The sequence below is a fragment of the Carassius gibelio genome, chromosome B21 (assembly GCF_023724105.1).
Source record: "Carassius gibelio isolate Cgi1373 ecotype wild population from Czech Republic chromosome B21, carGib1.2-hapl.c, whole genome shotgun sequence".
NCBI classification, from domain to species: domain Eukaryota; kingdom Metazoa; phylum Chordata; class Actinopteri; order Cypriniformes; family Cyprinidae; genus Carassius; species Carassius gibelio.
This window is the reverse complement of record NC_068416.1, coordinates 17,646,233-17,707,180: the sequence shown is the minus strand read 5'-3', so window position 1 is coordinate 17,707,180 and position 60,948 is coordinate 17,646,233. Positions and strand designations below refer to the sequence as shown.

At 38.6% G+C, this 60,948-nt stretch overlaps 1 protein-coding gene across 2 annotated transcripts; it reads right to left on the bottom strand.

The window, feature by feature from the left end:
- Positions 1-488: 488 nt before the first annotated feature.
- On the bottom strand, positions 489-56,577 carry LOC127985932 (nectin-3-like protein). 2 transcript variants are annotated; one of them, XM_052588144.1, is made up of 8 exons: positions 56,374-56,577; positions 33,429-33,779; positions 30,190-30,489; positions 27,652-27,769; positions 26,776-26,927; positions 12,097-12,241; positions 2,630-2,732; positions 489-1,702 (listed from the first exon to the last, which is right to left on the bottom strand). In XM_052588144.1, the coding sequence occupies exons 1-8, from the start codon at positions 56,465-56,467 to the stop codon at positions 1,535-1,537; spliced, it is 1,431 nt and encodes a 476-aa protein (XP_052444104.1). In that variant the 5' UTR covers positions 56,468-56,577; the 3' UTR covers positions 489-1,534. The 2 variants fall into 2 exon arrangements, with proteins under 2 accessions (XP_052444104.1, XP_052444103.1); XM_052588143.1 differs by lacking the exons at positions 489-1,702; positions 2,630-2,732; positions 12,097-12,241 and adding an exon at positions 20,083-22,629 and having other exon boundaries at positions 56,374-56,566.
- Positions 56,578-60,948: the final 4,371 nt, after the last annotated feature.

Genomic DNA, 60,948 nt, shown 5'->3' with positions numbered 1-60,948 from the left:
AGATTGCTCCCTGGTGGCCACCACCTCATTAGAAGCCTGCTGTTTAATGGCTTTGCCCATGCAGTTGCCCAGCAGATAACCGGTTTGTTTACCTACAACACAAGTCATAAGTTGACATGCAGACAGAAGTCTGTGCCGAAAGGCTCTTACTAGCTCTCCCGCCGCCACATTCGCTGTCTCTCGCGCCTTCCCAGAGAGCATTTTGCGGTCTGAGATTTTCCATCATCGACTGGGGAAAGTTGTCCAGCAGTCTTGATGACTATAGAGCAGTGTTTTAAGCATTCATCAGATTTTACAACCTGTATTTGACTCTCAAAGCTCAGTCTAATAAGATTGTTTGTGGATTTGAGAAGTAGCAGCACTGTCTAATTTAGGCTTATAAAATCTGGTTCGTTATTTTAGATGGGTTTGCTGCGAACCAACATAGATGGACAATGACGTCATTTGATAATGTTCTGCACAATAAAACAGATCTCATATGTACTGGTTATCTCACTTTATTTGATTATCGGTATGATGTAATGCAAAGATTGCTTTGGTTATGAGATTCAAAATTCACGCTTCACTACATTGAATGGAAAAAAGTGAACAAAAATTATCTAATTGAGCTTAAACATTCCAAAAAGCCTCTAGTGATAGTTTATTGGGAAGAACAATGATTATGAGCTTAGATATTTACATTGTACATAATACAGTATCTACACACATACTGTAGGCAATGACAAAGTACATAAGCATGTGCCTTATGGCTCAAATTCACATCTATATTCTTAAAAATAAAGGTCCCAAAAGAGGGTTTTCACAATGATGCCATAGAAGAACCATTTTGGGTTCCCCAAACAACCTTTCAGTAAACAGTTCTGAACAATTTCAATTCAAGTGAAGAACATTTTCACTCTATATAAAACACATTTTTTCCCCCAATGGAATGGTTCCATGAATGTTAAAGGTTCTTCGTGGAACCGTAGATACCAATAAAGAACCTTTATTTTTTAGTGTTATGCACATCACAGTGTAAACAAAACAACTTCATAATGACCTCGGTAAATGACCTCTAGCAGTCACTATCTGTCATAAGCAAATAAATCAAATCTCAATTTGTCAAACCTAAAATGACAACTGGTCTACAATGAAAAAGTTACATTTTACTGAGGAAAAGTCCTGTAATGCAACATATGATTAAAACTATTAAAAGAAGGAACAATGATCCCTACAGAAAAATAGCAATTTTAGTTGTAGTCGCAACTAAACTTGGAAAAACTAAACTTGTAGTTTGACCACTACATTTGAAATACGAGTGAACAAAGAGACTCATATAGGCAGCCTAGGTCATTTATTTTATATTGGACTACTACACTGTACATGTTAAACAAGCCAGAGAAAGTACACAAATATGCTGCAGTAATTATATACACCAGTAATAGTTCAGTGTCCTAATTACTGTATAGCTGTGATTTTGTTTTGCTCCCGGTTTTCTCGTAAACAGTTTTCACTTTGGGGCTGGCAGTATGCTGCGGTTGACACGAGGACGCTGTCACACGTAGTGTTCTCTATGGTTGATGTAAACCTGGTCCGCCCCATTCTGATGACATATCCACTCCTGACAGGACAGTGAATGGTGAGTGGGGCTCTGGGGGTCTCCGCGAGCCACCCTGACTGGCGCCCGTTCAGCCAATTCGTAGTGCCTCTCCAACCGACGAGCCTATAAAGTGACACAACAGATAAAAAAATATATTGGTATACATGTACGTATTCATAGAAAAAGCCAAAATATAATTAGCATATCCCCTGCCCTGGTGCTCATGCTGTTAGACAATGAAATTTGCTGTTTAATGTGATTAGATGGAAAGAATTTGTTTAATTAAATCAGGGCTGTCGATTGAAATTATGGAAAATGAAACATTTTACATGAATAAATTACATGACATGAATAAATATCACAAGTATCCTTAAATAAAATAATAATAATAATACTAATAGTACTACTACTACTACTACTAAAAATGATATATATATATATATATATATGTGTGTGTGTGTGTGTGTGTGTGTGTGTGTGTAAACCTTTAATTGCTTCAGGGAATTCCATATTATTGAATTTACATAGAGGTCAGGGACAGGAATATTCGCTAAGCTATATTTCTTTATTCTGTTTATAATACACCTAATAAACACAATAAATTGGCAGTTCTAAATCTTCTCTGCTGAAACACTGAAAACACTTAAACCAGGCTAAAATGGTCTCCCATAGTCCCCTAAAACGATTAAAACTAGTGATCTTGGAAGGCCAGCAGACCGGTCTGCTTATTTTAAGTAGGTTTTGGACACTTTTCACAACTCCAGCTTGGTTTGGACTAACTTGACTTGTCTGGGTGGGAGACCATCCAGACCAGTTTAAACCAGCAGACCACCTGTGGCTGGTGTATGTTTCAGCAGGCTAATGTGTTGGATGGGTGAAAAAAAAACAGAAAAAGAATCTATTCCGGAAAAAGTGAGCTAAAAGAGAGCATATAATCACTCCTTAAATAATAAGGAACATACCAGTGGTCATCTTTCAAATGCAGCTCTGATATAAAGACCCACAGAAGGAACATAACTCTGTAGACTGAAGAGCCAGTGTGAGGTTTACCTGAGAGAATGAGGCCACCAGAGGGGCCTGAGAGGCCAGTGGGATGGCAGGAGGTCTCTCTGTATATGGAGGAGGAGGCTTGTGAGTCGGAGGGAGGTCAATCCTGTAGAGCGGAGAAAACCAACAACAGTCAGAGGATTTACATCACTGACTGCACATGTTGCATGACTAACGGTGACCCTCAGATATCTGGATATGTTTAGGTCACAATAAAATGTATGAATGTCATTGCATTACATCAAATATCAAACCAAGTGGCATTTCTTTTGTAGAAATATACGGCGTAGACACGATTTTCAGGCTAAACATTTAACAAAAAGAAAGTTGTAAGATCATAATACTTTTTGGAGTGGCTGTTTTGTCTTGATGTCAGAAGATGGAGGAAATGATGGTCAAGACTAGACTAAAGTATGAAATGTGTTTAGTCTGAGGAACAATAACAACCACACCTTCTTTTAGTTCTGGGAACAGAATGGAACTTTTTGTCAGTTTGACATCCACATCCATTTCTCAAGCCCAACACATACAAACAAAAAAAAAAAAAATCACATTTTTAAGGTTTTAAATGAATCTGAGAGTCTGTGTCCCAGCTCCCACACTTTCTATGCAAGGTGTCACTTTTGACTCAATCACCAGCCACTCAAAATGGCCTCCGTGCCTCCAAGCTCCAACAGGCACACTGAAAAATACTTTCTCATGCTCTCTGGACCTCTAAAGCAAACACCAGCAGGCCACAATGGACCCCATCTTTGTGTGGGTACACATGTGGACGGAGGTGTATATTAGTGATATACATAAATACAACTGGAGCCCATTTTAAAACTCCAAACAAAACTGAGAGAAATGGAAACAAATGACTTTGTCTTTTGGTTTAACTTGTGAATCACCACAGCGGCTCTCAAATAACATATGGAATAAAAAAAATAAAAATAAAACGTTTTGTGTACATTTCCTTTGAACAGTTTCTCGTGTGTTGATGTCCTAAACTTCTATAGGATATTTACTATACGGTATATACATGCTTTTCAAATAAATGCTGCTTTCTAATGCATCAAAAACTAAATGAAATGTATACAGTCTGATATTGACTACAACTAAACCAAGATCATACAGACTAATTAAATACAGTATATGCCCTGTGCACAGATCTTATGGGATCATCTCATGTTCGACCTGTTTTTAAACCTACTTCTTTTCACAACCTCTTTCAAGCCTGCATGTAAAGTACCAACCTAAAACACTAGCAAATTATCAAAATGTACTACATGAGCACTGCTTTATAACAAATGTAAATATTGCATGTCCTCGCTTTGTCACCATGTACAAAAATATTAAAGCATATATACTAATACCAAAAGAGATTCTGAAATTATAAGCCTATGAACATTTCTAATTAATTTCAAATGATCTTTATAGCCCTTTTCCAAATAAATATATCACATATTGTCTAAAGTAACAGTGGAATTCTGTACGTTTTGATTTACTTAAATGTCCTACAGTACTCAATTGCTGCCTCCTGGACTCAAGTTTGGAATATCCTTGTATGTTCCACTGACGTGACTGAGATGGTTTCCTGCTTCATCTTTTTTCCTCATCCATCATCTCACTGTCCCATCTTTCTCAGTTGACTCTCTTATTGATATCACCCTTCAATTTCTGCTTTGGTATTGATGGGTTTTGACAACAAGCCATTAAGTGGAGTGGTCTCATATCCCTAAGATGATGGACTAATGTCTGTTGAGCTTCTGCTATGTAATCCCAGGCGTTGGGAGGTCCCGAGGGTCGCCCTGTCCTGACCTTGAATTCCCAGAATGCCTAATATATGGAAAGATACCTTTTCCTCACTCCCTGGATTTAGATACTGCAGCATGAACCCAAAAGGTAATCCACAGAAGGTCATAAAGATAGTCTAGAGAGCCATTAGTGAACAAATAAGGAATCTTAAACCTTCACCGCTAGTTTTAAAAGTACTGCACTGACAACCAGTGAGAACAAGCTCTAGAAATACAAAGTTCATTCACACCTCTTTGTTAAAAACCCTTGAGGGAGAACATATGAACTGTGACCTCTCTTCATACATTTTCCCAATGTGCATCCATAAGCTCCCCATTCCTCAAGGGATCAACTTTGCCTTTGTTTTTCCACTTCCTGTGAACATTAATCTCCAACCATTTGTAGTACATTGTTTTGTGTAATTGATTTTCAATGGACTATCAGTCTGTCTAATGTGTCCCCGGCCCACCCTACATGAAGTCTAAACCGGACGGAGATGGAAAAGTGTACACCAATGTTTTAAGACTCATTAATTCTATATGGACTTACATTAGCATTTCCCATGAAAAGTTACGGTTGAAATAGAGGTTTAAAAGCAGTTGATGTGATCCACGGACTAGAGAGAGGATAAGGTGAGTTTATGAGCAGGAAGAGACGCGGACAGGCCTGAATACTCTCACTGGATCCTCCTGGAAGTCCAAAGAGACCAAACAAGGGCTAAAATTTTAGACTCGCATCAAAGAGGCAATGAGATTGTATTGTTCTCATGTATTTTTCATCTCTCTTGCTTACTGAATACACAGTTGAAGGTCAGATTAATCTGTTTTCATTCTCAGACCGCATGGAACATTTTCCAAGTGTCTTGATTGTAAGCCAAGACCTTGACATATAAACTCCTTTGATACTTTAAATGCTGCCACATCATCTAGTGAAGGATAAATTCAAGGTCACTTTAGATGAATGGGAGCTATCAAAACAAAATCAAAACACAAAATCCTCATGACTCGGGAACGAAATGTGGAAAGCTCACACAAATCCGATCAGAATGGCAAAACCTTTTAAAAATGACCTCTTGGAGAACTTTTCTCATCCTTTACTATACTGGTACAAATAGATCTGAGTGTCAAGAGTTATGTGGACATTTTTTGCTTTCATTCTTGCAAAAGCGCCATGTGTCAGCGTCCCAGTGCTGCTTATCTCTCGCAGAGTCCCTGCTGTCTCCAGCGCAGAGGCAGCATCATCCATCAGACAGACCCAGCTGTCCCACCACACTGATCTGCATGCAGCCTGCAGCCAAAGCAAAGCCGAGCCAAGACACACAGAGGCTGAACAGGGATCAGCTCAAACAGATAAGAGCCTCTCTTTCACCTCTTCTGAGAGTGACGCTTCTGACAGCTCTGCTGAGAAGTTTCAGAGAGGGCTCGCTTCAAGATAGATGATGTTGATAAAGATAGCACAGCAGAAAACAAGCAATAAATAAAAAGTGGCAGTCAACAATTTGTGCCAATTTGTAAACCCTAGGGGTCGTTTGCACAGGATGAGTTCTTTTGTAATTGCTTTTTTAAATAGACAATTAATTACATGAAAGCCATGAACAGAAATGTTTAATTGCAAGTCAGATTGACTAATATTAGTAATTCTGCATTTTATTTTGATTTCCTAAAAGAGAGAAAATGTCCATTTTAAATCTGTACACAACCTTTTGCAGTCTGTAAACTTTTTTATACTCGCAAAAACTGCATTTATTTGATTTAAAAATAGCGTAAAGCAGTAATATTGTGAAATATTATTCTAATTGACTTAATTTAACTGCATTCTATTTTAATATATTTTAAAAATTAGATTTATTCTTGTAGGTGTAAAGCTCCTGTCACATGATCCTTCAGAAATCATTGAAATATGCAGATTTGCCTTTTTTTTAAATGGGATTCTTACATATACATATAGAATAAAAGTATTCTTATATATATTATGCTGTCTACAATTATTTATTTCTTTTTGAACAGAGGCATACATTTGATAAAAGTAAATTTTGCGCATGTTTAAGAGTACACTGCTAAAAGCCATGAACTCCTGAAAGCATCCTGTGTGAACGTCCCCTTCTTAGCTGTCATGTTTGGGTAACAAGCTCAGGTCATATTTCAACAGAGACTACAATGGAGGGTTCGAGAAAAAAGAGAAAATACTGAGACAAATTTAAATGTCCACAAATCACATGGAGTCCAGACGTTTGAGCATTGAGAATTGTCTGCCTGCTGTATTCCCCCGGTTCCCCAATACAATTTTCTCAGTTAACAGCTGTATCACGCGAGACTCCACTGTGACCTCATCCTCATGAGAACTGCATCCATCACTAAGGCTTAAAAACTTGTTTTTTGCCATGTTTGCTTAACTATTTATATTCCTGTATTTACACCAGTTCTTTCTTTCTTTTAGAAAGTGAGAAGAGCGTCCCATATTCGGTGTTATTTCTGCTGACACAAACACTAACAACCTGTGGTAAACTAACAATGCTGGGTCCTTGACAGAATAAAAACATCTACAACAAATCTATGTGGTCTTATGTGGGCACAATACATTTGTAAACCTAGGTTAACATTCTAATTTGCATATTCATATGGTGAATAACAACTAGATGAATATATTTCAGGTTGTATTATTTGACTCCTTGCCCACTGAAAACAATCTGGACAAGAAAGCAGTTTAAGCCACTTCGAACCTACAAAAAAACAAAATAACTGTTGGTTGCCTCCAGTTTGCCATCACCGCTTGATCGTTTGACCATTTGTTTGACAGTTGTTGGACATTCAAGTAATTTTTCAACCTAACACTCAAACTAAACAGCGTGCCAAAGTTTACTTGAACTTGTTGCAAAATCTGCGTGGGAAAACCTTCGCCCTCACACGAAAATCCCAATTACATAGAATCCTGTTAAAATTACTGAATTTTGTCCATGAAAATGAACTGAACAATGGTAAATGTGACTACCCTAAAGGGTTAGTTCACCCTAAAATTTTAATTCTGTCATTAATTACTTACCCTCATGTCTTTCCAAACCTGTAAGACCGTTATTCACCTTCCGAACACAAATTGTGATATTTTTTTATTAAATCTGATGCACATGCTTTCTCCTGAACATAAACAACACTCATTACATTTATTACGTTCTGGGGCAGGTGCGCCGTGGTACTCTCCAAAGTGGCAGAAGACATTAACTCAGTGAGAAGAATTGAATAAATTGTTATTTTTTGTTTTCCTTGCGCAAAAAAAAAATTCTCATAGCTTAATAAGAGGCACTAATGTTGCATGGACTCTTTTATTATTGTCCTTACTATGTTTCTGTGTCTTGGAAGTTTTCAGTTGTATTGCTGTCTATTCGGGGTCAGAGAGCTCTCGGATTTAACCCTCTGGGGACGGATTAGGCGGTACCGCCCAAAATGGCATACTTTTACAAATGTGTAGTTATCTCAAAAACTATTAATGCTAGAGAGATGCGGGTTTTTTTGCCGTCTTCCTCAGATTTCAGCGGTGTCCAGTTTGTATATTAAACACTTCCCTTATTGCGCAATACCACTGCGTAAACAGGCCAATGAAAAAGATTGTGCTAGGCAGATTCAACACGCAACAGCCAATGGAAAAATTGCCGCTGGGAGGAGTCTTTTTCTAACCTAATCAGAGGAAGGTTATGTCTTCTAGCGATTCAGAGGACTCTGTAGCTCTGCTGTAGCCTTGTAAAAGCTGGCTGGACTAAAGTAAAAGACATGTAATCAATAAGCGTTCAGAGAATCAGCATCAGGGTGGAGAAAGCAGAACGCGATCGGAGTGTTACAGAGAGCGATCGGAGTATTAGCGAGCACAAAGAGCTAAATTCGAGCGATCGGAGAATCAGCATCACGTGGAGATAGCAGAAAGTGATCGGAGTGTTAGCGAACACAAAGAGATCAATTCGAGAGAGATACAGCATTATTACAGAATTGTTTTATCAAAATGGCAAGCAGTAAAAGATTTACGGCAGAACAAGCTCTGGAACAATTACTGGAAAGGCCTGGAGAGGCCTTGCTTTGCTCACTGGCATGCCTAGGACTGTTTTTAAAAAAAGTTAATTATTTAATTGTTCTTTACACATTTGATTAAACAATAACACATTTTTGTCAAGCAAAGAGTTTGAAAAAATATATTTTCTTTGTTCAAAAACTGTTCTATATTGTGTGTTTTTCAGTAATAAATGACAAAAATCTAATTTTTCGTTTTTGAAATTCTCTAGTTTATTGTAAAATTTTTCACTCATACTTCCTTTATATAAACATATTGCATGCATGCTTATGGTAGCTTAGGGTCTTCTGAATCCATAGATACCAAACACAGGGTGTTTCATCTCCTTTACATATGATTTATAAGCCCAAATATAAAAATAGAGAAAACAGACCAAAAAGGGCTTAGTCCCAAAAATAAAAAAAACGCCTAGGACTGTTTGTAAATAAAGTTAATTATTTAATTGATCTTTACACATTTGATTGAACATTAACCCATTTCTGTCAAGCAAAGAGTTTGAAAAATATATTTTTGGGTCAAAAACTTTTAACTATTGTTGTGTGAGGTAGGATTTTCAGTAATAAATGACAAAAATCTCATTTTCGTCTTTGAAATTCTCTAGTTTATTGTACAATTTTTCACTCATACTTCCTTTATAGACATATTGCATGCTTATGGTAGCTTAGGGTCTTCTGAATCCATTGATACCAAATACATGGTGGTCCATCCTCATTACATATGGTTTATAAGCCGATATCTTAAAAATATCTTAATTTGTGTTCTGAAGATGAACAAAGGTCTTACGGTTTGGAATGACATGAGGGTGAGTAATCAATAACAGAATTTACATTTTTGGGTAAACTATCCATTTAAGCACCATTTAGTAAATTATTGGTTGTCTATTGTAAACAACTCATTCCAGCAATGATACTTTTGGCACAGTAAAAGAGATGCTAACCCAGGGTTAAACCAGGGTCAAACTGCGAAACGCCACTTAACTGGAAATTAATTAGTACCCTTAAACCAAGATTAACAAAATAACCCAGGGTTAAGTGCAGAGTGATTAACAAAATAACCCTGGGTTAACCCAAGTGCAGAGTGATTAACAAAATAACCCTGGGTTAACCCAAGTGCAGAGTGATTAACAAGATAACCCTGGGTTAACCCAAGTGCAGAGTGATTAACAAAATAACCCTGGGTTAACCCAAGTGCAGAGTGATTAACAAAATAACCCTGGGTTAACCCAAGTGCAGAGTGATTAACAAAATAACCCTGGGTTAACCCAAGTGCAGAGTGATTAACAAAATAACCCAGGGTTAAGTGCAGAGTGAAAAGCCCTGTGGAACAGGAACTCAGAGGAGCGTATGAAGCACAGTTCGGAGCTTCTTTTTGAAGGCTGTGGGAAAAGGAAGACCTCCAGACTGGTTGAAATGCGACATCTGTGGGCTCATGTCTCGAGACACTCTCTCTCATTGACAGAACAATAATGCGGCTCTTTTTGCAAGAACCAAACAAAAACAACTGAAAAATCAACTTACTATGTCAAAAAAAGGAACTAGCTGAAGTTCTTTTGCCCACACAAGTTCTACAATGATCCATCGTGTGTTAGTCTCTATATACCGCAAAAGCAAATACACAACTGTAGTCTATTGTGGCTAGTCTCTCTCTGTGATGACATGCAGTTGCCTTTCCAGGAAACAAAAGGAAACCACCTGATGTTGCTCCCACTAGAACAGAACATTTACAGACTTGACTGGGTTTCTGGGATCAGTAATAATTGACCAGACAAAATCAAACATTAAGCCATAAGGAGGTGCTGTAGCGTGAAATGCCTCGTTCTGACAGGCCAACAGGTGAGCCGGACAGAGCTGAAGCGCAGTGTAATGTACTTAATGATATCCTGACTGGACAAACAACAGTCTTCAATAAACTATTCACTTCAATATGTGACTCTGAGTAAATCGGCTTTGCATGTTAGACCTAAAGTGTAACACCTGAACACATCGATGAGCACAAATCGGTTTCGTGCATTGTTCTCCAGTCGAAGCCTGTAAGGTCAGTGACCAAAGAGTGGTAATGGTTAAGTTTTATGCTGTCATTCAGGTTCAAAGAATGGTCAGGAAGTTGCTGAGGAAGCATGGTAATGATTAAATAATTCACCAGGTAAGTGCCCATGTACTGCACCAACTGTCCTACACACTGAAAGTCTACACGTGGCAAAGCATGTGACTATAAGTCAAAATATCTCAGATGTCTGACACAAAGACAGCATAGCATCAGTGCTATTTTAATATATCCAGAGGCATATATCCAGCACAATTTTTTTTTTTTTTTATGTTTTCTTAACAATCCTTTTAATTTATCAAAAGGCCATTTAAGTAAAGTGAACTCATTGTCATGTTCAAGAAACCAGAGATGATTTGAGCTTTGTGACATGGTGCATTAACCTGCTGAAACTAGCCATGGGAAGACGGGTACACTGTAGTCATAAAGGGATGGACATGGTCAGCAACAATACTCCGGTAGGCTTTGGCGTTTAAACAATGCTCAATTGGTACTAAGGGGCCCAAAGTGTAAAAATATCCCCCACACAATTACACCACCACCAGCAGCCTGAAACATTGAGACAAGGCAGGATGAATCCATGCTTTCATGTTCTTTACGCCAAATTCTGACCCTACCATCTGAATGTTGCAGCAGAAATCAAGACTCATCAGACCAAGCAACATTTTTCCAATCTTCTATTGTCCAATTTTGTTGAGCCTGTGTGAATTGTAGTCTCTGTTTCCTGTTCTTAGCTGACAGGAGCAGCACCCGGTGTGGTCTTCTGCTGCTGTCGCCCATCTGTTTCAGGGTTCGACATGTTTTGTGTTCAGAGATGGTATTCTGCATAGCCTGGTTTTAAAGAGTGGTTATTTAAGTTACTGTTGCCATTCTATCATCTCTAACCAGTTTGCCCATTCTCCTCTGACCTCTGACATCAACAAGGCTTTTTCGTCCACACAACTGCCACTTACTGGATATTTTCTCTTTTTCGGACCATTCTCTGTAAACCCTAGAGATGGTGTGTTTGAAAATCCCAGTAGATCAGCAGTTTTTGAAATACTCTGACCAGCCTGTCTGGCACCAACAACCATACCACGTTCAAAGTCCCTTAAATCCCCTTTCTTCCCCATTCTGATGCTCGCTTTGAACTTCAGCAAGTCGTCCTCACCACATCTAGTATTGTATGTTCTAAGTATCTTTAGTAAACCTATAAAGGTTACACTTTATTTTAAGGTTCTTGTAACGGTGTAATTACACATTTAGATGCTGAATAATATATATTGACCTACATTTACTTACTATTTGGTAAGGGTTAGGATTAGATTACATGCATGTAGTTATTCATATTTTATTGTTATTATAACAGTAAGCACATGTAAGATGTAACAAGGACGCCATAAAATAAAGTGTTACCCCTAAAGAAAGTATTTTGGTACTTTACAGAACATTCAGAGAACATTCTGAACATCGCTCTCTGTTTACTGCTCACTATTAGCTGCTAACATTGCTATACTGTGTTTTGGAACAAAGATGGCATTCTCACAGAGCTCATCTTGCAGGTGGCCATTAAAGTAAATGTCAGATCATCTATAAGTGAAGATATTGCATATACTCACACTTTATCTGTGTATGTGGGTGGGGGAGCCTTGCGTGCTGTGATCAGGACGATGATGAAGACTGTGATGAGGAAGAGCGCCAGCACAGCTCCCATCACAGCTCCAGCAATAGCCATGGAGGATGTCATCTGCTTCTGAGACATGTCTGAAAGGCACCACAACACAGTGAGCAAAAACAAAAGCTAATTAATCAATCAACACAGCCAGTGATACTGGAGGTACATCACGTTTCACTAAAATTGCAAGAGAAAAACACTGCTGATCTTGGCACAGAATGGCTAAATGCCACAAATTATAACAAAAAGCACAAAAGAGCAAAGCAAAGCCAGTTGAAGCAGATCACAACTGTATGTAACATGCTAAAGCTCAGCATGTGTCGATGCAGATTGTAAAAGACAAACAACAAAACAGCAAGAGGCTACAAGACAGCTTAGTTAAATAAAGATGTGAATAAAGATGTGACAACCCCAACAGTGAGGACAGAGTCAGCAAAAACTGAAAGCTCATGCAGCCAGAACAGTTGAGAGAGGGGAAATAAATACATAAATAATTTAGTTTTTATTTACAAATGAATAATCACAATTTACTTTACAGTTTACGCAAGAAGAGGATTTGTTGTGAGTCAATGACTTGATTTACAAGAAAATGTATAAAATACAGCTTAGTAAGATTATTATTATTATTATTTCATAAATCTTAATCATTTTTGTTAGATTTATGCTTCATACAACAAAACATTTTTTTTTAGTTTCCTTATCCAGGGGCTTGTACCTACAGTAGCTAACATTTACATTTAGCAGATGCCTTTTTCAAATGTGACTTAAAAAATTAACAAGCAATGTTTATGTTCAGTTATTAAATTATTTAACAATCCCTTTAGGCTATTAAAATGTTGTTGTTTTTTTTCCCAGAATGTTTTGAATTTTTTTATGGGGAACAGTTTCTTTATTCATGCAAATGTGAATAACATAATGAAAATTATTTCTAAAAAAAAATATATAAAAAAATAAAAAATAATATATATATATACACACACTTTTTTTTTGCAAATGTTGTTTTTGTCCCAAAAGTGAGTTATGGTGGCCACAAAAGTGTAATTATCAAACTTTGATGACTAAAGATGCCACAACAAGAAGACATGTTTTGCTTCTGAAGTAAATTTCTCGTTTTCGTCAACATGAATCTAAAGTAGAAAATTCTTTATCTCGCCAATTTTCATTAAACATAATGGAAAATTATTAATTAGCTTCATATGTAATGTTTCAGCAAACTTATATATTTTCATCTCCTTTCATGATTTGTAGCACCCACTTTTCAAGATCAAATCAGTTCCTAATATATATATATAATAATTCCCACCCTATAGTTTTCTTATCTTTTGCCAGTATTTTACAGTGCACATCAGTGCATGTCCTGGTGTAACATAATCAAGCATCAGAGCAAATGAGAACTAGTTGTTTGATGTTGTGGCGAGTCAGGTGGATGGGTGGGTTGTGCTGAGGTTGGCAGGGGCAAGCTGTATTCAGCCAGCTCTAAGGCTCAGTAATTAGGACCCCATGCTGCCCTCCTTTAAAGCCTGCTGTTACTGTCTCCCCCACCCCGCAGAGCAATGCACTTATGCTTTGCTGCACTCCTTCCTTCAAGCCTTTCCTTCCACTCTCTTTCTCTGTCATTACCACCTCCTCTCTCGCTCGCTTTTACCGTGAGCTTCACACTCTTGCGCAACTTCATTTAGCAGGCTGACCAGAATCAAGGTTTCTAGCTCGTTATCCCCACGACGGGACTCCTGTAAAGGGATTACATCCATTAATTAAGATTAATTAAACTCAAAGAGCGCCCTTTAGGATGATCAACAGACTATTTAGCCGAGAGGGTGGAACACTGACACCGTATTACCCAACTTTGCCACCTGACCAACAGTATAGTTTGCGGTCGTTGATAATGCAGTATTCAATAAAAAGCATTTGTTTTTTTCTGCCTTCTTTGTATTTTTCCCTAACACAAATCAATCGAACATGTTACCGAGTGTTTTCCCTGAAGGTTTTATGGTCGAGAAGCCAATAATTACCACAGTGCTGTTACTGTTATCTCACCTCTGCTCTCACAGGAGAACAGAACAGGATGTTTAGTCGAATCATTCAATACTGATCGTTTGAGTGTAGCAAGCGGTAAATATTTGGCCTGCTGAGCACACGTCCGGGTCTGACAGAAGCTGGCACGGGAAGAATAAAGACAGTGAGAGCAGGAGGTTGAGGGTGTAAGGTTTCATGAGGAGAGGGGATTGTGGCTAAAAACAAGCACTGGGATGGAGAGTGTTGGCAAAAGTTTTGGCACTGAATTGGAGGTTTGGCACAGTGGAGATTCAACCACACTTGTGACAGATCGCTGCACAGCAAGTCCATACGGCGACATCTGAAGGCAGCGTAATAAAAATGACTCCTGTGAAGAGTTAAAAGTGAAGCGTGTAATTTCTGTGCAACTAGGGCTTGGCGATATGGCTAAAAGCATTATCACATTATTTTTTTTTACCCCCCTTATATCATTTGATACTGATTTTTCTTACAGTACACAGTATGTGGAATGCACTTCTTTCTTCACTAATGGTATGAAATGAATACTGATACTACCATGTCATTTTTCTAATACCTTGCTCACATCCTTGTTTTTAGTTTTTCTCAAATAATCATTTAATTTAAATTAATCATCAAAAACAACATCCAAATCAATTAATTCCTAAAGCTTAACAATTTAAGCAATTTTTGGTATCACTTTATTATAGGGACCAATTCTCACTATTAACTAGTTGCTTATTAACATGCCTATTATTAACATATTGGTTGTTTATTAGTATTCAGGCCTATAAAGCACATATTATGCATGACCATATTCTACATCCCTAATCCCAATACCTAAATTTAACAACTAGCTTATTAACTATTAATAAGCAGCAAAACCCAATTTTATAAAATATAACAGATTTGATACAAAACACCACATTTTTATCAATTGTTAAACAAGGTGCTGCATAACATCATTTGCATAGCGTATAAATTAAAACATGGATGAAATTTATCTTGGTTGATGATATTCTCTATTTCAGGATGCTCAAACCAAATACCCGTAGCACTATTTTGGTAGTGTGACAGTGTTTACCATTTTTGGTAAAACAATTTTAAGATGCAAAATTCAATAATTACAATAGAAACCCTGGACTTTTATATAAGGGTTAAACATTTTCCCACACAGACTGGTTCAAGTTTTTGGTGCAGATTCATCACGTTGACCTTTAACCTCATAATGCTAACAATAAGACAGGGCTAGTTTTGCACAATATCCAAGGAGTAAACAGATTAAGGATAAGAGAGGAACTCTGTTAGTCCCTGAGAATGTTCCCAACATTTATCGAAATGTTTCTTTACTAAAATCCCCTCACTACCCTCCACACTCCTCCATTACTCATTAGCACATAGCTTGGCATCCAGTCCAGAGTGTCTCTATGTATTCCTCTATAGATGTTTTCGGGAGGTTTAACTTCGTTTGGGATTATATGTGGTTCAGTGTATGGGAACAATGGTCAGGGACAGTGGCAGGGCAGGGAGGGGGCAGGGGAGAGGCCATCATTCTGCCGTCTGGCGGGTAATACCACAGATGGGCCCCCCACAGCGAGTCACAAGACCCTTTACACTTCAGTTCAGCAAGGGTTAAAGCTGTCACTTGCTGCACAATACTCACCTCAAAAAATACTAATTATAAAGCCACAGACAGATTTGGTTTATTCACTCCCAATCTAAATAATCTCCCGTGTGACGAAAAATGCAAACTTTAACATACTTGTAAAAATTGAACACACACACATATATATACATATGCAAACACACACATACACTATCTGAAGTACACAACAACTGCACATTCAATCTAAATGAATGGTTTTTGGATAAAACTGTACATGAACTTCTAGAATTTGGTGTGTTTGTGTGTAAATATACAAGCTCTTTTCAAGCTTTTTCTTGAGCTGTTACTTTCAGCCATCCTCTACAGACATCTTCTGAAATCTGTAGTTCCCTCTTCTGTGGTTCTCTTCTTAAGTGCCGTGACCATAATTCAGGTGCCTTTTAGCAGCTCACTTTTACCCCACTGGACTTAAGACTTTTCACAGGTGAGTCCAGACTTGAACCGTAGCCTTTGAAGGTCCTCTCATCCCACCTAAGAGATGTTTATCAAGCAGATTTGAGATTTCGAGACTTTGGCGGGGAAATTCACGGCTCAGAGCAGAGGTGATCGCAGAGTAAAGAGGGATTAAATGGGTTCACACTCGCTTAGAACCGGTTGAAGGGTTGAAGGGGTGATCAGGTGTTTCTCTTAGAATGAGTGTTATGGGTCTCAGATAGTCGTATTGGACACGGACTCCCCGCAACTCATTCAACGCTCTCGGTGGGTATTTGATAACAGGAGCTGGGTGGGGGATAAAGCATCACAATGCATTCTGGTAAATGTTACATGGGGAAAGCTGGCCTTCCCTGCTGGCTGACACCTGATAGCCATATTGGACTGCAGGTAGGGTGTTTGTCTGCGTTGGACCGGAAAGGGTTTCTGTTGTGTGTTCGCAACCCATGAGTCTTAATTACTGTGAAACTCAACTACAGTCTGTGGGGCAATAAAAGGAACTGGAGAAACGTCCTTGAAAAGGGCAAAGGTTTATGATGCTGCTGACCGAAAGGGCTCAATGACTCGAATAGAACACATTTGTCCTAATAGAGGTCACTACAGGAAAGAAAGAGCACAGCTTAAGTGATTTCAAAAAGTTTGTTCTGGGGTAGGTCGAGTGTCAGAGGTCATCTTCGTTTAGACTGCCAGATTTTTATGAAGGGGTTATAATGTGTGTGACAGATTCTGGGGGGTCCCTGTCTATCATAAAGGTTTCAAAAGGTGGTTTCACAGCAATGTCATAGAAGCATTTTGGGTTCCCCAAAGAACCTTTCATTGAACATAAAAAACATGAAATTTTTTTCTTAGCGTGAAGAACATTTTAATAACCTAAAGAACCTTATAATGCTAAATAGAACCTTTTGTGGAATAAAGTTTCAGCAGAAGTTAAAGGTACTTTGTGCACTGAAAAACTATTGTCACTCAGAAGGTGATAGTAAATTTCACAATTGAATAAAGAAACAGCAAGGAACACTGAATTAATCATTACATCTTTAATTGTTTTTATAAAACAATCCAATAATCGTTTTAATTACAAATTCAAAAAATACAAATGAAACAAAAATAAAAAAGACAAGTCCTTATATAATTTTTTTCTTCTAAATTTTCATACATTAATCTTGATTATAGAAGTCATAATTAAAAAGTATTATATTTCTTCAATCTAAATTCAAATAGCAGTTCTGCATAGTTTGCTACCTTAATACAAATTCAATTAAAACTATTTCAAAGGAATTCAGTTCCAATTTGCCCACAAACCAGCGACAGTATTTTATCCAGAATTAAAATCAGAGAGAATATTTTCCTTCTTTTTTCAGATTAAATTATTATACTATTCCCAAGCTGAGAAAATTGGGTGTAAAGAAAAATGGCTAATAAACATTTAGCTATGGATTGGTTATGTTTTATAAAATCACCATCAGCAAAGGAAACACATATAATGCTTAGTATTTGTGTTTTTATATATTTGTCTTAACATGACATCTTGAGAACCAGCTGGAGGCAGATTAATATCACTATATTTGGTTACATATTTGTACACCCCACCTAGTATATCTGTGACTGTGAAATAATAAATGCAGTAACACTTTCCAGTGTTCTAGTTCTGATAAATAAGAGACTCCCTAAAATGGAGCCCTGAACATTTAACAACAGCCAACCACCGAGGGAACGGTTTCATGACCACTGTGATGTATTAGTGGGAAAATATTTCATAAAAGATAGATATCTGAGAAGCAGAGAGAGTCACAAAATGACACATTTTCCAAAGGAAACATCCTCTGGAAAGGAAAAAAAAGGGAAGAAAAATCCTTAGTCACAATGACCGATCACAACCTTTTAAAGTGTCCGTCTTTTATAGGAGGAGTTTATAATGCCATATTTCATCTTCACGCATGCATTTATTTTGAATCGTCCCCTTCTTGTCCTTTTTAACCTTGAGCCATCTTTGACTCCTCCCTTCTTCCTGTTTCAAGCTCCCCCTCATTACCCATCTCCTCTTCTTTTTTTCCACCGAATTACCCTCTTTTCATCCGCTCTCTAACCCCTCTTGTTTCTCTGAGACAGGAGGCACAGGTATCCCTCAAGAGAACAAGCCCGTGAAGAGTCTGTTGCCATGGGGACGGTGTCAATAGCCTGGAAGGGGGCTGTGGCAAACAAAACCATTCTACCGGACTAATTTAACCAATCAGAGGCACTGGTGGAGCAGGGAGGGGGCGGAAGGTAATACAGCCCCTTAGAGAATCTATTCAAACAGTCCAGTAAGAGACAGCACCCTCTTCACCCGTCATATTGTGACTGCTCAGATAATGAATGACATTGTTATTTTCAGTGAGATAACCTCAGGAACCTGGACTTAAGATACCTGAAGGAAGGAAAATCTCTCCATTCTGTATATTCCCGAAGGAATAAAGAGCATGTTTGTGTCATTATTGGCATTGTTCAGAAGAACATGTTTCAGTGCTGCTTCTATTGACGTGGTTCTCAGGATGATGGCCTGTGAAGGACAACATGTAGTTTACACATTGAATGACTAACAAAAATGAGAAAAAGCACCAATATAGAATGAATCAACCCATGAAAATTGTATTATTTTTGTACACTACAATTAAAAAAAGATTTTTTTAGAATTTTTAAAAAATATAATTTTCATACGCATTTTCAAGATACAATATAATAGAAATATTGTGAAATACAAAACTTTTTTTATTGCAATATTTTCCAATGTCATTTATTCCTGTGATGGCAAAGCAACATATTCATCTTTACGTAGGAGTCACATGACACACATAAGAAACATTGTTTTCTTATTAATAGTGTTGAAAATATTTTTTGATAATGTGAAACATTTTTTCTGAGGACTCTCCGAGATGTTCTTTTTAAATTTGTATTCATTTAAAATAGGAATATTATGTAACATGCAAATGCCTTTACTATAACCTTTGACCAATGACATTTTTTCATTGCATTTAGATTTACATTACTTAAAAAAACAATTAAGTGAATCTGTGAAACAGTAAACTAAATAATTTAGAAAAATAGTACAAAGCAGTACTAAAAACTTCAGTGCATCCCAATAATAAAACGAGGCCATATCAAGATAAAATATGTAAATCATGGATAATTTGTCATTATTTTGATACTTGTATAACCCTGATTTGATTTGAAGATGGTCCAAAGCATTAAAAGACTTCTTTGCTATATAAAAAGGCACGTTTTATGAGCCGACTTTGGACATTGACTCATTGTGGAACAACTGTAATTACTAGCTTGTCCCACCACCAGCTGATTGGACAGGATGACAGACTCTCCAACGGCTATGAAACAAAAACCACTCAAACACCGTTTAGTCCCACTGCTGTGCTTGATCTCCCCTTCGTCAACCAGCTCCCCCATCTTCTCTCACAAAGATCGACAGAAGAGCCGTGCAAACACAGGAATCAACAAGTCCATAATCCAGCCCACTTTAGGGCTATCCTAGGTAAGTCTGAAAGGAAGTTTAGCCCCCATCCACAGGAAGCTTTTAGCCACAGGCTTTCCCACAAAATATGCAGGAGGTTTAGAGCACGAAGGGATCTTTGGAGATGAAGTAGTGTAACCACAGCAAAGGAAAAGTGGGCGTGAGGAATACATCCCTGGAGGCCTCCAGGAGAGTAGAGGAGACCCCAACAGGGAGCATTTCTGCAGCTGAAGCAACCAGTCACACCCACGACCTCAACATTCACCCCTCCAACCTGCAAGAAATGGATCCGAGGCCAACTCAGAAAACAAAGAAACATGTCACAGAAAAAAAGGTGCTTTATTTTAAAACAAATGTATCCCAAAGGTTGATTTTTACAAAATAATGCTCAGTATCATCTATACATTGCAAATACGTTTCTTCCTTGCTTTTTTTTTTATTTATTATTATTTGTACATTTTATTTTGTTACAGTAGCTCTTTTGTAAAACAAGAAAAAAAAAAAAAGTGAAAAAGATGTTCCGGAGAAGTGTACGTGTGATCCTCTCATCACAATTGGTGTAATAGTGTTTTTTTTTTTAGTGCGTTCCACCGCTGAATCTCAGGCTTCCTACAGGAACGATAAATTCAAACAAACTAATAAACAAAACAAGCTTCTCCTATCTGCCAGCATATATACATTGTTTTCATCGAATTCTTCACCCAAAGCTGTACACATAGACATTCTAAGTTCATAACTCTGATGTTCACCGTGACTCAAGTGTCACGCGTCATTTAATTCGAGCAAAACAATTTGTTTTTGTCTGAAAGAAGCAAAAATGGCACACAAAACAAGGTGGTGGACAAAGCACAGTACAAAATGATGATCTCAGGACCCAACCTGACCGCTTTATGCCTCAAAACTACTCGCATTCTTCTTCTGAAAATGATACTCACTCGTTCGTAACTTCTGCATGCACATTATAATGCTTACAGGGCATGTCTTCAGTTTAAGGCACTACAGTATCATCTCCAATATCTTAAACACCAACCATACACATCTGCTAGCTTATTAAGATCCAGCCAACACAAGTTTAATGACCAATATCGTGTGTGTTAGGCTATCGTCTTCTGTGTTAAATTATGTGCGCGAATCTGACTAGAAATCTGAACACGATTGCACAGGCAATGAGCCGATTCATCACAACACTGTTGGTTAACACCAGCTGATTGGATTTACATATTACAGACACACACACACAGAGAAACACAAGAGACAGGCACAGGCTTTGATTCGTGACGTAATGCACAGTCGCTGAATGCAGTCGGAGGTTGTTAACACTGGGCAGTGATGGTCTGACGAAGACAAGCCAGACAGCTACATTAATACGGGACAAGCTTTCATGTTGAACAATGGCAGTAGTTTAAATGTACATTGCCCAACTGCCTCCTGCAGAAAGACTCAATATTTGATGGCACAAACAAAAGAAATCCAGAGCTAATACAGTGATGCAGGGGTATGCAAATGGAAGCTGAATTGATACAATTACAGCCACCCCATTTCGGCAATCATCCTGTCTGGCTTTTGCCCATTGGGCTTTATCAAATCCGGCATGCTCCTCCCTGTCTAGCTCCTCCCTACAGCTCCGAATGCCAGTAGAGAAGAAATAAATGTTGCCATGGAAACCGCCAGGCTGTTGACAGGAGCTAATTTCTGCCTCCATCAGAGTGACAGCATTGAAAGTTGACGTGACTCATCGAAACTCATCGCTCACGACAGGGCTGATCTCAAATACAAATGGCATTTGTTCGAACTACTTTCATTTAAATAAACCACACAGTTCACCTCACTGTGCAAGGGAAACGAGTCTGGCTATTGATTTGGCAACTAATTTCACCCCTGAACTGGTTTATCGGTGAAACGTAAAGCAGACGTCTTGTTGCCTCACCAATCTAAGAAACAAAAGACGAGAATTATACCCTCACTTGGTCCCAAAACATCTATTTAGCCAGCTAACTAATGATTAAGCTAATGTACAAAAACAAACCGGTAGGTGTAAACTACTAAAAAAGGTGCATTTCCTACTTCTTTTTCTTTACATAACTCTGATCGTCCTCATTTTGCAGTCTGAAGCATTTTGTAAATGTCTACGCAGTCTCTTCCTGCTCGTTCTTCTCAGACATACCACTCCCTCCGGGAGATCATTGAGCCATCCATGTGCGACACGTATTCGTTGTCGTAGCAGTCCTCCGGCAGGTAGCGGGAGCCGTTGCTCATGACTTGCGGAGCGGCAAACCTGCGGGGCTCGGGCTGCAGTGAGCTCCTCTGGACATGATGGGCTGGAGTGAAGCTTTGCGGATGGACTGGGTGATGGTTGCTGTGATAGCAGTGCTCAAGGTTGTGATGATTATGGTGATTCATTTGCCCGGCTGCTTCCCTCAGAGCTCTGCTGCGACCGTTGGGTGATCGCTCGCGGTCGAAATCACCCCACTCTTCTCGATCCTTGTCAGGGTAGATGGTGCCGTTATCCTGGTTGGATTTGAGTTTGGTGTCAGGGCTTCCTTTGCTGTAGACTTGCTGCAGCTCATGGGGCTGGGGAGCCTTTTGCATATCCGAGGGGCCGTGATACTGCTTTGTGTAGTAGTCGCCGCGGAATGTCCGCCGTTGACGCTGGTAATAAACTCCACCCAGAATAAGGAGCAACAGCAGGAAGAGTGCACCGCCTACTGCCCCACCCACAATCGTGCCTAGGCTCCCCTCCGGCAGAGGTGCCAGGGTTGGAGACGTGATGAGGGCTCGCTGCTTATTGCCAGGCGTGGTGGCAGAGATGTCGGCGGTTAGGAGGCGCACAGGGGTGGTGGAGGGCATGGTGGTGGTTGAGGGAGGATCTAATGGAGGAAAGGAAAGAGGGAGGGGGGGCAGGAGGCAGGGATGGACAGACAAAGAAAAGTAGATAATGTCAATGTCAGCTACATCAGTATATCATTAACAGTCATATGAATCTGCTTCCAAGATTGTAATATCTTTTAGCATGACATATAGCGTGAATAACAGGACTATCCTCTATTGCCGTGGATGCAATAGTTCCAGGTCTTTCATTGCAAGGATGCGATTGCAAACCTTCCGACGGCTTCAAAACCTGAAACTGTTGTCCAGAGCAAAGACGACTAAAAACATGGAAGAGAAAGGAGAGTTGGGATCATCATGATAAGGGATTCATGAGGAGCTACATACTAACATCTCCAGCTAACACTGAAGTACAGTCATCTGCGACATTGAAACCTAATGAGAGACATTTGTGTTAGCTGAGAGAGGGAGTACGGATGACCACATTGCTGAGTGATGAGAGCAAACTAAATGAAAGGAAGGGGTCAGGAAAAGGGTATGTTCTACTGAGGAAGGGAAGAGGGTTAGCCATCGAGAATACCCAAGGATTGGGTGACTGCTACGCCTAACTGCTAACATGGTGCTAGAGTAGAAGATTGCGTTAACGCCATTACCATGCATTGATCGCTTGATTGTGTTAGGGAGCGTGTAGCGTTTCATCGCATTCTGGGGCATGCATCTGGACTATGCAAGCAACGTTCTCGGAGACTGGAAGCTGAAAGTCAGACTATCCCATTACGGAGTGTCCTGTTCCTGGCGCAATGAGAGTTATTTGGCTGGCTGTGAAGTGTGCATGCATTGAGCGCAGAACGTGCAAGTTCACTCTCAGGAGTCAGGGCTGCAAGCTCTTCAGGGTTACGCAGCTCAAATGCTCCAGCTAAAGTGGGGAATAATTTGCTCATCCTTGCTGGAATGAATAATAAACGTAGCATACATAAAGCATTCTTGGACGGTTTTGTTCCCGCAAGGTTAAAGGTAATTTGGATGCATCTGTGGGTCTGGTGAGTGAATGCATGTGTGTGTGTATATAGGAAAGAGCAGCTTTTTAGTTCAGGAAAACTGAAACGTTTGTACATTATTTGGCAACATTAAAAAAATAAAAAAAAAAGATTCAAAATCCTTTTCACACACCCACAATATTCCCAGCACAAACATTTGTTGCATATATGAAACCACAGGGATAGTTCAACCAAAAATCAAAGCTATCATCAAGGCTGATGCTAAAATCTAACTTGGCAGAGCATGGTCTCTTTTTATATACTTTATAAACTTCTACACACACACACACACACACACTCTTCCCATATTCATGAAAAATCTTAGTGCTAAGAGTTGCTAAAATTAAAAGTTTTTAGAAATTAAAAATTCTTAGAAATGTGTGTTTGCTCTTAAAATTAAAGATCCTAGTTAAGAAAAAAGTAATTCAGAAAGCATCTAAACCCTTAAAAGAGCTCTTAAGGTCCAAAATTGTTAGGAGTACTGATGAGGACTTTTAAGAGGCTTAAGAGTTTCTTTAGCAGTGGAGAAAATCAACTAAACCTGAAGATTGAGAAAAAAATGCACATTTGCACACAATGCATAAAAGTGAGTTAATAAGACACTACACATTAGATCGTGCAGTGATCATGTTGGTGACTGATATTTTTAAAAACACGCTAACATCTCAGAGTTAAAAAATGCCATAGCAACGTAAATGAAAGTAATAACTATATTAACAATGGCCACGTCCACACTGTCAGTTTTAGGGACTGACAACAGCATTTCATTACAGTCTCAAAATGTCCTGTTCAAACAGCAGCTTACTGTACAGTAGCATCTCAAATACCGTCTGTATGAACGTGCAATGCGAGTCAAGCCACCCCTATATGCAATCGCGTCATTTTCTGCATCTTGCACAGAACACAAAACTGATGGAAACTGGAGAACAGTGACCAGATATACAACATTTTGATGATGCACGTCTTATTTCTCCACTGCTGTAATTTATGCAGAGTGAAAACAAACATGAGCATCTCTCTCGCACTGTACTACAAGTTGTCGAGTTCATACAGAACGTGTTTTCTGAGAATGCTGTTGTGAGTCCTGAAAATAGATGGGTGTGAGTTTGGTGATAGAATGCAGTGGTCATCCCGTAAATAACTGTATTGTGTGAACGTAACCATGTTAACGTCTTAAATACAGAACTGAAAACCAGATTCTGCTGCTGTGTGAACGTGGCTACTGTATCTTAACATATCAAGCTACTAGAAAAACTTCGCAGCAGTCATGATTTTGGTCGGTCATAACTTTCTACAAGCAAAGTGACCACACAAACAATTACAGCACTTTCAGAACCTTATTGTGTCAGTGTTCGTTTACTATCACATACCTTAAGATTAACAGCGTGGTAAATAAAAAAAGTACGTACAGGCTATAAAATAATGTGTGTAAGAGAGAGTATGGTAAAACAGGAAAAATTACGCCTGTAATTTCAAAGTGAAGGCTTAGAAAAATAAAAAAAGTGCTTTAGGCTTTATTATATGACAACCAGCCAATCACAGTCTTCCAAAGACTGTGTCATACTTAGTAAAAGGGTCAGGCCGCCCCCCCTCACTAAGATGAAAGTTTATGCCTTTTCCTCGCTCAGAGTTGCTCTCAGAATTGCTCTTAAGCGAAGACTCCGATGTAGACATTTTTAAGCTATATTAGAGGATACTTAGAATCTTTAAGAATACGGGCCCTGATGTAAAGAAAAAATAAAATCGTATGGGTTTGCAACACAACGGTGAGTACATAATGAAAGAATTAAAATTTTTGTGTGAACTATCCCCTTAAAACCACAAGGACATGTATAATGTCAATTTATTTTAATTTATTCAATTTCGCCCAGCGAGTTAAAGAATAATTTGTTTCAATCAATAAACAGTAGAGCTTCTGGCCTCAGCACGTCAGTGTCCAGAAGGGAAGAGAACAGGACATAAAGAGAGGAAAAGTCATGGAGAGGTCAGAAATCCCTCCCTCTCTCATGCTTCTCTTCTCTGTGCCTCCACAAAATACAAACTTTTATGGTACCCCATTCCTGTCCATACACTGTATGGATCAACCCGTTTGGAGGGAGTGTGTGGGTGTGTATTTGGTGAACACACAGGGTGTTTAACATGCAGGACAGGTGCTGTCCACCCATACTCATGCACAAAGATCAGCAACTAACAGTAGCACACACACACACACTTCACACCCACAATCACTCAGTCAATACGCAAACAGCAGCAGAATGCATTATAGTAGAAACATCACGACTCAAATGACGCAAAGGGACTCTTAGAAGATAGACGCAGACAACTTTGACAAAACAACCAAACACGCATAAAAACGCAACTTCATGCACATAGAAGCGGGATCTTTCTCAAGGGGAGAGCATAAGAACATTTCAAAAGAAAATACATAATTAATGGTGGTTGAAAAGAGCTGGTGAATGTTTCATGAATCTAGGACATCTCTCAGTGAAGGTTGCTTCCGCTCTATTCTCCCCTTGTATAACAGCATGACAGTCTCCGAGATGTAAGTGTGCACAAGGGAGGGAGAAAGAGCAACAGAGAGAGGGAGGTAGTAATAGTGACGATCACAGAAACAAATTAAACGACAGTATTCACTGTTTAATGTTCACGCAAAAATGATGGGAGATAAACATAATGAAATGTGACTGCAAACACCTGTCTCAGAGGTCAATTAGATAATGACTCAGGAAACCCAATAAAAACCCATCAAAACTGTTTGTTTTTTTTTAAAGCCAAAGCTGAACTTAAAATTAATTTAAATAGAAGGCTAATGCCTTTTGGGGAAAGGCCTCTGTGTCAGGAAAATTATTATAAGCTTGTGTGCTGCATAAAAATGGATCCAGACCCATGTAAATAATGTTAGGATTTAATATTTTCAGGTGAACTGTTCCTTTAAAAAACAAAAATCAGATACAGCATTCTCAGTCCACTCATTTCAGTTTACTGCCAACATTTCAACTCACCAACACTGGTTTTGTATGAGTGTTGAAATAAATTTGATTGGTAAAGTTCTGATGTTATTTCTTACCATTGTTTCTCCAGTTTCACAAAGGAAACATACTGGTAAACTTTGGTAAGACGGGTATTTCATGTTTCAAGTCTCTTACTCACCCTGAACACGTATTCTAATGTCTCGACTGCCCAGTCCGATGTCGTTTCCCACCTCACACCTGTAAACCCCAGAGTCGTTCTTCTGCAAGGGTCTCATAAACCCCAAAGAGTTATTCACCACCTCTACTCCATCTGGCATCTCTCCATCCAACCTAAAACATGCAAACACATTTTATCAAACTCTTTCCTTTGTCCAAGCCTGCCCAGGCACTATGGAAAATGTCAGTAGCGGCGGAAAACTAGAATGCGAGTCAAAGGCTTGACTGAAAATACGTTTCTTAAGATTTTTTAAGTCTATTAAAGATCTTAAAGGCCAACTATATTTAATGGTTAATTGCAGGCAAAAATAAACAAAAAGCTTTTGTGAAACTGATCAGTTGGACCAGATTTTGATAAAAATAATCAAACCAACAAGTGACTGGCATACATAAACAAGTTTTGAATTGTTAAAAATATTTTTGCCTGCCCATGACTCCTATTCCATGTCATTTTATAGTTCAAAAACTACACCATTGCGGTTATGGTTTGTCAAAACATTTATGACTGCTTGAGGCAGAAATAACTACAATTAATAAATGTTTAAGCTCACATGATTGACGTGCAGTCTTCTAACTCAGTGAACAATACTGAAAAAACATTAACAGATTAGTGGGTTCCTAGAATTAGATTTGCTTTAAATAAGTCGAATGTTTGGGCATCCACTCGTAATACTGATCATTTGCATTGAAACCTGACAGTTTGAATGATACTCTTGGTGTTGTGAATTGTAGAGATAATCTGTTGCTTTAAGAGGAGTTCAGAAAATTGTCAATAACACTCTGGAACCCATTCCAGACGTGGTGAGCTCTGGCTATTGTGAGTGTAGTGGTTACACACCTGATCCATCTGAAGTGCTGGGCAGGCGGGTTGGCCTTGGCTCGACACTTCAGTTGCACATTCTCCCTGCCCACATACCAGTCACCGTCATAGCCCAGCACCAGGATGTCTGGAGCAACTGCGCACACACGCAAAGCACAAAGAGATCATTCAGAGTAGTTTAAGAAAGGTAAAGCTAGGCTATGTATGGTTACAAACCCTATGAAATGACATGACAAGTGCAGGTTTCTTGACCTATGATGACCCATTTCCTATTGAAACAAAGTTTGGGTAGCACATATACATTTTTAAAGACCTTAAGAGGCTTAGTTTACATCATGTACTTGGTTTACATCATGTTACGTTACATATGTATTAGGGGGTGGGGCAGTCTAATGCTAGAGAGCATCCAATTCTTAGAAGTCAGAATAAATCATTAATATTTTTGGTCCATATTATGTATGTGGGTGTACACAGATATTCACATACACAAATAATATATATATACACTTTGTGGTTTGAATACATTAAATTATGTTTAAACTAATATCAATCTGTTAGAAAGTTGCATTTATAAGAAAAAAGAAGTCACAATTAGGAGAAATACCAAGTAAGTCACATGATTTCAAATCTCAATCTTGCAATTTTGACATTGTCTTCCATTTGAGATTATTTATCATAAATGTGACTTTGTCTCTAACAAAGTGACTTCAAATCGCTCTAAAAATATAGATAAAGCTACTTCTACATATAAAGAAACCATTATAAGAAATTAAGTTGGCAAGGCAGAAACAGCTTTTATAAATGTGTGCATATTTCTATGTCCATGACATATGGTACAACAATAAAGTAGCAATCTATAACAAAACAACATTATTATTACTAATTAATCACAAAGCAACATAATTCATCATTAGGACTTTGTATGTCTGACCAGCAGTACAAGACCACTTACAAAGACAATGGACACCGTATTGATTTGTGCCTTTAGAAAAGCTCTTTAAAGTTCTTTTAAGTGAGCGTGCTGAATTAAGATGTCATGTAGACCCTATGAGATGAAAAAAGATGGATGGAAAACTAAAGGAAAAAGCTTCCGTGACTGTAGCCCCCATTGAACGCAGAAGCGCCGTCCCATGACTGATGTGACCTCTCCCTCCTCACACTCCCTACACCGGCTGCTTCCTGTGCCTGTCCCTCACCGCTACATCTATATTTCATACAGCAGACATCTGCGCTTATGTACTCGCCACCAGAACAGATACACACTTACGCGCCTTCCTCGCTGCTCAATGGTGCTTAGTAGAAGTCTGTGTGCAGGAATCGTTAAACGCCGCTGATAAATCATTTGTCTGAAGCATCATTTTCGTATTCAGTATAAGTTCATGAAACCCTGAGGACTGTGTCTTAGCAAGAGGGCTTTTAGCTCCATCACGCACAAGACGGCATCAAGACATCATGTCATGTGGATAGTGACCGCACTGGGGTGATATGGAAAACAGATGTGAGCTCTGGACATAAATCTGATTGCCTGACGTGGTATAGAAAAAACAAAATGTAAGTTACTGTGAAATCTTCATGGAGAAGCTACTTTGGGTTTGTTGTGCTAGATTGAGCAAACAAAAACAGGCTTGCATGCACACAGGAACACACACCAAATGATAGTCAGGTTTGGCTTTTGGAAGTAAATGCGTTTAGTGGTCAATTGGCTGATAAATGGCTGCATGGTTTAAATTGCAAGAAATCTGATTCTTGCAGTTTTGTAAAAAAAAAAAAAAAAAATCAGATTTAAATGTGAGCAAATTGTAAAAGAGACATGCTACTAGGGCTGATTATCAGATATCCATATTTGATTGACTTTGATTAACAATGTCAGTTTGATATGATTATGGTTTCCATTTCATGTGGATGTGGATGCATTTCAGTTTAATGTTTAAACAATGCTTCTAAGGAAATGTTATAAATTATATAGTGAACATTTAAAAAATATATAATAATCTATATATAAATTATATATAAAATATTATATATAAAATATATAATAAAAAAAACTTGTGTGAATACTAAATGAAGCAAATTTTAAAATGGCATTTCTTATGAAAAAGCTAAATTACAATGCGAAAAACTAAGTACAGAACATCGGATATATTTTATAAAATACAGTTTTTAAAATGTACACAATATAAGTAAAAAAAATTATGTATAAACTTTCATGAGAAAACATTTTCCACAAGGATCTTAAAAATAGTGAAACGGTGAAAAGTACTTAAATAAAAAGAACACTTAATAGCAGAACATCTTTCAAAATATACACAATAGTATGCTCTAATAAAAAACAAAACAAAAAAAACAACAACATTGTATTGTATAACAGTTTTATTCTATTGTATGCTCTATTTCTACTGAAAAAAAAATTAAATATGAAGTTGGCATTAAGAATTAGTTATTAGAAAATCTGTGCAAAACAAAAAACATAAAAAAAACAACCACAAATGGATCCTGCACAAACAGAATCATGCGAACAATCTTGTCGCACTATAAAACCCCCTATCAGATACTCACACTGTACGTTGATGATATAAGGTATCCTGAAGTCGCTCTGTAGAGCGGGGTGTTTGACCACACATGTTATCGTGTGGCCCTGGGCGTGACGGGAGGGTTGCCAGGTGTAGTGCACCTGGGTCGTAGTGGTGCCGTTGACATCATCCTGCATGTGGGCCTCAGACGTGCCGTACAGATTCGTCTCCCAGGACACGTCCGCAGGGGGCCGAGCCCTCTCAGCAATACAGGTGGCCACTGTGGTTTCATTGCCACCGTCGATCAGAGCAGAAGATCCAGCAGAGACATACACCTTCGGCTCCACTAAGACAGAGAGAGACATGTTTGAGTTAAATATACCACACCACTTGCGTTTAATTCTGAGCTTTAATGTGAGGAGACAAACTCACACAGTTACTGTGTAGATGTATCAAGATAATGAATGAGCTAAAGCATTTCCATTCAGATTGGAGTACAAAGCTAGTAGCACAGCCAGTAAATTCATAAACTGATAAGAATGACTGAGAGAATAATTCGATTTTCGTTGAGAAGAAATAAAAGTCTTATCGAACTGAAAAAAATAAATAATTCTCTATGGTTACTACCGGCTGAGGGCGGCCTCGGTTTTATCATCAGAGAGCACTAAGTGCTTTTCCAGAGAAGATGAAATTATTTGTTTTAATGGCTTATCCAGTTTACATGGCAGAAGGGGCGGGGCTTGGGCGTGTGCAAGCCGTTATGAATCCAGCAGCGTCCAGGCCTGGAAACTGAGCTTTGCCTCCGCAACGGCTCACAGAAACATAACGTGTGGGGCGCTTGTCCCAGGCTCCTGTGACAAGGGAGGCCTGCTAAATCAAGAAGAGCTAATACAATCATATATTGATATACACTACTGTTAAAGGTTAGAGATTCAGTAATTTTTTTTTGTCATGTTTTAAAGGCTGATCAAAATGCAATAAAACATTAATATTGCGATACATATTATTAAAATGTAAAACGATTGTTTCTATTTGAAGTAACTTATTTCTGTGATGGCAAAACTAAATAGTCTGACATGATTCTTCAGAAATCATTCTATTGTGCTTGTTTGGTGCTCAAGAAACATTTTTTATAATTATCATTAACGTTAAAAACAATTGTTATGCTTTATATTTTTAATATAAATTAAAATTTATATAAATTATTTAATATTTTATATTTTTATTATAAGGATTGTCTGATGAATACAGTGGTTAACAACCCCCCCCCCCCCCCAAAAAAAGTTTATTTTATCATATTTGGTGATCTGATTATAAATATTCATTTGTATAAGTCAAAGGAAGTGTACCAAACAGACCCATTGATTCTCCCTTTCTCTTTCCCTGCTCAGAGTTTTGTTCTCGTCCCATCTTGTGAAGTATTAGCATTGGCAGTTGACCTTCAGAGACAACAGTAGCAGCTGTGGTCGTCGTACCTTCAACCATCCACTGTTGTGTGGTGAGTGACTTGCCATGAGTGCCTGTGTGTGTGTGTGTGTGTGTGTGTGTGTGTGTCAACTCTCGTGTGTCACTTTAAACCACAAATTCAACCAGACCACGCAATGACATCCCTGACCCTAAAGTGCAGTGGATCCCATAAGCAGCGGGCATCATTCCCACACTTATACACTCCTGTCTCCACACACACACACAGTACATTCCTCCTGATCTAATTATAGCTCCGGCGCATGTTCCTCCTCCCTCGCTCCTGCTCGCTCACTTCACCACCACTTTCCATCCTCCTGCATCCCACCCCCCTCCATCTCTCCTTTTATTAAAGCGCTCAGTCCCCGGTCGTCTCTGCTCTCGTTCACGTTCTGATTTTCCTCTAACTGCACAGCTCGTTTTGTCGATGACATCATCTTTTTCAATTCATCGCTTTCTGAGCTTTATGAACCTTCACTCAACTCGTGTGTCTGCATATACCATTTATTATTCTAACACAGCATCTACACTGTATGTGTGTGGCACACGTCAAAACTAGATCGCTTCATCTGACAATTTACAGCGTAGTAACGGTTTACAATCATGGCCCAACAGCATTCAAAGAGCATGATGTTCTATCTTCTCTGCAGAAAACAATGGCTAAGGTTACTATTAGGATTAGATATTAATTTGCATTAAAAAAAACAATTAGACATACAGTATAGGTACTGCATATGTAATTTTATATATGTATGCATGTGTGTGTATAATATAATGTATTATATCTAATCCTAATAGTAACCCTAGTGGTATTTTTTTAGTTTCTACAGAGAGAGAGAGAGAATAAGAATAAAGAAAAAAAAGTTTATTTGCAAAAACGGACAAATCAAACTGCAGTTTGGTTATTTTGATTACGTTAAAAAAATAACTACAAAATACAGCTAACTAACAAAATAAAAAAACCAATAAAAGCACGATAAAAAAAAAATGAACATACCCACCCACAACTTCTTAAAAAGTAGCTGCAATAATAATAGTAGCTACAATAACAAACTTTATTCAATAGTTATTTCAATGTTATATTACTACTTTATATAGTAAATACATATATAATTATATATTACAATTAACAGGCCAAATTTTAAACCATATGCAAAAAACAAAAGCTTGCCTATACAAAATACTTATACCAACTGATTTCTGTTGAAAATAACGTAGAATTTCATTTCACTGTTGCTAAAGTCTATTCTTGAAGCCACCGGTGACACAGAGGATGTTCCCTGTGTAACCTTCATCATAAACTCACAGAGGAAACATCGGCTCTCTTCAACCCTCCATAGAGCGATACATAATTGATATACCTAACATAAAGCACTGTGCTTGTAAACTTCTCTTGTTGTCTCTTGTACACCCAGATAACAAGAGCGCACCGCTTCGTTCAGCTGTATCTGTGTTTAGCAGAGCAGATGGCTCTGGGGGTTTGGTGGAGGAAGAGAGTTTAAACATCACCATGTTCTCTAAAAGAGCTGGACCGTCTCCCAAAACACTGCTTTCATTCCTGCCCTGAAGTTGCTCTTAATGTTTTTCCACCTTCTCGCACACACACCGCATACTTGCCTACTTACAGAAATAAGCAGCACTTTATTCGGCAGCTGTGATGTGCATTCACTCGCACGCCTTTCTTTGTTTGTCAACCGCACACATGCGAAAGGTTCGTCACGGCACTTTCGCGTTCATACACAAGCTCCACGCTATGAGTGCATAATCTAAATTAATCAGAATGCAAAAACGCACAAGCACACACACGGCGTCTCTTGTTACCTATCACGCTGACAGTGGTGGAGGCCTGAGTGTTACCCAGCGGAAAGGTGGCAACCTTGCAGGTGTATATGCCGATGTCGGCGAAACCCACGTCTTCTAGCACGATGGTGGCATCGCGCATGGAGGGCGAGCGGAAGGACAGCCGTCGCGCATATTCGGGCGGGATGGAGATGCCAAACATTGGGTTATACACTGCCAGAGTCACCCATCCAGTGGGCAGCTTCCTTTCCCACGAGCTCTGCGTCAGGCTGAGGTTCGTGTCCACCTGCACCCTGCAGCTGAGGGTGACGTTCTTTCCCAACACGGCGTTCACCTTTGGCGGGACAACCACCTGACTGCCATACACCAGACCTAGGAGAGGGAAATGCACACATTGTTAGTCAGGACACCTGAGCAGCTGCAGAAAAGGGCTCTTGAGGTCTTGATCTATCTCAACTGACAAATCCGTTTTTATCCTGTTCAAGCTCCGATCAATCAGACGCCTAGGTCTCTTAGCACAGCTCCTAATTCCAAACGAGAAAAGTCAATTCCCTTTATCTTAGACTTCTGAGGAGGGAACGGATACAACACTGGTTAGCTGGTGTAATGTGCTGTGCTGTAAAACGAGTAAATTAAATGCGTTTTATTGTGCTGGAGGGAGGCTAAATTTATCCTTAACATTTGACTTCCTGCAAAAACACAGATTTCTATAATAAAAGTCTAAAATGGGTCAGGAACAATGCAGTAAGAGTAGACTGGAGAAAAACCAAAAACTAAAATAAATGGAAAATAAAACATGAAATAAAATATATATTATAATTCTATTAAACTAACTGGCCAGTTGTTTTCTATGTGCATTTAAATGGTTTTGTATTTAACTATAGTAAAAAATAATATAAATTAAAAAAAATTCTGCTGAAATAATTGGCCAATAGTTTTTTTTTTTTCCTGAAATAATTTTTTTTTTATATACCTTAATGCAGAGTTCACTCTGCACGATTTTAGCCCAGATTTTCACTCGCCGACCGGTTTTGCGAAATAGCCAACAAATGCCAAAAAAACGGAGGCAAATCTGTGCTCCATTATGCGAGTGACAATCACGCAGTGTGAACTATCAAAGACAAGATCTGATGGCGATGCCCGTGAAATATTTTGATGCTAAATATCTGGACCTGTCGCCATTGTGTGAAAACAACGGTGATCTGACGACTTTGAAATCCGTGCAGTTTGAAGTGGCATAAGTTTACAACTGATTTATATTTGTGTCTAGGTTTGAGGGGAATGATGGCTCTTTTGGATGTTCACGGTATAACTTTCATCAAAAAAAAAAAAAAATGTACTGCAAAGAACAAAACACCGATTTATAGAAGGGAAAGTCTAAAATGGGTCAGGAACAATAGAGTCACAGTAGACTAATGAAAAAAAACAAACAACTAAAGTCAGACTGATTTGATGGTGCACAGAACAATAGCTGAGCGGCAAGAGCTCTGGTCTGTGCAGCCATTAGACCCATAGGGCTTTAAAATAGGAACATCATGGGCATTTACCACAAAATCTCTTTTGACTGTTCTCCTCCTCCTCTTCCTTTCCGTTAGCCTACCTTCTGTCACTCAGTCCGTCATAATTTATACCTCTTTCCATTTACCCAAACAAAAGCTTAATTATGTTTGAAAGAGGGCGTGCGTGTGTGAAATGAGTGTAAAAGACAGAGACGAGACGGGACCGAGCGAGAAACAAGTGCTAAAAGATGCCAAAGAAACAACAAAGGCCACATGAGGACAACCTGTGTGTCTTATTACACCCAGACAGCTGTGCTCGCACCATCTGAATCCACAGAACACATACACACGCGAACACGCAGCAGTCGCACGCGGCCTCTAACATGTGGCGGCGACGGAGGCAAATCAATGTGTTCTGTGAGGAGATGATGGGATTCAGATCATCTGGGAGGATCTTCTCTGGATTCCCACATCAACAGCAAATCAAGCATCTGCAGGCATGTACAGCACTGCCACAGTACCAAACGTTTACCACAGTACAATATCATTTTACCAATATCAGCACAATCTGCTCCTCTTCTGCAAAGTTCAGCAGATCACAAGCTTGATTTGTAAGATTCATTCAATTTCTTAAAGGGGCAGATGCACGAAAATGAATAGTTTGTAATTATTAAGTCACTTAATTTAATTACTTTATTTAGTAAAAAAACGTTGATGGGGTCCAAAATATTAAGATTTTGTGACCATTTTTTCTGCTGGAAAGTTGAAATTTCACGAGCAGTCGCATTGGTGTGACCACCGTTCTGTTCAAATCATAAGCGCCGCCATTTCTGTTGCATATAAGAAACATCAAATGACAAACAAAAAAGTGTAACCAAGTCATGCTACTCGTTTCAGCTGCGCAGCTCGGACTGTGACGCAAACAAACTTGTCCGAACTGAGTAACCATTGTTGCGAGGTCTAGTGAGATGCATTCAACTTCTCTAAAGAAATCTCGGTTATAAACCGATCAAACGGCAGCAATGACAACTACATTTATGAAGCTACGAGAATACTTTGTGCACAAAGAAAACAAAAATAATAACAATTGTTAACGATTTGGTTTTGATACAAGATGCCGAATTTTATCAATTCAATCCTATCAGGAGTTTCCAACATGTAAGATACACACAATTCGTCTCATCTCTGGCTGACGTCAAACCAAAAGGCCTTTTCTTTAGTGTTGCCTAGTGAGCAAAGCTTTAGCACCATAAACACATTATAATCTGTCAGAGATGCTCTTCATCAAAAGGAACCCCAAGTCTAAGCTGAAGACCCTCAAACCAGCCATCTCAGAGTATGTGTGTCTCCACACAAACATATTCATGTACGATTGCTGGCCCATTGCTGACCTGATTCTGAGAATTAAAACCAGCCCTTCAAGCAACCGCGTCGCTTTGGTCCAGTCAGAGCAACACTTCAAACAAAACTAAATATCTGGATTTAATCTAGAGCCATTCCCTTAAAGACCATGCATGTTATACAGTGACCAGCTCCGAGGAAGACATGGAGTCTGTAATAGATAAAAAGGAAAATAAAAGACGAAAAACAGAGGGTACAGATAGATGTTAAACACAACCGGCGGTGTGAACGATCAGTGAAGAGAATGCTGGAGCATATTCAGTCAAATAAACAGCGATACTGTACGCACACACCCACCCATTCGCTCTCTCAGCCTCTCAAACGACAACGCTAATTGCAACAAGCTGCCGGTCGGAAGATGTAATCGTAAATCAAAACCCGCCGCATTGCTTGGCAACAGACTCCAAACATTCCGCCGGAGCGTTTGTCTTGCCAGCAACGACCCTCCTTCTTTTGTCTCGACACTACATCCTTGCTGTGAATGGAAGAGGAGGAATAAAACAGACAAAATGTGGCAAATAAGAATCATAAAGGACGTTTGGAAGTTATATCTTCATCAGCGCCAAAAGCCAAAACAAAGCCAAAAGATGACCTCACAGGAATGGATGAGCAAGGGAGGAAATGATCTGGAGGATTTCAGGCTGTAAATGTTGACTAATGTTATGCCGTAAGCATTTAAACAAAGGCATTTTCGGCCATTGAGTCACACAGAGTGAATGGGGAATGCCAAAATGCAGCACTCTTCATCCTTAAATCAATGGGTTTATGACAAACCAGACACAAAGTTTCAGCTTTGACCAAATGCAGTGTAACTCACATGGGTAAAGATGGACACATTTTCAGTTTAGGAAAAAAAAAAAAGATGCAAAAGGACTGCATTGATAGTCTTCAGGCTTTCTGAAAAGCTAGAAATTACATTTCTACTTTCTTCTGCCTGAGCCACCTAACATAAAAACTCCATAACTTTGTTTTAATATTTATGCCTAAAACCTAAAAGCCTTTGCATTCTTGGAAACCTTACATTTCCTTAAGTAAATACCAAAGTAGGGCCTAGTTATTTTTTGCAATTCTGTTTGGTATTACAAGTGGAGCAAAATACACACTTTTGGGTTAAAGACTTTGTCCAGTCTGTGATGAAATAACAAGCAATAAATGGTGGATCTGAGAGAAAAATGTCTGGCTCATATTTCATCCCTGGAAAAAAACTAACAAAAAACAAGCAATTATATTTTGCACTGTGAAATATGACCCAAACAGTTCTTGACAGAAATTCACCAGCTATTCTGTCCCCATCTTATTAGATTTTTCCGGGCTAAAAATAAGGATTTCTGATAACATGCCTGTTTCAGACTAGTTTCGGCATGTCTAGCCACATTCTGCAGACAGGAGACAATTTTACCAAAACCATGTGCCAAATTAAATATTCCCTAATGCACTAATGACTAATGCGTTTTATTAATTAAATTACTTCAGAGACTGAAAATAAAGTTTAGCAGAGACAAAGCAGTGCACCAAATACATTTCTGAATGGTGTAACAAACGAGCACAATACAAACTCATGAATGCTCCACACACACACACACACACGAATCCACAGCCTGAGAGGTCAGAGCGGCACAGGAAGTTAACTGTCCTGACAGCAAGGACACTGAGCTCCCAGAAGGGTTCGCTCTCTATTCTGCCACAGTCAGCTTTTCCCTCACACGTACTAGCTACCTGCAAGGTGTGTCGGTGCATGTGAGGGAGTCAGCGCGTGTCTGCGAGAGAAGCTGCACGTCTGTGTGCTGTGAGGTGATGGGGCTCAATTTTCCCTCTCCAAGACAGTTTGTATTCATTGCACATGGCAGGTCGCACTGGAGCCAGCACCTCTGCCATGATTCAGCAGATGGGCTTTTACGGTTATACTTCTTTTCCTATCTATTATAAAATGTACAGACAAGCAGGAACCGACCTGCTTAAAATGCATTCTTCCCATGTACGTGACAAACAAAATCCTCTGACCACCTTATGACCTTTACAGAGAACCTCTTTTTAAAATATAACACTGAGCAATGATAAATGACCATTGGCGATGTAAAAGACCAGCATGTGAGGCTGTACAGGGAAACAGGTGTTCTGGACAGAGACATTGAGCTTAACATGTCTGCATCTGCACATGTCAGGCTCACACACACACACACACACACACACACACACACACAAGACATGCTGAATGAAAATAGACCTGGGTGATTGAAGAGCTCAGGGTTGTTTAAAGAAGACGTCAGGCGTGTAGGTTGGAGCTTAAGGTTGTATGACAATAGTGTTGCGTGTAAATCTGTACATAAAGAGACTGACAGGCACCGACGTTAAGGGTTACGCCATTTTTGTATGAAGCAGCAGAAGTGGCTTCAGGTTTCACATAAATGTGGTCACTGCATCTCCAGCGGTCTGAGCACCAGGGACCTCATAGAAGTCTCCTCCTCCCTGAAAAAGACAAATAGCCTGCCCAAGCTCTACACAAGGCATATCTCTAGGAATTTTAGGCTTTGAAAGTTTTCTAAAAGCAACTGAACCAAGCTGTTCCAGTTTGGCTGGTTAGCATGACAAAGAAACGTCATGTTTAACCTTTTAACAGCAAGACTGCGGAGCTACGTCAACCAGGCGAGCGATTCACCAGTTGTCAGCAGGCTGGCTTCTCAAAGAATGGCCAACAGTTGGTGACAGAAAACAGAGCCACTTCACAGCATTGTGGTGCAGGGACTCGCTGAGCAAGAGACCAGCGGGAATGCGTGTTAAGAGAGCGAAAGCGTTTGTGAAAGCCTGTGTTGTGACAGTCCGAGCGGTGGTGTCTTCAGGCCAGTGGTGAAGCTGATGCTCTCACACAGAGATGGTGGTTTTGGGAAGAGTGACTCATGGGGCTACTTCAGAAAGCGGCACACTAGCTCCAGTCTAGACCACAGAGAGGCCGGGAGCCTGCCAGAATCTACCCCATACCAGCACAAACAGTCAGCGTGAGGGGAAGGCGGTTGCACCAGAGGATTCTGGGACTGAGAAGAAAAGCGTGACGGAATCTCCTTTACAGCACCCAAGTCAAATATAGCACAAGGAACCCCCGCAAAATCTTATACAGGCATCCTAAAATAAATGTGTTGTATAAAGATATTGTTGATGAGATTGCAAAAACGGAGAGATTATGACAGGAAAGCTTAACAAAAGTGCTATTCTGATGAGACGAAGCACAAAAATAATCCCTTTTTGCTGAAAAAAAAAAAAAAAAATCCCTGATTGTGCCACGCGACTGAGAAGCTGCAACAGCACAATGGCTAGCACAGCAGCCCAGGTCATATTCTAATGCTGAGTCACAGTGTCTCGGTTCCTCAAGCTTCTAATCAGTCAACCTCACGGAGCTGCTATTCACAAGCCACTGTTTTCTAATGGTCAAAACAGCAATGGAAAAATAGCCATTTCTAATCTCCTACGTCAAGACTCTCCTTATTCTTACTTTTGCTCCAGCAGAACAAACCAATGTTTTCATTTGACTTTGGTTGTCTTTTCCATCCCTCTGAGGTTAATATCATTCCATATGCCTGGTTAATATGAGACCAGAGTCAAAGGAATATATAGGGTGAAGAAAAGGGAAGCGGCCCAGGAGGAGAAAAAAAAATAGATGGGTTTCCAACGCTTTTAAATAGTTCAATACGTTCAGGCAAAGAGAATTCACAATGAACAATATCATCTGTCCCAAAATCAGATGTCGCTCTGACTATAATAGCATTTTAAGAGATATATATAAAAACATTTAAAAAAGGAATTTATTTGGAAAATCTTTAAGCAGCAATGAAAATATGAAAATAAATGAATAAATGAAAACAAAATACTTCGTAAAACAATACAATCATTCTGTAAATGAATACAAAAATTCTACAATAACATTAAAGCAAACATTACAATAAAAAATGTAAGAATAAAAAATACATTCAAAATAAATAAAAAATATTACAAATTAAATAAAACAAATGTGAAAAATAAAGAAACAGTTATACAAACAAATAAATACATTCTGAGAACCATTAAAAGGCAAAACTAGCATCAAACAGTGTATTCCTCACACTTAACTACTGGATGGCTTTAAGGAACTCGTAATATTGTACACAAATCATTTAGACTTCTTTTTTTACCCAATCGATAACCTCTTGCTGTACGGAAAAGCTACACAGAGATGCTTCAAAAATTCTCCTTTATGTGTTAAACGGAAAAAAAAAAATAATACAAATAACAGCATATGGGTTTGGACCAACATGAAGGTAAGGAGCTCATGAGTTACTCCTTTAACCGTACGACATTTAGATGTGACTCACATCAAAGCTGAGGTTGTCTGAATAAAAACCAGCCAAGCCCTTCATTTCTCATGGGCCAAATTACAGAGCACCCCATGTGCTCTCAACCCCAACGCTCCCTGCGAGACCCCCTTTTTCCACATGATAACATAAAAGGTCTCTGAACAGTGATTTCCTTCCTTCTCCACTTCAAAACACTGCTAATCACACCATCAACTATCCAAATTTAATGCTGTTCCCTGGGCTCTCAGAACACCATTCACCAAGCAGCAGCAACAAGATGATTAATGAAACATGGCTTTAATGTGTGTTACTAATAGGAGGAGAAATGCTTTTCTTATGGGAAAGTCCCAGTTGTTTCCGCTGTCCAGCCAACTTGTTTCCTCATTCCCTGCAACTTCTCACAGAGGCTACACGAACGGGGCAATGATACCTACGGTTCGTTCCAAAACCTCACTGCCTATATAGGCAGCACCCTAACAGTCACAGAACCTCACACATGACCTGGAGCACTCTACATTGGCAGCAACTCCACGTTGTACACAAATAAAGTTCCTCAGGGGAGGTGTTTGATGTTAGCATGTTGCTACGCTAACAGTGTAATAAAAATGAATGAACTAAAGTGGAGTTAAAAACTGTTTTAATTAGACTGAACTTTTTTTATTTCATTAAATCCTGAAAGGTTTATGATTATTTTAAGTAAATTTAGTAAACTACATTTTGCTCACCTTATCCACCAACATTGATTTATTTACACTGAACTCAATGGAATAAATTCTGGGATTGTTTTCTCTGGAAAAGATAAACTACCATTCAAATTTTTGGGGTCAGTCATAAAAATGATGAAAAGTTACAGAAAAAAATTACAAAAAATAAATAAAAATAAATAAATAATAGCACTTTCCAACTAAATAAAAAAAAAAAAGATCAGATTTTTTCATGAAAGCATGAAACTGTTTTTGATAGCTTTATCATCACAGAAATAAATTACATTTTAAAATTAAAACCAAAAACAGTTATACAATATTGTAATAACATTTCATAATTTTACTGTTTTTACTGTAGTTTTGATCAAACACATTCAGTCTTTGTGAGTAGAAGAGAAGTCTTTCAAACACACACAAACACACACACACACAATTCTTAACCAACCCGAAACTTTTTTTTTTTCTTTCTTTCAAGAAACCTTATAAGGCAACATAATTCAGTTGCCTACACCTTCCTTTGAGCCTGGAGTGTTTTTATAATGCCTTAAAATGCTGCCTACGTAGACAGCTTACAAAGTTTTGAAACAAAACAGTTGTATAAACAAGGAAGAGATTAAATGCCAAATGCAGTGAGATGACAGTGCATAGATTTCCATCCAGACTAGATGTACAATATTTAGGTCAATTGTTTCTACAAAGTTCATCCAGATCTGATATAAAGGGCCAGTTCCAATATCAAGCACAAGTCCTGTTCTGGGATGCATTAGCATGGGGACAACGGATTCAAATACACAAGGCAAAGCGGGTCTCAAGAATCCATCTGACCACAAGTTCCTGATGGAACAGATGGACTCTTGCTTCAAAACAGTCTGCTTTCAGGTCGGCCCGTTTGCTCTGTCATAGGGAGGGAATGAGGAATGAGCAGTTTGGGGGCTGAGTCCATGTTTGAGCGTGGGAGATGCGAGTTCCTCGCTGTGGTAGGTGCAGCAGAGCTCCAATAAGGCCTCCTAAACAAACAGAGGTCTGAGCCTATGGGACATTTTCTAACGTCTAGGAAACTTGCCCAGCGTATCATCCTAAAAAATCCCTTTTCAGAGTCCATATCCCATATAGGAAAACCAGGGAGAGGGTGGGTACATGTGCTCACACACAAATTCAACTCAGCTTTGCCAATGTGGAGGATGCTGGAATACAATAAGTTTACTTGAATGATGAAAAGAGAACGAGCGAGTCTGATCTCACTCTGTTGAAGACACCCTGTAAGAAAAGCAGTGACTCAGAGGTCTATTTCTATCAACCGAACTGCGACTCAGCTTTCATTTTACATAAAGGCGCAATAGGTGATTGTCTTCAGAAACATTTTTTGTTATGCTGGTTGAAAGTCTCTTCACATCCCGATAGCAATCATTAAGTTAAGTGGACTACATGTATTTACTGATATATTCTGTGGAAGGGGCGTAGGTTCAAGAAATGTTCGTCCAATCAAAATGCTCGGTCCGAGAGTTTTAATTGGCTTTCCTATTTGCTTGTCAACGCAAGTATTTGTGTACCTCTGCACACCCGGTTCACGCAGGCAGGATAATGTCATTAGCGCGTCCGCTGTGCAGACATAGCAAGGCAGGCAAACATCAACAACATGATCTTCCTTCCTGGTATTGTAGTACTTTTACTAATTGTACTATAACATTTTTTCACTGGTTAATGCAACAAGATGTAGCCCAGCGGTTCCCAATTATGTTAACACACCCGATTCTGATAACCAGCTCATTAGAACAGAGCTAAATGCATGAACCGTTCCGATCGATATGATGCCTACACAGTGTTCATTGCTCCCTACTCCCTGAGCAGGGGAAATCCATGAAAGATAGATATTAAATGTGCTGAGCAGGAGGACCCGAGGTCTGGAATTGGGGACCGCTTATGTAGCCTATTGTAGTGATGTCTCCAGTTATTCTGGTCTGTGAGCGTATGTGTTCAGGGGCGTGGCTTTGGATGGTGATTGCATGGAGGGTTTTAGTGCTATCAGGCTAAAATGATCATTTTCCAAGATCTCCTACTTCACATGAATACCACTGTACAAGGACCAGAATACCAGAGACAACATTACTACAATATGCTACATAAGCAGTTCCCCCAATTCCAGTCCTCGCACCCACACAAAACAAATACACTAATAGGAACTATTATAGGGCCTTTCAAGGTCTACTTACGTCACATGTAGTACCAGTTGAGCTGGTTAGACCCTGCTTCGGAGTACGAGCTAATTTGGTGCTTGAAAAGGCAGTCCAGTACTAAAAATCAAACCCAGTTCCGGTGGTGCGAAATGCCAAAAAGTGGGTAGTTCCACAATTAGTTCTGGTACTATGAAAAGGTTCCTGTATTTCGAAAGGCCCTTACATTGCATGTTGGCACACAATGAGTTAGATACAACAAAATAAAGAGTGTGGTCATGTTGTGCTTTCAACAAGATTTTGCAGCTGGAGAGCCAATAATCTCTATACATTGAAATGAATCCTAAATAATCACTATACATGCCACAAATGGCAGGCACAATGCTGAGCGCCACATTTCTTCTTATGTTTTTTTGTTTGTTTGTTCTGTGATTTGTCATAGTTCTAGAAGTTTTACCAGAGACCAACTCCTTACCATTGCTGAAAATAAATACAATAACATATGGTAATGATATATTTAGGGCTGCTCCCTAATAATCGACTAACTGTTAGTTGACGAGAAGAGGATTGGTAGACCATAATGTCATTAGTCGCAGAATTTAATTTTAATAATTCCACACGAAGTGGCGAAATCACTCTAGACTAGTCCATGTTGCAGTATAGTACATTGGGCAGAACATCCATATGCTCACTTTACATTCATCGAGCTCAAAAACGCCTTATCATCTGAAATCTGTATGTAGTAGCAACTTTACCTACCAGCTCAATCTAAAGTTTGCCTTAAAAAAAAAAAAAGTGCACTATTCACGTGTTTGTGTGGACTGTGGAAGCTGAACAGTAGTGAGCTTGGGCTACTGCAGGACAGATGGAGGTGCCGGTGCGATCACTTGCTCTTAAATATTTCGTCATTTTTGGTTATACGGATAAGAATGCATCTTTTGCGTTAATGCAGTGTACTTGCTGTTTTTCCCTAACACATTCATAATTATTATATTTGACGGTGCTCTGTAGAAAGCCTTTTTTTTAATCCTTTTTTGCATGTGCTTGAGTGCTTATTAGGCTATGTAGGCAATTAAAGGCTCATTATTATGATTTATTAATAAAAGTGCGACTAATAGTCAACTAATGAACTAGTAGACCAGAAAAATCTTTAGTCGAGGGCAGCCCTAAATGTATTCTGCACCTCTAATTATAAACCAACATCTTTTTCTCCCATTACATTCAATTTAGACAGCATGCACATGCAATATGTAAATAAAAAGCTGTCGGCATGCTATCTAAATCAAATATACACACACACACTGATAGTGTGTGTGTGCATGCACGCCCGTACTAAAGCCCAAAAGTCTTTCTTTCATAAGCTCCAATTTAACAGCACTGAGAGACTATCTAATTAAAGAGTGAGACGAGACAGATGCACTTGGGTGGGATGCAGCAGTCAGATTCTCCGCACATGGTTACGGATAAAAAACACATGAAGATAAAATAGATGAGTACTTCAATTGAAGCGAATGCCGACAATCTTTCAATCACGAGCCCTTCACAAAATCAAAAGACTTCCGGTGCTGCAGTCTCAGAAGTTAAAAGGTTGTCTCCCGGAGGCGTCAATGGCAAAGCATTGACATCAAGGAATCAGAGGAGGAATGTTAAACCATGAGTTTCAAGAACTTCAAAGTGCCTTATATGTATGATATGACAACAATGGTATGCAAGATGAGGATGTTGATGACATCAGCATGTGAAATCACATGCAGAGTTTCACATTTGCTTGCAATCATGACAGAAAATGTTGTTTCATATCAGACTGAAGCCATTCAGTGATTTCAGTGGCAAGGAGCTCGGCAGCTTTTATAATTACAGTCCCTGTATAATGTTCTGGTGTGTTTGAAAGAAAGGGAACACAATTACAGAGATCCTCGTCTGGCGTGGCTGTCAGAATTGTGTTTCAGAGCGTGTGCATTCCAGAGTGACAAAATGAGAAAACCAGGAAGGACTCATCAGTGGAACGCTATAAAAAAAAAAAAACGAGAGAGACACCAGCACACTAAAGACACAGAGAAGTTTGAGTCCTCCAACCAGGCCGAACGGAGATCAGCATCTGGGCTGCAATCTGGATATTTCCATGAATGATTAAAGCACGTGTGCATCCACAGTGGAAGGATTTTAGGAGAAATCATTTCCAAAAAAACAAGTGGCTAGACCGTTATCCTCTGGTTGAACTGGGACACGTCGTTCAAACACACCAGCAGAAAACTAGTGATAGACCAGTTTTCAAATAATCTGTATATCTTATTTTGTTATCTTATTTCTAACATTTATAAACAAAATCTTATTTAATTTCTGTCATTTATGTACATCGCTGTGAATTTATGTACATGTCAGATGTACATGTAATTTTAGATCATATACCTTCCAATCTATGCAAGGGTAAATACTTAAATTACAGAAAATGCTACAATACAATTCCTTTAAAATAGGAAAAATAAATAATTAAATTGAAATGCCAAGTCATATAGATTAATCTTGAAATATGAATTCTGATTTGATTTGCACTGGTTAAATTTGGTCACGTATTTAAATACTCAAATGCATTTCTTCCAAAGCAGAACAGAATTATTCTAAATTAGCGAAACTAAACTGCTGAATTGTGATTGGCAAACGCTTTGGTCAATAAAAGATTTAAAGTAAGCAAAGTAAGGAAGTAAAAATAAATAAAGAAATGCTGTCAAATGATTAATCGCATCCAACATAAGTTTTTGTTTAAATAAAAAATGTGTGTGTATATACACACACAGAGACAGAGAGAGAGAGAGAGAGAGAGAGAGAGAGAGAGAGAGAGAGAGAGAGAGAGAGAGAGAGAGAGAGAGAGAGAGAGAGAGAGAGAGAGAGAGAGAGAGAGAGAGAGAGAGACAGACATACACCATATATTTAGAAAATATTACCTGTATTTATTTATATAAATGATATAATATAAATATATTTTATATATTAAATGTAACATTTTCTTCTTAAATATATACAGTGCCCGGCCCCATTTCAATTTTTCTTTTTTTTGAATGTCACTTAAAAGATTCAGAACATCAAACAAATGTTATTATTACACAACGATAATGCAAGTAATACAAAATGCATTTTTTTAATTAAATCATGTTAAATCATGAAAGATCTGTGATTAACAACATTATTTGAGAAAGCAGAGTTATATTTCACTAGCCAAACCCAGCCCCGATTACTTCCAGACCAGCTGAATCAAGAAATCACTTCAATAGAACCTGTCTGACAAAGTGAAGCATGCTTAAAGAGCAACACATCATGCCACGAGCTAAAGAAATTCAGATGAGAAACAAAACAACAAAAAACAAAAAGAACAGATGAGAAACAAAACAGTTGACATGTATCAGTCTGAAAAGGGTTATAAAGCCAATTCTAAGGCTCAGGGACAACAGTGAACCATGGTCCGAGCAATTATCCACAAATGAAGAAAACTTGGAACTAGGGCTGTGCAATTAAATCGGCCTACCAAAATCACTCCAAGAGCGCAAACGACGACTCATCCAGGAGGTCATAAAAGAACAACAGGACAACATCTAAAGAACTGCAGGCCTCACTTGCCTCAATTAAGGACAGTGTTCATGATTCAACAATAAGAAAGAGACTGGACAAAAATGACATCCTTGGGAGAGTTCCAAGGCAAAAGCCACTGCGGACCAAAAAGAACACAAAAGGCTTGTCTCACATTTGTCAAAAAAATATCTCAATTATCCCCAAGACCTTTGGGCAAATATTCTGTGGACTCATTTTTGGAAGGTGTGTGTCCCATTACATCTGGTGTTAAACCAACACAGCATTTCATAAAAAGAACATCATACCAACAGTCAAACATGGTGGTGGTAGTAGTAGTCTGGGGCTGCTTTGCAGCTTCAGGACCGGATGACTTGCCATAATTGATGGAACCATGAATTCTGCAGAAAATCTGAAAAGTGCACTTGGGTTCTGCAGCAGGATGATCCCAAACACACCAGCAAGTTCATCTCTGAATGGCTCAAGAAAAACAATATTAAGGTTTTGGAGTGGCCAAGTCAAAGTCTGGACTTAAATCCAATTGAAATGCTGTAGAATGACCTTAGATGGTCCATTAATGCTCAAAAATCCTCCAATGTGGCTAAATTAAAACAATTCTGCAAAGAAGAGGAGGTCAAAAGTCATCCACAGCGATGTGAAAGACTCGTGGCCAGTTATGTTGCTGCAAAGGGTGGCAAAACCAGTTATTAGAATTAATTAGTTATTTGATAGCGATTAATTGTTAGACAGCACTAAAATAAAGTAATAAAGCTAATATCAAATCAAATAACTAAATTCAAGAATTTCTTCAAAAAGACAGAACTGAATGATTCTGAATTTGTAAAAACAGAATGCTGAATTATCAATCAAACTGATTCGCTTTCAAAACACAGATTCTCACCTTTCCATATTGATTTAGAAATGTCGATCTTGGATTTAGAAGTTATAAAATCCCCATTACAAAACCAATTGCAGCAGATTTACTAGTTTAACACACTATTTGTGACAATCCAATAAGTTCCAGAGATGTCATACAAGACAGTGATGTGAAGCAGTGAAGAGGGCTGCTTCAGAGGATCAGAAGCCAGACATAGTTCACACCAAAAAAATGCTGATAAGTGAAGTGGTATATTAGAGAAAACTTGTGTGGGAAACGAGTGACCACTTCACGGTCCCAGCATGGCTGTGAAGAAAAACCAGGAAAGACTGTTGTTCACTGATAAGTAAAAGGCATTGCTATCAAAGTAAAACAAAACAGAAGGTAGTAACACAGTTCTGGTTTTCACTAAGCTAAACTTGACAGACCAAAAAAAAAAAAAAAAAAAAAACACCCCATATTGGCTCCATCTAAAACAATCAGCACTAAAATATTATGAACGTTTATTGATAGGTTACACTGACCTCAGCATGAGGTCAAATCTACATTACGTCTCCAGCTAGTGTGGAGAATGTTCTTAAATCAGAGTCTAATCCGCTGCATTCCAAGCATTTTATAACATGCTTAAAGCTTTCACTGCACCTCAACTAAACACTGCACTGCCTCAAAGGAATAGTTCACCAAAAAATGCAGAATTGCTGAAAATGTCATTAGCTTCAGGCCATCCCAGATGTAGAGGAGTTTGTTTCTTAATTGGAAGAGCTTTGGAAAAAATTTGCATTACATCACTTGTTTGCCAGTGGCTCCTCTAAAGTGAATGGGTACCGTCAGAACGAGAGGTCAAACAGCTGATAAAAACATCACAATATTCCACAAGACTCCAGTTCATCAATTAAAATTTTTTAAAGCAAAAAGCTGCATGCGTTAAGTAAAAAAAAAAAAAAATAAATAAATAAAAATCCACAATTAGGACATTAACTTAAAACAGTTGCTTCTGGTCAAAATATGAGTCCATAATCTAGAACAACATTTCCTCCACTGAAAAAGACCACCATCTGTTGCCCCTCACATCAACATCCACCCACATATTTGTTCCGAACTGTTTTTGCTTGTAAACGGTCCCAGATCTTTGCATATTTCTCTCTTGATTCAGACAAGACAACGTTTAAATGAAGACATAAATATTTAGGATAGAGGACTCATATTTTAATTAGAAACAACGTTCTGAAGGTAAAAATTTTGTGATTTTGAATTTAAATACATGTAGCACAAGACGTTAACCGATGGACTGGAGTGGTGTGGATTTTTGTGATGTTTTTACCAGCTGTCTGAACTCTCACTCTGACAGCACCCATTCACTGCAGAGGATCCATTGTTGAGAAAGTGATGTAATGCTAAATTTCTCCTAATCTGCTCCAATGAAGAAACAAACTAATCTATTATTAATTTCAATTTTGGGTGAAATATTTATTTAAAAAGCAGCAGAATTACGGACATGTCAGCGAATACATGCTTTTGTGAATCCCTTACTGGATAAGCATTACGAATCAAACTTATTTCCATATCAATGCCTTCAGGACATTTTAGCGATACAGGTTGTCCCACAGATAATGCAGGTGTTATACAGATATCAGAAAGCACCATTACTAAGTGGAAGTCTAAACTGTCAGTAAATTAACAAACACGTACATAAACTTCATAGGCCTCTCATTAAACCCTTCCAGGGCTGCAAGCACACACAAAGAGAGGGTTGAGTTGACAACACACCAAACACAAACAGCCTTTTGTAAGGAGCGCTGTGGGCACTCTGAGAGACCCTAGGGATTTCCATGTGTCCCAGGACGATCTGCAGCAAATGCTAATAAACCGGGCCAGAATACATCATTCTGGAAACACTAGAATATACTCTCAGCCTTGAGAGGAGAGGAAAGGTGGGGAACTGTGAGAAAAAAAAGACACCATGGCAACAAAACAGCACTTAAGAAAAGAAACAAGTCAGGATGGATTACACTTTGCATGAAATCGACACGCTTTCCCTTCTCTATGTCATAACATCACGCAAAACAAAATGACTTACAGGTGTTTTGCAATGTTTAAACAGTTCTTCCTTGGCTAGTTTCATGTAGAGAGGCAACTTTTTAAGCAAACCAATTCTAGACTGACTTTTGATGTTTGCAACCAATGACTGTAGTTTACAAAACTCTACACACAAACGTATGTACAACAATGTCATCACACTATGGGTGATAATGTCTCCAACTAGTCTCTTGCACAATGCTACGTAATGACCTCAAAACTCTTAACATGCATGATTTTTTAACTAATAGTTTGATGCATCACATGACCAGCTCCAAATGTATGGCTTTTCTGATTTAGTAAACTTGCTCAGTAGCTCACCTGGTACAGATTGCATTATATTGTAGAAAAGCTAAAATTACATGGATGCTTCAACTAATGTGTTTTTATCTCACGTTTGCTTTTGGTTAGGCTATAGGTAGGGTTTAGTGTAGGTGGTATGCTATTTTCAAACACAGAACATTACACTCACCAGGCATTTCATTTCTCTGCCTTGATACAAACAGAAAACAACATAATAAAATGCTGCCAGATTTACTTTCGTCTGTTTTGGATAAAACCGATCATACGTTAATAAGTGCCACTCACCGGACATTTCACTTTGAAAGTGTCACGACAATGTTCAAGAAACATTATAACATCAGAAACGTTGCGACAGGCAAGTTTTTTTAAATGTGCATGGTTTAAAAAAAAAGAAGAAATTAATCATATTTAAATCCATAGTAGAGTATTCAAGCTAAGACTTGCTTCCAAAATCAGTGCATAAAATGCAAATTCTTCAGAATCATCATAATACACTCCAAGTCATAACCAGCAGCAGAGCAAAGAACACAAAAATAACAATGACCAACGCCCTCCACGGACAGCTGCAGAAAGTCTAATCAAGCAATAGAAAGAAGTTAGAAACTACACACATCATAAAAATGTCACTGTTAGCCAAAGACCACAGGCTCATAGAAGACACAGGGTTCATCTCCCCACCCAAAGAGAGACAGCTGCTTGATGAGGAGGTCACTGAAACATGGCTGCCCTTCATGCTCTGGCAAAAAGCTGAGCCGGTCATCTCAGAGATTAATGCTGCACTTAGAGATCACTGACTGTCTGTTTGTTTCTCTCTTATGTTAACAACAGCACCATCGCAACACACACGCACACAGACAGCATCCTGAGCTGGCCTCTCCATTATTGCTTCTGCTTAATCCTCTTTTGCAGCAGAGGGACAGATGAATGAATCCCTCCTCTCTACAGCACTGACATCTCATCGACCCTCTCTTTAAATGTCACAAAATGTTAAATCGATCTGTGTCGGCTATTAAATCTCCCTGTGATCCTTAATTTCAGAAAAACCTGTCTATTTTTGAGCACCTCAGTTTGGGGGGAAAAAATAGCTGGCAGCGCTCTGTTTTCAGTCTTTGATGGTGCCAAGACAGCTCATCTTGATCCTGCAGGGTACAAAAAGAAAAAAACTTTTCGTGGAGAGGCACAATATTCATTAGGCTAGCTGAGTACTTGTTATAGACTAAGAAAAAAATAACATACAAACTTCAGAAACAGATTTTCTTCTGATTGTTGCAGACACCATACTTTTTATGGCTGTCAAAGTTGACATGTTTTCAAAAATGAAAATTCTGTAATTATTACTCACATTCATGCCAAAAAAGGATTCTTGTAGCATCATAAAAGAACCACTGATGTCACATGGCCTATTTTAACAATGTCCTTACTACCATTCTGGACCTTGAACGTGGTAGTTGCATTGCTGTCTATGCAGGGTCAGAAAGCTCTGGGATTTCATCAAAAATATCTTCATTTGTGTTCTGAAGATGAATTACGGGTTTGGAACGACATAATGGTGAGTAATTAATGACAGAATTTAAATTTTGGGGTAAACTAATCCTTAAGTTATATCGAAATGTACGTTTAATGCAATAATTTTTTACATTTATTGCATAGAATATTATTAATGTTTCACTTCTACAGACAAGTTGGAATCATACTGGTCACAAATCTAGACTAGCATTCGAAGTGTACAGCCAGAAAGATTTATTAAGCCTAGTGTATGTGAAAGAAATCTACTTAACAAGGCTGCCATAATGTGATCAAAATATAGTAATATTATAAAATGTTATTACAACTTAAAATATCTGGTTTCTCTGTTATTATACCCACATTTTAAATGGCAAAGTTTAATTTTCAGCAGTTATCATTAATCCAGCGATTCCAGCCTTCAGTATTACATGAGCTTTCAGCAATTTTTCTAATAATCCAAATTTGGTGCTTAAGAAACAATGTTAAAAATAATTTTAATTTTACTGTCACTCTTTATCAATTTAATGATTGCTGAATAAAAGTTCTTATTTTAAAAAATATGTTCTGACAGCAGTGTAAATGTTTAGCTCAGGGATAGTGTTAAGGGGTGACATCAGAATCACAACCGGTACAGAGGGTGAGCTCACTCACAAGCACAGATGAAAGGGTCTATATAAAGAGGTCATTCATTATTCAACCTTGCTCCAAAGCAGCGTGACCTGGAGTGCAAAAGTGGAGAAATCTCTACTCCTACAACCACAAAACATGCATGTTTTTCATAGGCTATTCATGAATAAACAATGAATAAGGAAGCTAGCTAAGACATCTTAATGAGTACGGTGTATCGATGCCTTAAATGGTCCTGCGGACAGAACACTTTGTTTTACCTCACAGATTCCATGTCACAAGCATTACAACTTTATCCACAAAATCATGTTACAGATGGAGCTTACTCGCAGATGCACCGCCGGCCCCGTCCATTCTGTCTTGATAAGAGAGAGCACTCAGGGGGCCGGGTAGCAGTGATTTAAGCTCTAGAGAAATACATAGAGATTGAGAGTGTTGAAAGGATTGCATTTAACACCACTAATGCTTCAATTCCCACATCACATTTTAGTGCTTTTATCGATCACAAGAAGAGTGGTCAAGACGACAGTCAAAGAAGAATTAGAAAGAAAAAATATTTATATTATTTACTCAGTGCAAATATTATTAGCCTCTGATATTAGTGGTTCCTGGTTCAGGACTGGCATGAATTTAAGGACCCCGGAGATGCTGATTTTTCCAGACCAGGTGGTGCAGAGTTGTTCCATATTAAGCACGGGATCCAAAACCAGTTCCCCATTGGTGGAATAGAGGTTTTGGCTGACACAATAGAGTAACAGAAAATCATATATATGTTTTTTTTTTTTTTTGCAATGTCGTCAACATGAATTTGTATTATTGGTTGTTAAAGTGTAGTTTGTAGCATGTGATGACACAAACCATCACTCAAATCAAGTGCTCAGGCAGAAAAGGAGATCTTTTTGGGGGGTAAACTACATACTTCTCTATAGTGATGTATGCTTGAATTCTGCAGACTTCTCAGGTGGTCTCAAAAGGATGTTAATATTAGATTTTAAATAGTTTTACTTCAATTAACTAAATAGCAATTTAACATACATCAAAATTATGACCCAGCTCCACTATTTGAATTGTTAAACAAGTACAGAAATGTCACAAATACAGTCGCTACTGACATTTGATACATTTAAAACTACTTACCATTCATACGTGTTGATCTTATGTTAGATAATACTTTAGGAAACTCAGTAGTCTTCAAACACATGGAATTGTGTACCTCGATCTCAGTAACAGAACACCCAAGTAATCCCTATTCATTGAAAGTAGCATGATATCTATACAACAGGTCTAGATACTTATCTCTCGACTGAAATAACACGACGCATGGAGAAAATCTGCCTTTAACAAAGAAAAAGGCCTGGGAGAAAATTTTAAGTCCAAGTTATTAACCAACCAATTTGATTCAGGGATAAAAATGGAACACTGTGACAGAGACAGAGAGAGAAAAGCAATTAAGATGACATGAATGTGATGGAGCGAAGAGAAGTTTGAGAGAGAGAGAGGTAGAGAAAGACCGGGAGTGAGGGAAGGAGGGAGGGTGGGACACACAGAGTGGAATGCCAGGGCTAATCCCCAGCTCCTGTGTGGTATTTTAACTGTTATTCTTTCCTCCTCTCTCTCCTCATTCCCCTGCCTCCATCACTCACTGCAGTGCAGGCAACGACCACACCATGTCTGGACAAACCGAAGGACAGGAGACGCAGTGGCCGACCCCGCTGGACACAAGGTCTTAGAATCAGCTGGGCCTCTGGCCTGACATTTGTCTCCTTAAAGGGATAGTTCTCCCAAAACTTCTGTCAGTAATTACTCACCCTCATGTCGTTCCAAACCCGTGACTCCTTTGTTCATCTTTGGAAGACAAGTTAAGATCTTTTTGATGAAATCCAAGAGATTTTTGACCCTAAATAGACAGCAGTGCAGCTAAAATGTTCCCAGACACAGAAACGTAGAAAGGATATTGTTAAAATAGTCCATGTGACATCAGTGGTTCAATAATAATTTTAAGAAGCTACGAGAACAGAATAATTTTTGTGTGCAAGGGAAAATAAAATAACTTTATTCAACAGTTCTCCACATCTTCCCATCCTCTTCCATTATCGAGAGTACAACAACGTATGCACATTGCATTCCTCTGCTCGTAAAAAATAAGGTTGTGGTATTAATGATAATGGTGGAGGACTGTCCTGGGAGAGAAGAAATAGTTAAGTGTCACTATTTTTGTTTTCTTTGTGCACAAAAAGTGCTTTCGTAGCTTTGTAAAATTAGGGTTGAACTGCTGATGTTACATGGATTATTTTAATGAGGTCCTTACTACCGTTCTTTGCCTTGAACATATCAGTTACGTTGCTGTCTCTGAAGGGTCAGAGAGCTCTTGGATTTCATAAAAAAAAATCTTAATTTGTGTTCCGAAGATTAACAAAGGCCAAGAAGGACATGAGGGTGGGTAACTAATGACAGAATTGTCATTTTTGGATGAACTATCCCTTTAAAAAGAACAGGATGTTTATAAGCCACAAAATACTAAGAATAAGTCCCAACCTTTGCTCCCAGACCAATAAAAATGCAAATGAAAGACCGAAAGTTACAAAGTAAAGTTTTAAAACATTCCATCGTGGTCCAAACGTTTACTGCAACATTTACCAACATGTCAGAGACAAAACGACGATTGTTTAATGCCCAAGGCCCGACAAATACTGGAGGTTTGCTGTGAGTGAGTGAGTGATCGATCGGGCGCGAGGACGCCGTCTCACGCAGACAAACCGGTCACTATGGATACCGGCCCGCTGTGCACGAGCCGGAGCGCGGTGTTGTGGTCTGACCTCTGCCTGCATGTGTCCCCTGCAGCTGCAAAATGATACACAGCTGAAGTCCGTTGCTAAAAGAAGGCAACTGCGGTCGTGACAGGTGTGCTCGCAGACACCCGGACAGTCAGGGGCAGAACGAGTTTGACTGTTAACGAGAAGCGTGCTTGTAGGAAAACCTTGTTTTAAATTAACTGCAAGGCTGCAGGTATGACATCTGAAAACCGCCTTAGACCAGCTAGAAACCAGGTAGCAAGCTTACATTCAATTTATTGATTTATTTTTTAACAGAGATGCATTGCCAAATAAGCGCTTTAACAATGCAAATGTCAAACCTGGGTCACTTAAAATTAATTAAATTAAATTACATAAAGTAATACAAAATTACATAAAATGTTACGTTACTTGTGATGAAGTTACCAGAAACAGTGAATTGCTAATCTAGAAAAACTTATTGTTCAGTCCATTTTCCGATTAACTTTCAGTCGAAGGTAGCAAATGAAAACAAGCTCTATTTTTCTGCTACGATGAAGCTAAAAAAAAAACAAAACAAAAAAAAAACAAAGAGCGCAACATTTGGCGTGGATTACGAGCTGGCAAACAATGACTAGCATTCCACTGCCAACATAAATGTCAAGGGGTTACTTCGAGGATCCGACTATTCTTTAAAGATGTGCGGTTAGAAATAAAAGGTTTATATATATATATATATATATATATATATATATATATATATATATATATATAGCTGCTTGTTTTGGGGTTTCTGCTAAGATGTTTCCATGGCAGCTAAACCTCAGTCCTCGTGCGAGATTCTTGCGGTCACACAATCAGCGTAATTTGAGGGAAAATAGCGGACCTGATACAATTAAAAAGGTTAGACTTTGGTTCTTGATTAAATATTTGTAAGGAATCTCAGATGAAATCGGCAAAACCTAAGTTTTAGAAACTTTTTATGTCACAAACGACTTTGCACGGTGACGTTCTGAAGGACTGTCCGCGAGCCCAGAACGGCGTCATGTTCACGCGCTCAATACTTTCCACAGACTGCTGGATTCCCTCAAAGTTTGCAAAGGGTTTGCGCGCGCACGACACAGCAAATAAGGCATGATTAAACCTACCTGGCATAAATGACAGCATGAGCAGGACTCTAACATTCAGTCCCGGGTGGATCGGTTTATTCCTGAGATAATGGGCAGTCACTGTCAGCGCCATATCGCCGCCCGTGTTCTCGCTTCTCTCGTTCCCCGAAACTCTGAAAGCTCCTCAGCAACAACTCCATAGGGACAAGGCTGCGTCTGGACCGTACCACTCCGCCTCTTCGTGATGGGGGTGTGTAGTCTTACCTGAATCGCAGACCATTATTTGCTAAATAAGATGATGGACAAAGGTAACTGACTGATCATGATGTTATATACTTTTATAGATCACTTATATAGATCAGTGTTTATATATATATATATATGTATATATATATATATATATATATATATATATATATATATATATATATATATATATATATATATATAGGGTGATATCAGGTAAAATGGGCCATCAGGTAAAATGGGCCATTTAAGGTTTGGGGGTCCTAGTCCCTATGGAATTTAAAACCAATGACTACAAAATATTTCAAACTATTGTCATAACTGTGCTTGACAAGTAACAGGTGATTCAATTGGTTTATGGTTGCTATGGTGGGTGGGGTAATAATTCTTATGGAGACTACACCAGAGAGCTGCATGGTAAGTAGCCTGGCATACCAAATGTAACTAAACTATTATAAGGATGATAAATCTATAAAAAAACAAACATGCACATAAAAAAAATATGCATAATATCTGCCTTGATGGCATCAATCAGAAATAATGTTGTTAGTTTGGTATAGGAACATATTTTTTGAAAAAGTGATGTTTTTCTTGGCGGCCCAATTTACCTTAACCCACTCAGGTAAAATGGGCCACATGGTTTCAGCTAAAATGGGCCATCATCTGTGTCACTCACAAACACATATACACATGTGTGTGTGTGTCAATTTATATATATATTTACATTTAGCTGATGCTTTTATCCAAAGCGACTTACAATTACTATATATATATGTCAGAGGTTGCACGCCTCTGGAGCAACTAGAAGTTAAGTGTCTTGCTCAGGGACACATTGGTGGATTTGAACCCAGGGCTCTCATACCAAAGGTGTACAAACATAAAATGTGATCCATGTTCTGCCTGGTTTCATGAGAGCTGTGGTGAAGAGAATGGTATCTGTGATGACGATGGTTTAATTTGCAAAGACTGTGTTTGAAAAAAACTTTCATCACACACACACACAAATCAGTTATCAGTTATCAATTTTGAATGTGAATTTTTGTAATTTGCACATTTTGTTCTAAATGTATTGTTCTCACACACACACACACACACACACACACACACAAAAAAAACACACACACACACACACAACTGACATCAGTTCACTGATCTATGTTGTTCCAAAATTGACTTTTTTAATTGCACATTTGAATAAGTGGGTTTGCACCCAAAATGTATTTTTTTTTTATGGCACATATGGATATGTTTTTTTAATGCAGTTTAAATGTTATGTGGCTGTATAAGCAGTTGTTTTGAAATTAAAATTGATGATAATTTACTATTTCCCTTTGCAGTTTGACCGGCCCATTTTACCTGAACAGCTGGCCCATTTTACCTTAAACTGCTCATGCAAAAAAAGTTGGCACAACTGATGTTTCAAGAACTGTAGGGCCTAAATAATTATATTTTATTACATAATTTCAACACAAAATTATCAAAAACAGTCATTATTAATCATAAATACACATGGAATAGGCATATATGGTATTGTATTATTGTCCCAAACGATTTACCAAAAAGTGGCCCAATTTAGCTGATATCACCCTATATATATATATATATATATATATATATATATATATATATATATATATACAGATACAAATTATTACATAAAATCAAATATAGCAAAGCCTAGTTGAAAGTAGCAATTTATCGAAGTATGCAAAAGATATCTCATATTCTGACTGTTTTGTTATACCTATATTTGTTAACACAAATTCGTGTACATTCTGATTATATTTGTTGTATGTTGCAAAGCATTGCATGCATGCAGTTTCACGTGCTTTTTTTTCACTGTTATAGCGACACCTTCTATGTAATCGGAAGGAAAATGCATGCAACCCCTTAAATAGCTAGAGTGAAATGATAATTCACCCCTGTAAATTTATGTTATTATGTTATCTGTCGCTACTTCCATTTCTGAGAAACGCTGTTTTAAGTGGATTAGACCGAGCCCCAAAACACACTTGTAGTCAATCAGCAGTCAGGGCTGTGTCCACTCATGATTAAGGTGGTGCCTGTGTTGCATGTTTGTGAATTTTGGGGCGGGGCTATGAAGATTGGGGTGTGTCTCTTTTATAGGGGCGTGTTTGTTTTGGCCAGGCACAACGCCAGAATAAGTTGTGGTGTTAAGAAAATAAATGATATTGATGACGTAAGAGTTACTTTGTAAAGAAATGGGGCTAAACTAGGGCTATTTAAAATTCTGACTGGGTTATAGACCTCTTAGCCCCAGTGTAGCGCAGTCCCTGGTTTTGGAGGTTTCAAATATTAACAGCGTTTCTCAAAAATCATTTTTATGCACCTTTAAGTTTCACGACAAATACAAATTTCCTCATATACTGCAAAAGCATTTAGCTGAATTCAGATTTCAGCTCACGTTAAACACAACATATTCAAATGCATTTCAAATGTAATGCAAATTGTAGCAATGAGCACATAATGTTATAGCAACAATAAATGGCCACATTCCAGCCAAATTTGTGAAGTAAAGGAACAAAATAATTAAAAGAAAAGCTGGGTTTCTATTTAAAGGTATACTCCAACCCAAAATGAAAATTTTGTCATTAATCACTTACCCCCATGTCTTTCCAAACCTGTAAAAGCTTTGTTCGTCTTTGGAACACAATTTAAGATATTTTGGATGAAAACCGGGAGGCTTGTTAATGTCCCATAGACTGCCAAGTAAGTTACACTGTTGAGGTCCAGAAAAGTATGAAAGACGTTGTCAGAATAGTCCATCTGCCATCAGTAGTTCAACCGTAACATTATGAAGCAACGAGAATCATTTTTGCACACGACGAAAACAAAAATAATGACTTTATTCAACAATTTGTCTCCTCTATTTCTCTCCACATCACTGTTGCACCATTTTGAAGATTATGTGCTGAACACAGGCATCGTACGCTAATCTGTATCAGTGGTGCCACAAGTATATGTTCTTTACATATATATTTACGCTTTGATTTGAAAGAAAACAGCGCAACCTTGTGGGGTGGCTGACTCAGAAGAGTCTACGCTGCCTGCCTTCAGCTCATAATCTCTAAAATGGCTTGTTGGTCCAGTCCCACAAATGGGCGCTAAATTTCTGTTAGCATCAGACTTAATCCCCCTGTACCCCCTGCTAATCCACTCAGCCCACTTTTTAAGATTTCATCCAGAGTCCAATCTGTGCTTCTCTTGCCACAAGAAAACCCCTCACCCAATTGCCATTACCTCTTGGTCTGGGTCTAATTGGGACATATAGAAATTAACACTCTAATCCTACCGAACAACAAAAGCACTGGGCAGCTAATAGCTCCACCCCATTTATGCCAGATCAGCAAATTGTTGACTTTCTGTCTTGTCTCATCCCAACCAGTATAAGCTTTTGCTCACTCATTTATCTGGATGGTAGGAGCTAGAAACCAAAGAATGAAGAGAGGCTATACGATACCCTGTTCCCCCCTACTATTACTTTGATTTATTGGAAAGATAAATTGATATTTTATCTCCAGGGCATAGTTGATCCCAGCATGCAAGAAAAAGACTCAAAAAAGAGGTTGATAACTGAAAAACAAAAATAAAAGGGAGTATCTTTACAGTAGATTTGGCCTTTATGAAGTTGTCTAAACTATTCCCCAGGAGTCACAATGCACCATCAACAAAGTCAGCTCATTCTGTTTCTGATATCTCCTCCATGAAACCAGCACATCAAAGACAGTGATCCCCAGACTCTCCCACCACTCCTCAGAAGAAGCATTGTGCCTCATTCCATCAGGATTTGTTTCTTTCAGCAGCCTAAATGAACCGAACATCTCCTCGTCAACAATCTCACACAGAGACTTCGTCCATTTAGCAGAGGTTTTGTCCATCTGCACGCAGAAGGTTTGGTTTACAAAGACTTTGGCCCATCATCCTCGTCCCTCCTGCTAAACCCTAAATCCCTTTTTTGTTGTTTGTTGACCCATTTTTTTCTAAGACGATCCATGAACTGAGCAATATATTCTCTCTCTTTCTGGACGCAGGTGAGTTTAGGTTTTCAATGTGAGGGATGCCCATTGGAAAATAATGTTCTGGGGAGACTCAGGAAATTTATGAACATCTTTATTCAATGTTTTCTTCAATTGCTGTAACGTGTGCCAGTGTTCACCTTACTGTTTGGACTGGAAGCAATCTAAAAGCTTATTTTCCTGCTAACACATTCTTTCACCATTTGTTAATTTGGAAAAGGTGGAAAAAAGTCAAGGAAAACTGGGCACACATTCTCACCTGGCAGTGAAAGAGGGACTATTTATGAGCTACTCCAAGTGATTAAAACATTCAAGAAGGACTTACTCACTG

Excerpts from the sequence above, each read along its gene's own strand:
- LOC127985932 (XM_052588143.1), bottom strand. The coding sequence starts at position 56,467 with ATGGCGCTGACAGTGACTGCCCATTATCTCAGGAATAAACCGATCCAC. Across the intron at positions 33,780-56,373 it reads CATGCTGTCATTTATGCCAG|GTCTGGTGTATGGCAGTCAG; the intron begins GTAGGTTTAATC and ends TCCCTCTCCTAG. Across the intron at positions 27,770-30,189 it reads TTATATCATCAACGTACAGT|TTGCTCCAGACATCCTGGTG; the intron begins GTGAGTATCTGA and ends GTGTGTGCGCAG.